The sequence below is a fragment of the Aedes albopictus genome, chromosome 1 (assembly GCF_035046485.1).
Source record: "Aedes albopictus strain Foshan chromosome 1, AalbF5, whole genome shotgun sequence".
NCBI classification, from domain to species: Eukaryota; Metazoa; Arthropoda; class Insecta; order Diptera; family Culicidae; genus Aedes; species Aedes albopictus.
The window spans coordinates 51,575,118-51,647,206 of NC_085136.1; the positions used below are offsets into that span (position 1 = coordinate 51,575,118).

At 40.9% G+C, this 72,089-nt stretch overlaps 1 protein-coding gene across 1 annotated transcript; it reads left to right on the forward strand.

The window, feature by feature from the left end:
* The first annotated feature begins 12,911 nt into the window (after positions 1–12,911).
* On the forward strand, positions 12,912–50,807 carry LOC115268184 (uncharacterized). The gene is made up of 2 exons (XM_062844507.1): positions 12,912–13,037; positions 35,168–50,807. The coding sequence occupies exon 2, from the start codon at positions 35,175–35,177 to the stop codon at positions 47,229–47,231; it is 12,057 nt and encodes a 4,018-aa protein (XP_062700491.1). The 5' UTR covers positions 12,912–13,037; positions 35,168–35,174; the 3' UTR covers positions 47,232–50,807.
* The last annotated feature ends 21,282 nt before the right edge of the window (positions 50,808–72,089 follow it).

The window sequence follows — 72,089 nt, forward strand, 5'->3', positions numbered from 1 at the left end:
ATTTATTTTTGTTTCAAGGTTGTGTGCATACTTTTTGAAGTGTGCAGCAGTTTGACGTTTGCGGAACAGGTCTTCTTTGTCTTCTTCACTCCGCCTGGTTGGAAGATTTCTCTGGATAAGCAATATTTCAGTGTATATTTAGGAGCCATTACTGCACTCACTACGTCATTTTTAAAGCAGCGGGTTAAGCCGAGACACAAACCAACATACTACGAGAAATAAGTATAGATACAGAGCCGATTTCCATACAAAATAATCATGTTTAGTGTTCAAAATATCTTTTTTCTAGCGACTCGATTGTGTTGGAATTTTGGATGCAATCTTAAAATGACTAGAATTTTGGCTAATAATATAAATCATCACCCATGAAAACGTTTACATTGACTTTCTAGATTTAAATAACCAACTTTGAAGAGCCACAGAGCTTTTGGGGGGTGTGAATAGGGTCCTAAAATTAAAGACGAAATCTCGCTTATATTGAATAATACGATCAAGCATGGTATTCTAATCGGAATTGTACTTTACTCGATCTTGAAAAACAAAGGAATAATGAGAAAATTCGAAATAAGTAAAATGGTAAATAGTTCTACTTTGACACTTGAGGTCAACTTTGTGTGACGGAGCTCGACATTTTTCGCACTGGGAATTCAAAAATGTTCCTATCTGACATACACGTTGAAAAAAAATCACTCAAACTATGTGTTATAAGCTAGGGACGAGACAAAAGAATAAAAAAATTAAAATTATATATTTTCAACTACGGTTAATAAAAACGTCAAAAAATGAGTTAATATGTACTCTTGTACTATATATTGTGGTATAAAACAAGAATCCAGATAGGACTTTAGGAGCCTATTGAAGGTTGGTTCAACAATGGCGAATATGGCGAAGTGAAAATTGAACGGTGATGAAGAACAATTCGTCTAGCTGCTGCTTTGGTGTGGTTGCTTTCGGCAAACGCAAAACGAGAGAAAATGTGCAGGCGTACGGGTCTCCAGTTAGCCTAGTGGTTAAGGCTATGGATCGCCAATCCAGAGACGGCGGGTTCGATTATTATTATTATTGGCTCTTTATTATGGGGATTTTCAGCCCGAGGCTGGTTCATCCCCGCGGGTTCGATTGCCGTTCCGGTCGGGAAAATTTTCTCGACTCCCTGGGCATAGTGTGTCATTGTACTTGCCTCACAATATACAAATTCATGCAATGGCATGCAAAGAAAGCCCTTCAATTAATAACTGTGGAAGTGCTCAAAGAACACTAAGTTTAAGCGAGGCAGGCCAAGTCCCAGTGGGGACGTAGAGCCATAAAGAAGAAGAAGAAGAAGAAGTGGAGTCGTACGTGGAGTAAAATTGAAAGGTAAAATTTTGCGCAATTATTCGATTTCCAGTGCTAAAGAGGCTTGCTATCGATAGTCTACATCATTTTGATTCCATCTAATGAGGCATTGGCAAAGGTAAGTCGGAATATCAGTAATGATTGACTATTTTCTATCTGATGTGACGGATATTAGCGCATATGACGAAGTAAATTTTTACCCTACGAGTCGGACTGATAAGCGAAGCCCCCAAACCTGTAAGTCCGTTAAACCAAAACCACATGACAGTAATCACCACTAGTACGGATACAGAACGGACCGTTGCGACTAGGACAGACAGACAGTAACAGTAGAAAGAAACTAATCGTAAGTAATCAGCATTCACTCTTAACCGATAAACGATAAGCTGAAAAAGTTTGTCTGAAACTTTTCAACCGATAATGTAAAATGATATCCCAGGATATTCGGAAAAAAAGTAATAAGGTATTTAATTTATAAAAGTAATAAGGTATTTAATTTGAAAAATATTAAAAACTCATCGGATTTGTTAAAGAACTATCAGCAAGACGCGATATTTTGATAAATATTTTTTTATCTGCCCCCTCAAAATGCAAATTCCAGCCAAACATTTTTGAAGGGGAAGGGGAGACAAAAAGTCAAAACTAAATTTGTATCAACCTAAATATCTCCCAAAGGAATTTTATGACTCCACCTCGGAATATGCGAGTTACGAAACCGGAACCAATTCTTCTTTTCTTTTTGTCATACCATTTCGAAATAATAATCAATTTTTAAAATTTTTAGAGCAGAAGGCTCTTATTTAAAAAAAAATTCGAGCAACCTTGACATTCGAAAGAAATAGGGTATCAGGTATCAAAAGTCCGGCTCCAGAGGCACGTTATCCTCCATTTGGGACATTTGTGCCATCGCCAAAATAATAGCCTATTTCATCATCTACCTGAGGGAAAAGGAAGGAAACAAGGATAAGGATGTGGATAAGGACAGGTAGGGAAATAGGAAAAGTACCCTGGAAGAGGATACTAACGCATAAGCGTATCACAATGGGTTCAAACAACGCCCTGAAAAGGGCACTGTAATAACGCATAAAGCGAAAGAGAGCCTATAGCTCCTTACCACAGCGGGTTAAGAGCAACAGAATATCCTGAATATTTAGGTATCTGAAGTCAGTTTCACTCAATAAGTGTTTACCGAATACTCGGAAACGCAGTTGCGCAAAAACTGGAGAGTTACATATCAAATGATACGAAGTTCCATAATCGGATTCACAGCTATCACAGGCAAATGAATCAGCTTGCTAAATATTCGTTATGTGATAGCTGAGTCGGCAGTGGCCAGTCAATGCTTTGACCAGAATGCTGCAATTCTGCTTTGACAGATTTGTAAGATACTTCGCCACCATTGGAGATGGCTCAGTACAATACAATTTGGTTTGACGACATGACTCCAAACTATTCCAGTATTGTCTGTGTTGAGTAGCAGCCCAGGTGTGAATCTGGAGCTTTACCCAACACTTCGATATCGGAATAGCTGGCTCAGGGCCAATGAAGTCATGTGATGATCCAGTGCGAGCTAACTCATCAGCCAATTCATTTCCAGCGATGGAATAATGGCCAGATACCCATACAAGGTGAACAGCGTTTGCTGAATTCAGCTCCTCGATTTGAGCTCGACAAGCGATAACTATCTTCGACCTCGAGTTGGCCGAAGCAAGTGCTTTAATAGCAGCCTGGCTATCTGAAAAGAAGTATATTACTTTGCCCATTACGTGCTGCTGAAGTGCTGATTGCACTCCACACATAAGAGCAAAGATTTCGGCCTGAAAAACGGTGCAGTGTCTACCAAGTGAATAAGACTGATACAGCCTTAGCTCACGAGAATAAACACCAGCACCTGTTCGACCTTCGAGAAGGGAGCCATCAGTTTAACATACGATGCCGTCTGAAATACTTCTTTCCAGATAACCAGATGTCCACTCTTCCCGGGATGGGAATTTCGTGGAAAATGTCCTATATGGAAAATTACAAGCAATTGTGAGATGACTTGGAGCAAGGACAATTTTGTCCCAATTCACCAAAAGTGGAAACAACGAGGTGTGTGTGTTGATGTGCGGTTCACAGGAGTTTCCTCTAGTAGACCGAGTACCCGTAGACGGTAAGTGCAAGAAAGTGCTTCTTGTTCGAGATGAATGTGTAGTGGTGCAACGTCAAAGAGAACTTCGAGCGCTGCCGTAGGAGTTGAAGAGAACGCTCCAGATATCGCCATTAAGCACATCCTTTGGAGATGGCCTAACTTTGATTGGACCGTTCTCATTTCGCCCTTTTGCCACCACACAAGACATCCATAGGCCAATATTGGCCGAACAACAGTTGTGTAGATCCATTTGATATACTTGGGTTTAAGACCCCAAGTTTTACCAAGGTTCGCCGGCATTGCCCGAAGGCCATACAAGCTTTCTTGATTCTGAACTCAACATGAGGTGTCCAGGAAAGCTTGGAATCAAGAATGACTCCAACGTACTTTACCTGTTCAGTCACATCGATTTCAGAATCAAAGAGACGCAAAGGTCGAACGCCATAACGGTTTCGCCTTTCCGTGAAAAGAACAATAGATGTTTTACCCGGATTAACCGAAAGGCCATATTGGCGACACCAACCCTCAACTACCTGAAGGGCGCTTTGCATCAGTTCGAAAAGGGTGGTGATACACATACCAACTAACAATGCTAGGTAGTCGTCGGCAAAACCATAAGTAGGAAAACCGCTATCATTGAGTTGCCTCGATAGCGTTTCTGCTACGAGATTCCACAAAAGCGGTGACAAGACTCCCCCATTGGGGGCATCCACAAACACTCAATTTCCTAATCCCTGCTAGACGCAATGTCGAGAAGAGATATCGGTTTTTGAGTATTTGATGAATCCAATTGGAAATCATTGGAGATATACCATGACTCCGTGCGGCTTCCAATATGGCATCGAAAGGCACATTGTCAAAGGCACCCTCGATATCTAAGAAAACACCCAAACAAGATTGCTTTTGAGCGAATGCTTTCTCGATATCGTAAACAACCTTGTGTAAAAGAGTCACAGATGAACATCACGGATGTGATGATCCACAATGCGTTCTAAGCATTTCGGAAGAAAAGAGGTCAAACTTATAGGTCTGAAACTCTTGGCTTCTTCATATGACGCACGACCCACTTTCGGAATAAACTTTGCAGTAATATCCCGCCAGGATTTGGGAATATACCCTGTAGCAAAACTGCAAACAAGTAGTTTTTTTCAAAACATGTTTAAAATGATCAAATCCTTTCTGAAGCAAAATATGATAAAACCCATCTACCCCAGGAGATTTGAAAGGAGCAAAGCTATTAAGTGCCCACTCAATCGAGTCTATAGTTACAATACTCCGAGCCGAAGCCAGGGAATCGTAACTACAAGAAAAGACATCTGGTTCATCCGAAGATGTAATATCCACACATCCAGGGAAGTGTGTGCTGAATAAGCATTCCAGAACTTCCTCATCAGAGGAACTCAGATCGCCATTTGGCAAACGAAGTTCGTTCACCCGGAAATCCTTAGATTTCGCAAGGATTTTGTTTAACCGACTGACTTCACTCAAACTGGAAACATTTGTACAAAGGTTTTTCCAGCCGGATCGTTCAGCAGACCGGAGAGCTTTCCTGTAGGCCTTGCGAGCCGACCTGAAAGCCTCCGAACCAGCCGAACGTCGTCTGTTCCAACTCTTTCTACATTGTTTCCTGAGTTTCGCCAGATCAGAGTTCCACCAAGGGGTTCCTCTTGTGACCTTCACAGACCGTAGAGGGCATGCTTCTTCAAAAGCTTCCATGATGAAGGTCGTTGTAGTATCAACGGCATCATCATCACTTGGAGTGTCAATGGAATTTGGCCGCAACCAAATCAGTAAAAAGATCCCAGTTTGTTGATCGGGGATTCCTGAAACGCAATGTGTGCGAAGTAACATTTAAATGTTCAAAAAACTTGTAGCGATGGTCAGATAAAGATTCTTCATCTGGCACATGCCAATTGGTCAGCTCGTGACTAATTCTACTAGAGCAAAGCGTTATGTCTAACACTTCCTCTCTAGCAGATACCATGAAGGTTGGGCGGTTGCCTATGTTAAGTAATGCAAGATTAAGTCAATGTCTGAGCTGCTCAAGATGATATGGTGAGCATTAGAATCACTACCAACAATTAGCGGCAGGTCATTTGAAGTGCAATATGCGATGACTTGTTTGAAAGCATCCGTAGGGGATGGTTCATCATGCGGTAAATAAACCGAACAATAGATGTATTTACTGTTGAAGTTTCCAACAGATACATCAATTATGATAGCACATACATCTCTGGTGGTTAGTTCAGAGATGAGTGTAGCAACGATTGCGTTGTTTACAAGCACACAGGCTCGAGGCACGACACGCGAGTTTGCCGTTTCATGTTTACTGAAAGTAGCAAACACCGGGTTCACAAGGTTTCCTAGATAGAAATTCCCTTTACGGAAGTAAGGTTCTTGGACCAAGGCCACTTGAGCTGTACCATTTTGCATAAGTCTGCAAAGATTGATTGTTGCTGTTCTTTTATGCTGAAGATTGATCTGAGCTATCCTAACCGTAGCCACTACCCAAACTAGGCAAGATTAAACTCTTAGCAACAACAGCACAACAAAGAACAGCAGCAACAAAACCAGATCGGTATCGATTGGAAAACATCAAAGGCGAGGATACACAGAATACACTGTGTAAATCGCATCATACGAAACCATATAGGTGAAAATTTAAACTAATTAACAACATCTTCATAATCCCGCCCTTATTTAGCCTCAAGTGAGACTAAAGAAGGGCAGCCAATTGTCTCGGAGAATCACAAGGTCCACTGCACCATTGTTCCGGTTAGCGCAGTAAGGGCAACATACTGTGGATGGCGCCCTGGTACTCCTCAGGCTCCGTTTGCGAATAGGTTTTTATTAGACCCCCCTAGCCATTCATTCCTAGGCACGGTAAGCATGAAGCCGCATCACACCATGAATTAGGGGTCACTTGTTGGTGGACTCTTACCACCGGAACAGGCGGTCCGTAGTGTTAATCTTAGCCAATTGAGACAATCGCTACCGACACTACACAGCTATCTAGGCAGATCGAGAAAAGAAGTTAATATTGATGAGCAACTTCATACGGGCCCGAACAGCCTTCACAAAGGTGTTACTAGCGCTCTCACGCCGTATATATGAGAGTAAGGATATGGCGTCCTTGGTAATCATTTTATTATTATACTTCTGAACTAAGCTATGGATAAATGAGTCAAATGATTGCCAGGGGGTCGAAAACATCCTTGCAAAACTTAAAAAGAGGGGTTAACACAAAAACAAAAGAGAAGACCCAAATATGGGTTAATATTACCCATGAATGAGGTTGTGCACTTTTCCAAAATATGAGTTTTATTTACCCATATTTGCGTAAAATTTACGCAAATTTGAATAAAATTTACCCATATTTTAGAAAAATAGGTAAACTGGTCTTAGCGTGCAAGCAATCGCGCTTGAACCAAAATTACAGATACGTTGCATCCAATTGCATCATTCCACCTGAAATCAGTGTTGCGAAACTCATGCTCACGAGTAAAAAATACTCACTCACCTTACTCATTTGCGAGTAATGCTCACGCTGTGAGTTACTCGCGTATGAGTATACTCACGCGTGAGTAATGACGTCATACTCTCGCGTGAGTATTACTCACTTGTGAGTTACTCATTTTACTCACGGTGAGTTTAGTGAGTAAGTTATTTTTGTTGGTTTGAAATGATGTTTTCGTTTGTTCTGTACTGCAATGGTGATTATTTATATACAAGGCACAGTTTTCGAGGAAAGGTGGATCTGCTCGAGAGCTTTGGCACCATAGGCTAAAAACTCTTATTGTTTACCTACGCATGCAAAGTAATATCATCAATTAGGAAATCTCTATATTTCACCACACTTTGTCAATGGTATAACTTTTTTCGCATACGTCGGGTTACTTTACGGTATTCAATAAAGATGTTTGGCATATATTTACCTAACTTCAAATTTAAAATGGTAGGGTCAATTACAGCATCTCCTAGGTCCAAACATTTAAAACTTTTCTTTTCTGCATACATTTGATCGTTTTTTTTCCATGTGGCTAGTTTCTATTACTGTGCAATAATATAGGGCATATAATGGACAAATAGTGGTTTCGCTTCAAAATTACTTGAGTAGGCAAGTAAGGAGAAAAAGTTTTACACTGGTAACGCCTCCCTTGTAAATCTAAAAGAGCTGTAGTTTTTTCTGCGCGGAAAAATAGTCCGTTCTATTATTCCGTAAGGAAAAGTAACGTTTTTCCTCATACTAAACACTTGATCAATTTGTAATTTAAAATTTACAAAAAATAGTAAATTTACTTGAGTACTCAACTTTCGAACATGAAACTTACACACTAAACGCATCCAGCAAAGCAAAATCCAGCAAAACGAATAGTTAATTTTTAAGCAATTTTTTGCTAGAATCCGGTACAACTTTGTGCCCTATCAGCACAAATTGCTGGATGTTTAATAAAAAAGTGCTTAGACTTGATAGAATTGAAACAAAACTTTATTGGAACTTATGGGTGACAAAAGGAACAAATTGCCAGGGCCCGTAGCGTAGTGGCTACACGTTCACTTCATAAGTGGATGGTCATGGGTTCGATCCCAGCCCGGCACTTGCAATTTTTCGTCAGTTGCTCTTCCCCCCGAGAGCAGCTGGCACCTGACCCTCTTCAGAGCATATGCTCCAACGGACCCGGACACCTGGATATCAGCTAACGGCAACTCATAATGGACCCCCAATTGGACGGGAAAAGGAACATGAGCTACACATCAACATCCTCGTGCTCATCATTCTACCATGATAGTGTAGAAAGTGAAAACAGTGCAACGGAATCCAGTTCGATCTAGTAGAATTATAATAGAATACATTTAGGAGCTGTACAAAGTGTAAGTACAGCTTCCAATTGGAATCGCTCACGCCCTGGTGGACAAAAGAGCTGTAAATTAGGTAAAGTGATTGAAGAATGAAAAAAAAGGAACAAATTCTGAAGGAATCCCATGAGCTTTTTCCAGTCTTAGTTTTTTTTTTATGTAAAGTTGGACCACCCTAATTATATGAGCCTCGGACCTAAAAAGAAAAATAAACTGCCGAGCAAATTACTACCAGTAACATGGCCAGTAATCACACCCAGGTAACCAATAAGCAGCTAAAATGGCATTGATTCAGCACTATATGCGCCTTTGCAGCAGGTCTGCTGCTATCGAACTGTCAAATCCAAGGTCAAATCGGCTACCAATCGAGACCACACGATTCCTTAAAATTACTTTTTCTTAATTGCTATCTCTGCCAACCCCCTGAAGAAAGCGTTAATTCTTGAAGCCGGCTCGAACGGGCTCGTTTACGAAACTTCAGCCTGCCTTTCAATCTGCTACGTGCGGAAGCGAACTTTGTCGTACGAATTATCGTGCATTTGAGAAACGATCGTTTACACATTTGTTCAATGCGATTAGTGTTTTTTATTAAATTTACAAGACGCACAAGCATGCAAATACATTTCGTCCATTTAAAACAACGCTGAGCTCAATTATATGTGAATGACACGCCAGTTATATGTGGATGACAGCCATTTCAGGGGATTGATCTCTGTCTACAAGAGGTTTGAGTTCAAACAAAAGCCCTCACGTTGAGCTGTTGGGCTCAAAGGGGACCTCATCAGGACCGCCCTTAACGGAGCGCTTAGAACTACCAGTAAGATACAATTCACTAGAATAAAAAAAAACAATAGAATTATTGACAAGCAACCTTGTCTACTGATTCAATACATTCGCCCCAATAAAACATACCATTTTAATGCTTGATAGGATTCCAAGCCTTTAGATAAATTCTAGATTTCCGTATGAATATGAGTAAAGCATACTCGTGAGTGAGTATCTACACGTCAATACTCACGAGTGAGTGTGAGTTGTACAGCGCTTACTCAAATGTGAGTAATACTCAAGGTGAGTTTAAGGTGTACTGCTCATACTCACTCGTGAGTTTGACTAGTTGTGTGAGTACTCGCTCATTTCGCAACACTGCCTGAAATCTTGTGTCTAACTCTACAAATGTCTTTATTTGGCTGATGAAATTCATAATGGAGCAGTTGCAAGGGATTATGAAACTACAATATGAAATCATATTACGACTTCATCTGAAATCAAAGCAAAACATTTTGAATTTCATAATGTGAGCTAATGAGCTGATCCGTTTCCTCGTGGTTCATAATGAGTTATAATGAAAGTCCTAAAATTTTAAAATGTGTTTTTATGTATACCTTACGGCTATTTGCATGAGTTTATGTTAGATCTTTGCGATACACAGCGTCATTCGCATAGGGCGATTACCCTCAAGCACCTGAGCATACGATTTTCAAAAAATGACCATTATGAAACAGCTAGAAAAAATGAAAAAAAAAAATGTTCAATGGGCCGTTACGACTTTCGTAATGATCATGTAAATTTCCATAAGTCGGATCTTATCTGAACAAATAACAACAAATTAACTGATTCCGGAGTCAAAATGGTTCAGTTTAAGCATAAAGCAATCGCTCTCGGGCCAGATTATACATGCATTGTTTCACTCCACCCGGAATCAAATTGCATGCCTATCAGCTCTACAAGTTTCCCAATTTGGTTGATGAACTTCATAATAATGCAGCGAGAATTCATAAAACTTCATTATGAAATCATAATCAAGCTTAAATGGATTTAATGAGTCATTACAGTTTAATAAGGTTTCATTTGAGACCAAACGAGAACCGTTTCAATTTCATAATATAAGCCAATGAATTGCTTGTTTAAGCCAATCTTTGATAGTGCACCGATTTTGTTGCAAGAAATGTATATTGAGCGGTTTCTGATTGAAATTTCAGCCATTTCCTTTGCCATTTTCAAAAGTTACAGAATTGACAGGGTAAATTAGGTGCTGTACAACGTTCATTTGCCCACGTTCTACTGTTTTATTGCTACAACAAAAACTACTACAACGATTTACATGAAATTGTTTAGGTGAAACAAACGCATCATCAGATGTTCTCAGCCCAAAGCCCACATTTGAGCGATTTAGATGTATCCACTGCAGAGTTACAGTCAAATTTGGGTGTCCCGATTTTAAATTAAAAAAAGAAAAACGAGCGAGGAAGAAGCGGAACAGAATCATTTCGCAATCTCGGGCATGTTTTTGGAGTGTGAGTGGACGTGGGGATCAAAAATGCGATTTGGTAGGGAGGTTAGGGGCATAATGGACACTCTAAGCAAATGTGCACGTTAGGTATGTTAAGCAGACTAAAACTTAACATATTATCAGTATTCTTGAAACTTTAGCTTATGTACCACATGTTTCCATTATTTACAGCAGGTAGGGCAGCATCCATTTATTACGTAACGCTGAAATTGACATTTTTCGACCCCCCCCCCTCGTACCCGTCGTAACGCTTTTTTGTATGAAAACCCGGAAAATTTTTGTATGGTCCGTAACGCTCGGTCATACTCCCCCCCCCCCTCTTCCTAGAGCGTTACGTAATTTGTGGACGGCTCCTAGAGCGTTCCTAATTGTAAGGAAATAATGAATTGTAAACCGTGTATCTTTTTTGCTCCCCAAGTAGATTAACTTGAGGCTAAAACAAATGGATTGATTTTTTTTTTCAAAACGTCCTAAAACGCCTAAATGTATGCAACGCGTTTACAGCCCTTGCAATTACAAGTGTTCATTTTTCACCCGAAACGACAACCACATCAAAATGGACTTATGGACTTATCCACCGATGAACCGAATTCATCGCGGTTCGAGAATTTTGACACTAGAGCGGGGCCGTTTCCAATCAGAATTGGACGATTCTGATTGGAACAGACCCCGCTCTCGTGTCAAAATTCTCGGACCGCGATGAATTCGATTCATCGGTGGATAAGTCCATCCACCGATGAACAAAATTCACTCGGTTCGAGAATTTTGACTTTAGAGCGGGGCCATTTCCAATCAGACTCATTTAATTCTGATTGGAAACGACCCCGCTCTAGTGTCAAAATTCTCGGACCGAGTGAACTCGGTTCATCGGTGGATAAGTCCATTGCTATTTTTAGTAAATTCTTATCAAAAAAGTGAAATACTTCATTCATTCATTCCAAATACACTCAAACGCTTGCAATACACTTCATTTGCGCTGCTGATTCGAAATTTTTAAAATCCCATCATATAAAAAATAAATTTTAATTTCATCGATATGTTAGCTAATTTAACCCTAGTCGTGTATTGGGGTCATTATGACCCCATTCCATCCACTACGGCAGCGGGGTGAGCGTCAGCTAATGCATGAAGAAGGTTAAAGAGATATACAGGGGTTACTCAAAATAACTGGGACAGGTAAAATTTTCACTCTTCAAAAAATGTTCAACTCGCTGTAACTTTTCGAAAAGTGCATCAAATATTCTCATCATTTTTTACTGCAAGTTCATCAACTAGTTGTGTATCAGTAGTCCAATTTTGGAGAAGATCGGACCATTGTCCACGGAGTTATAACGATTCTAGAAAAAGGTAAAATTATCCGATAGCCAACTTTGAGCTGTTATATCTCCGGATTCGCTGAACCGAATGCTATGAAATTTTGGCCATTCATGACTTGTATAATGAGCTATGAAAAACCTTTGACTTAACTTAAAATTCTTAACACGGAAGAACGATTAGATGATTTTTCTAATAAAACACCAAATTATCCAAAACTTCAACATCGTTTCAAAATTCAAGATGCAAATTATAGTTCAATTAATTTCCCTCTAAATGACTTATATATAAATGTGTTTTGAAGGAAAGTTACAACATAGCCGCTAATAAATTGAGAAAGTAATGGGATCCATATTAGAAATTGATGAATTTACTAAAAAAACGTGAAATGAATGAAATCGTTATAACTTTTTCTCTTGTTAAAAATTTAAAGTTAAGTTAAACGTTTTAAAGAGTTCATTATATAAGTCATGAATGGTCAAAATTTCATTACAATCAGTTCATTGAATCCGGAGATATAAAAGCTCAAAGTTGGCTATCGAATAATTATACCCTTTTCAAGAATCTTTATATCTTCGTGAAGAATAACCCGATCTTTTCCAAATTTGAACCACTGATACACAACTAGTTGATAAACTTACAGTAAAAATTTGAGAATATTTGATGCCCATTTCAAAAAGTTACAGCGAGTTGAACATTTTTTGAAAAGTGAAAATTTTACCTGTCCCAGTTATTTTGAGTATCCCCTGTAAATGCCACCTTTGAAAAATAGAACGATGCCTTGTTCCTTCACACGTCTGCATGAAATGTTTAACTTGGACAAAACCAGGGGTGTCCATTTCGCCCGCCCCGGGTGTTCATTATGCCCCAAACCCCCCTATCATTAGCAATACAGTTCGAGCCGCGTTCGCTGCGTGGCAAACTCTTTTTCGGCAGTATTGAGGATGCGTGCTGCGATTTCTGAGAAGATGTCTTTAAAGCCTGGTGATGTTTTGCCAGTAGTGTTAGTTCCTTTTAGTCTATTCTGGAGAACGGTCTTCCAATACGTGATTAGTGAGTTCAGTCCGATGGTGGATAGTATTTATATCAGTAGTTTATCCCAATAAAAAGGTAATGTGTAACGAGTGTGATTTCCGGTAGAACGGTATGCAGTGTCAAAGAAATTCTAACAATACTGTCTTGAACGGAGACAATTATCAGTGTAGAACTCATTCCATGGGTAATGAGAGTCCAGTTAAAAAAAACATCAACGTCGGTTTCGCGTGTGTTCACAGTTGATCAGTAGCAGTAAACCCAATTAATTTAGTATGACGAAAAGCTTCTTGACTCAATCTTCTTGAAATATAATGCATTTCTTGCAAACGTGTTTGATAGGCATCACAGCGGTCATTTTTGATCAAATGTATTATTTCCATTTGTATTATATGCGTTTATATGCTGAAATATGAAATATGTAAACAGCGTAAACCGCTGATTAAATATTATCCTGATTAAACGTCGCGATCATCAAGTCAGTCTTTGATAATTTTATTCGCAATTTCATGAAACATTTCAATCATCAGATCAGATGACTCACACAATTGATTCATCTGTTCAGGGAATCCCCGTATTTTAGTCAAAGATTAGAATAGTATTGGTGCTTTTCTTTTCTTTTCGGGTTATTTTGAAACCCGTTTTTATTTTAATATATTTTGCCCGTTTTCACTGTTCGCTGCTGAATCGTTAAGAAAACAGGTATCATGCTACTGCATGAGGAGGCACAAGCTCAACATTCCTACTATGGTATGCCGGTGACAACGAAGAAAATAATTATGGATGGTGGAATGTATTCGTAGAAGAAGCATTTTGAATTTAAACCATAAATTACCTCTTATGCTAGGTGTTCAGCTCAAACGGGATCGCTCAAGTGATTTCCGTTCAGTGCATTTTCAGCCCAAAGAAGTTATTCAGTACCACACCAGCCAATAAATCAGAATTGTACTAAACAGTTTTAGTACAGGAAGTTATCCAGTACCAGTTATCCAGAGAGTATGTATGATATAGAAAATCAACTTTCAAAGTACTCCGAGCGTGGAAATGGATTTTCCGATTGATTTTTCCACGACTCTTCTTCTTCTTCTTCTTCTTCTTGATGGCTCTACGTCCCCACTGGGACTTGGCCTGCCTCGCTTCACTTTAGTGTTCTTTGAGCACTTCCACAGTCATTAATTGAAGGGCATTCTTTGCATGCCATTGCATGAATTTGTATATTGTAAGGCAAGCACAATGATACACTATGCCCAGGGAGTCGAGAAAATTTTCCCGACCGGAACAGGAATCGAACCCGCCGTGTCCGGATTGGCGATCCATAGCCTTAACCACTAGGCTAACAGGAGACCCCACGATTAGTTAATATGAAGTAACAAAGGTGAGCGAAAAAGGCGTTTCTAAAGGAAAATTCTGCCTTTTCAGTATCAAGCGCACTTTATCTTACTGACTGGGAGTTTTATCCAATCCTGTGAGCCAGAATTTTCTTGGATGCTTTTTTCAAACATAATGTAAGGCAGTGGCAACTATATTGCCACCTTATACACATATTTTTTCTGTTCGTTTAGAAAATTTTTACAACTTCTGTTTGAACTGATGGACACATTAGGCCTTTGTGAACACTATGATTTTTTTGAGCCATAACAAATATGAATGGGCTTTTTTAGAACAAAATGGCTCTCCAAAAATTGCCATTTTTGAGCGCATGAAGGTTTATAAGCTCGAAATTATGTTATGGTGAGCGAATTGAAAATTACATGATGGAGAATGAAAGGCCTATGTTCCTTTTACTTGTGGACAAAATTTCAACTTGATTGCTCCATTACTTTTAAAAACTCAGCCTTTTGAAAAAATGTACTATAATAAATGGGCATGTACTAAAATTGCCATGTCGTCCAAAATAATTGACCAATCGAGTTCAAATCCACACAAGTAACTCATAAATATTAGGGCAATAACCTGTCAAAAAATCAGCACGATTGATAAACGCATCCTTTCTTACAAAATCGACCATCGATTTTTTTGAAAATAAAAACGTTTCTGTTCCTTACACCACATGTAGAGGGATTAGGGGCATAATGGACACCCGGGGCGAAATGAACACCCCTGTTTTTGCCGAAACCGTTTAGTTTTATGTAAAACTTTTAATGCATAAGTGTAGAGGAACAAGTCATGGTCCTGTTTTTCAGAAGTACCATTTATATTGCTCCAAAATAACCAAAATATCATTGAAATTGAAATATGTTTTTCATATGGTGAAATTCTTATAATTTCGAAGCATATGAAGAATTAGCAATGGATGAAGTATTTTTTTTTTGTATCTGTATTAACGAGATTTTTAGCCCTAGGCTAGTTCATCTCGGGACCCACGATTTACTTCCCTTCCGAAGGAAGAACTCACATTTTGCGAGTTTGTCGGGAGTGGGATTCGACCCCAGGTCCTCGGCGTGATAGTGAAGTGTTCTAACCATCAGATCCACAGATCCGCTCCACAGATGAAGTATCTTATTTTTCATCAGAATTTACTTAAAATAGCAATTTTAATGCTGTAGTCCATTCGGGGCGAAATGAACACTGGCAATTACGAATGGATGTACGCGCATTGCATACTGATAGGCGTTTTAGAGAGTTTAAAAAAAAAAACAATCCGAAAATTTTAGCCTAAAGTTTATTCAATTAACTTTGATGTTATGCAAACTCGTCTAAGATGGAGTATTATATCTGTGGTATTGATCTCCGTAGGCAAATTACTTAACTGGTTGAGGTAACCAAAGAAATAGCATAAAATATGCAGGGGTGTCCATTATGCCCCGATGGGTGTCCATTTCGCCCCGTACCTTTCCCACCAGTCCTGAAAAACACACGGTTTACAATTCATTATTTCTTCACAATAAAGACATTCTACCTGCTGTAAATGATTGAAATACGTAGGAAACAAGTTTTAAGCCAACTGATATAAGTTTCTCTCGGTTATACGGGTCAAATGTACTCATTTGCTTAGGGTGCCCATTATGCCCCTAATCCCCCTACTTTATATTCCAATGTAGAACAAGTGGATTCCGTGCCTGGTTCTCTCGGCCTTATAAAGGGTTAATTATCATTTTATGGAATATACAGTTTCTTAGAGAAAATTCAGGTTATTGCATATGCCATTTAACATTCACCTAATGCACAACTGGGGGATCCGGTCTTTAGGTTAAAGTACGCTTAGCCAAAGTACGTCAGACCGAAGTACCGTAAACCGAATGGGTTGCTAAGCTTAAGTTTATAGGGTAGAACGGGTCAGTAGGCCGTCTTCCTAATTTTCTTCATTGACGATGTTAAAATTGAATTCCTAGAATATGTTTGATTACCTTGAGATTTTTTTTACATTATTTGAATCTAGGGCATTCTATGGATGAATACTGGTATATACTTCCATGATTTTACCATATTATTTTATCCTTTTCTCTTTTCTGACATTGATGATTTTCTTATGTTTATGTTATACTGCTACTAAAGTACTGATCATTTATTGATCACTCTGCCTACATTCCAATTTCCAACTGAAAATGTTGCTTCTTTTTACCCTTCTTACACCCATAAGAAGGGTATAAATATCGCTCGAAAAACCGCATTTCTATCCGATGCCCGCAGGGCCGAGTCTCATATACCAATGAACTCAGCTCGACGAACTGAGCAAATGTATGTATGTATGTGTGTGTGTGTGTGTGTGTGTGTGTGTGTGTGTGTGTGTGTGTGTGTGTGTGTGTGTGTGTGTGTGTGTGTGTGTGTGTGTGTGTGTGTGTGTGTGTGTGTGTGTGTGTGTATGTGTGTGTGTGTGTGTTTTTTTTTTTTTTTTTTCCTCCCAACCTCCCGAGCAGAGAAAACCGATTGGAAAAACTCTGCTACACCTTGTCGCCTCGATCCCCCTGGTACCACTGATGCGACTGCTTCAGGGGGGGCAATGCGCTCATGCGCTCTTCTTCTTCTGTGCTCATGCACATTTTGTCGCTTCTAAATTTGTTATTCTAATCTTTTTAGTGTTCGTACCTAACCTATCGCCATTCAGCGACACAGTTGGTACAAACATACACAATTTGTTATTCTAATGCCGTCCGTGTGCCATTCAGCACTCCGGCTTTTCGCGCACGACTCGGATAGTCCCCGACGGTGGATCTACCCTATCCGACGAAGAGTTCCCCGACACTGAAACTTCTTCCGTTACCGATACTTCCCAGGCTGGTGCCAAGGTCGGTTCTGAGATTCCGGTTGGAGACTGGCTTCCGGTTCACAGGCGCCCTGACGACCAAGCACCGGTGCTTTTTCGCGGTCTACTCGGTCTAGTCCCCGGCGGTGGACGGACCTAGCCTACTCCGACAGAGAAAGACCCCGACGGTGGAAGTTCTCTTGACACCGATGTTTTCAACCCGACCAGTAAGGTGCCGAAGTCGGCCCGGCGATTCCGGTTGGTGGTAGACTTCCGGTTCACCGGCGCCCCGACGACCTAAAACCGGTACTACGCAACGAACGACTCGGTCAAGTCCCCGGCGGTGGATCAAGCCTACTCCGATCGCGACCCAATACTCTTTGATCTTCGCGCCATCTCCGCTGGAGAGCTGACATGATCCGCGTGACCGCTCTGTTCACCGCATTCCATACGGTTTCGTCCTGACACATTTTCTCTACTACGTTGTTGGGACTCAGATTTCCAGCAGCGCTCGCTAGCATGTCACCACGTACTTCTTCAAATCGCGGACAGTCGAATATCAGTCTGTGTGTGTGTGTGTGTGTGTGTGTGTGTGTGTGTGTGTGTGTGTGTGTGTGTGTGTGTGTGTGTGTGTGTGTGTGTGTATGTGTATGTGTGTATGTGTGTGTGTGTGTGTGTGTGTGTGTGTGTATGTGCGTTACAAAAAAAAGTCACGCACGTTTCTCAGCCGTCTGTCAACCGATTTGAGTTCTCTTGGAAGCAAATGAAAGCTACTACATCCTAGTAGAACGCTATTGAATTTTTTTTCGATTGGACGTTTGGTTACCGAGATATCTCTCGAAGAGTATTCATGAGTCATACATCAAAACTTTTTAAGATTTTTGGACAAATGTATCATAATAAATATTTCGGCCGTTTGTCAATCGATTTGGGTTCTCGTGGCACCAAATGAAAGCTACAGCATCCTAGTAGATCGCCCAGAAATTTTATTTCAATTGGACATTTGGTGACAGAGATATCTTTCGAAGAGTACTTAGGATTTATACAACTAAACCTTTTGAGATTTTTGACCAAGTGTATCATAATAAATATCTTAGCCGTCTATCAACCGATTTCGGTTCTCCTGGCACCAAAAGAAAGCTACATCATTCTAGTAGAAGCCTATACAATTTCATTGGGATTGGACATTTGGTTACCGAGATATCTTTCAAAGAGTAATACAGGTTAATTATTTGAGAGGTTTTTGACCAAGGGTACCACAATAAATATCTCAGCCGTCTGTCAACCGATTTGGGTTCTCTAAGCACCAAATGAAAGCTACAATATCCTTGTAAAAGGCCCTGAAATTTTATTTCGATTCGACATTTGATTACTGAGATATCTTACGAAGAGTATTTCAATAAATTCTTTTATATTATTATATTCACTTGTTATCTTGCATGAGTTTTTGACCAGTCTATGGGAAATTATTTTTCAATAAATAATGCTGACTTCAATAAAGTGTATACTAGCAGGTTATTGTTTTCAACAAAATTACAAATAACAAATTACAAATACACAAGAATTCTATGAAAACTAACAATACGTTAATTGAAAGCTTTGAATTTATATATTGTGAGAAAAATGCAAGAACCGGACAGCCAAAATTACTAGCTAATGCCAAACCTGATTAACTTAGTAGATATATCGTTTTTGTCCTTTCTACACCATAACCATGAATACCAAGTACTTTGGAGCTAAATTAATCGACTGATTAAGAGATATTAGACAAAGTGTATCTCGCTGATTTTCTTACCCATTTGTTTATCGATTCAAGATCTTTTGGCAGTTAACAAAAGATACAATATTCCAGAATGTATAAGCTATATTTAAACATTCCATACAAGATTCTAGGAGGTGTCTGGCATTTCTGGTAGTTTAGTCCATGGTCTATGATGCTATTTTGGAAACCAATCCACTAGATGCCAAATCCACAGTATTTTCCAGAACTTTTGGTCAATTACACAAAATAAATATGTTAAATACAAATAATACAACACTTATTTTAATAAGTGTAAGAAGGGTTCTGTTCACCATAGGTGGATTGTATCGGGTTTTATAATACGCAGTTGTTTTTAGTTGTAATATAGCTTATTGACGGTAGTAATTTAATGAACCACTTACTGTCTCATGACAGATTTACCTTCTTTGACAAGTCGGCTATTCTTTTGAGTATTGGATTTTATATATGATCAAACTGGATTTTTTCATGGCTTTCAACTCAACCGGACTGCGGCCTAACTTACTTCGGCCTGACATAATTCTGCCTAAAGATCATTTAATGAAATTTTCCTTCTTTCAAACATAGGCTGTTCTTTCAAGTTGAGCTGCTCAATCAATCAATTTGACTGCTGATATATTTGTTTTCTTTCACTGACTTTTCGAGCCCTCTAAGCAGAATAACCTCTTCGAATGAGTGTAATCAGTCTTGTACCTGGGCGGAATTAAAAGGTACAAAACTGATCACACTCATTCGAAGATATTTGTTTTATTTTTTGGTTTTGTGACCAACTATTCTAGTATCTATTAGCGTTATAGTAAAAATCTTCATGAAAGATTCTCCCTTCTTTCATCATATACTGTTCTTTCAAAATATTGTCGGCAGTCTAACTACTAATATGTTCTATAGAAATATCAATTCCAAATGTTACTTCGGTCATGATTGATCCACTCATTTACAAAAAAAAATCTGATGAGTGCTTAGCTTCAAATCTATTTGTCAATCAAATTGAGTTCCATTGACTTTGCGTTTTAAATACCCATTAACATTATGCTCATAGACTTTCTTCGCAAGCAAGAATAATTTAAGACTTCAAGTTTAAGTTATCTGGATCATGTGTTTTACAATGCCAAAGAACTTTGGCAGAATACTACCACAATCTTGATGACTCGTTTTAAAGGTATTATGCGTTTAATGGGTGTTTTCATCGATTGAATATTCAATAATAAATAGAAAGAACAGCCTATGAATGAAAGAAGCGAAAATTATGATGAGCGTGTTCTTAGTTGAGTGCCATATCATTTTCAATCAGTACAACAGAAAAGAACGACCCATATTTAAAAGAAGAGCAAACCTCATTGAGGCATTCTGAAGAACATTCCCAAGTAACATTTTTAGTCAAATAGACTATCGGGAACCATCATAAAACCAAAACAAAAGGTATTAGGTTTTCAAAATGTTACTTGGGATATCTCTAAAAACTCATGATAAGAGGGAATGCACAATATCAATGAGATGTGAGAGTTTCCATGATCTTGATATCTTTCTAAAGACTACAACATCGACAGACTTTGTACTCAGGCTAACTTTCCACTATTTCGTTTCAATGACTAGTTCAGGCTATGGAGTGAATCAAGAAAATGATCAGAAACCAGTACTAAAAATAGATTTATAAATATTTCAGGGAAACGGTTCGTTCGGGGAATCGTTTTTCAGGGAAAAAAAACTTTCGGGGAAACTTCATTCGGGGAACTGGTTTTCGGGGAAATGTCGTACAATCAAATTCTATTAAAGTCCCTCCATTTAAGTAACGCAACTTAAATGGAATTTGACAGTATTCACAGCAAAACAAATGGAAATATGCTACGGTTTCGAAAACATCTCTTCTTCGAAAAGGTCATTAGGCTGAATAGGCCGAATAGGGACCTTTTCGGCCCAGTCATGAGGCTGAACACGTCATTAGGCCGAGCAGGTCATTAGGCCGAATAGATCATTAGGCTGCGTCATTGGGCAGCAACAATCGTTAGACCGCAAAAGTCATTAGGCTGCAAAAGGCTTTATGCCGAAACGGTCTTTATGCTGAAAAGGTCTTTATACAGAAAAGGTTTTTAGGCCGAAAAGGTCTTAAGGCCGAGAAGATGTTTAGGCTGAAAAGCTCTTAAGGCCAAAAAGGTGTTTGGGCCGAAAAGCTCTTTAGGCCGAAAAGGTATTTAGGCCAAAAAGTTCTTCAGGCCGAAAAGTTCTTTAGGCCGCAAAGGTCTTTAGGCTGCAAAGGTCTTTAGGCCGCAAAGGTCTTTAGGCCGCAAAGGTCTTTAGGCCGCAAAGGTCTTTAGGCCGCAAAGAGCTTTAGGCCGCAAACGTCTTTAGGCCGCAAACGTCTTTAGGCCGCAAAGGTCTAAATACGACGAGTAAGGTTTCTTGTACTTTCTTTTTGATCACTTATTCGGCCTAATGACCTATTCGGCCCTGAAACGAGACCGGTCAATACCGTAGCTCGATATGGGGCCAAAACGGACCAGCTGCTGATTGGTTGATTTATGCCATTAAAAAAAGCACAGAATTGAAACCACCACCCGACCGCACCCGAGTGCGTGTGGGCAGTGTTGTCAAAAGCAATTGAAAATATTGATCTGCTGTAGGTTTGGCGTCAGCTGTTCAGACACCGTGCGTTTTGTTTTGTTCGCGTTTGTTTGTTTTTTTTTTTTCAATCGAGTCGGTTTGCGTCGAAAACAAATTATTTTGAAGTGTCTTGGTATTGTAGTAATTTTCATCTGTGTGAATACCATGAAGTGCAAGGCATTTGGCTGTTTCCACAGTCGTACAAAGCATCGAGATCTTAAGTTTACAGATTTCCGAAAGATCCTCTCGTCCGTTCTCAGTTTTCGTGTGAGTCACGAGGATGAGCTTCCGTCGTTGGTAATCAAGCGGAATGATGGACTATACAGCGTAAATTTTATTGAACGAAAATCCGTGTGATACTGTGAGCCGTAGTAAATTTGCATTACATAATTTTAAAGGAAGTGAAAAATTTGTTGTATTGAATTGTATTAGTATTGAATATCATTTTATTTTCTCATTCAGAGAGTAAAACATCATTAATTCATGCTTATTTTTAAAATTGAGTAAGAAAACGGCTATCCAAAAAAAGGGTTATTGTATACATATTTAAAAACCCGATTTAATCCACCTATGGTGAACAGAACCCTTCTTACACTTATTAAAAATATTGTTGTATTATTCGTATTTAACAAATTTATTTTGTGTGATTGACCAAAAGTTCTGGAAAATATTGTGCATTTGGCATCTAGTGGATTGGTTTCCTAAATAGCATCAGACCATGCCAGACACCTCCTAGAATCTTGTATGGAAAGTTTAAAAAAAGAGCTTACATATTCTGGAATATTGTATCTTTTGTTAACTGCTTTGGGCCCATATAGCCGAGGCGGTAAACGCACGGGTATTCAGCATGACCATGCTGAGGGTGATGGGTTCGATTCCCGGTCGGTCCAGGATCTTTTCGTAAAGGAAATTTCCTTGACTTCCTTGGGCATAGAGTATATTCGTGCCTGCCACACGATATACACATGCAAAATGGTCATTGGCAGAGGAAGCTCTCAGTTAATAATTGTGGAAGTGCTCATAGAACACTAAGCTGAGAAGCAGGCTTTGTCCCAGTGAGGACGTTACGCCAAGAAGAGGAGAGAGAGAGAGGAGGAGTTAACTGCTAAAAGATCTTGAATCGATTAACAAATGGATAAAAAAATCAGCGAGATACACTTTGTCTAATATCTCTTAATCAGTCGAATAAATTAGCTCCGAAGTACTTGGTATTCATGGTTATGGTGCAAAAAGGACAAAGATGATATATCTACTATGTAAATCAGTTTTGGCATTAGCTAGTTATTTTGGCTGTCACTTACCCACAATATATAAATTCAAAGCTTTCATTTAACATATTGTTAGTTTTCAAAAAAATCCTGTTTATTTGTAATTTGTTATTTATAATTCTATTGAAAATAATAACCTGCTAGTATACACTTTATATTATTATTATTATTATTGTATGTTGCTTTCATAACAAAACGCGCTGCCAACTTCCAGTCGGCATTTCTGAATCATCGCAACGAATCAAGCACCACCTCTGCTGCTGTTTGTGTTAGTGAGATCGGAGAAACGTCAGACTCCCGCTTTCTGATTGGCTGCGACGACTCTGGCGACGGTTTCACTCGCGACGGATTCAAATCGTCGCGTTCGATAAGGGGGAAATCGTCAATATTTATTTATTAAAGAGGTTTTAACAAAAAGTCATTCGCCTCCGATACACTTTATATGAGTTCAGCATTATTTATTGAAAAATAATTTACCTTAGACTGGTCAAAATCTCATGCAAGATAACAAGCGAATATAACAATACAAAAAGGAATTTATTGAAATACTCTTCGAAAAATATCTCAGTAACCAAATGTCCAATCGAAATAAAATTTCAGAACCTTTTACAAGGATATTGTAGCTTTCATTTGGTGCTAAGAAACCCCAAATAGGTTGACAGATGGCTGAGATATTTATTATGATACACTTTGTCAAAAATCTCTCAAAAAGTTAGCCTGTATTACTCTCAAGTACTCTTTGAAAGATATCTCGGTAACCAAATGTCCAATCCTAATAAAATTGTATAGGGTTCTACTAGGATTTTGTAGCTTTCATTTGGTGCCAGCAGAACCGAAATCGGTTGACAGACGGCTGAGATATTTATTATGATGCACTTGGGCAAAAATCTCAAAAAGTTTAGTTGTTTAAATCCTAAGTACTCTTTGAAAGATATCTCGGTAACCAAATGTCCAATTGAAATAAAATTTCTGGGCAACTAACTAGGATGTTGTGGCTTTCATTTGGTGCCAAGGAAACCCAAATCGGTTGACAGACGACTGAGATATTTAATATGATACATTTTGTTAAAAATCTCAAAAAGTTTAATTGTATAACTCCTAAGTACTCTTCGAAAGATATCTTAATAACCAAATGTCCCATCAAAATAAAATTTCAGAGTATTCTACAAGGATGTTGTAGCTTTTATTTGATGCTAAGAAAACCCAAATCGGTTGACAGACGGCTGAGATATTTATCAATATGCTATAAGTCAAAAATCTCTCAAAAAGCTAACCTATATAACTTCAAAATATTCTTCGAAAGATATCTTGGTAACCAAATGTCGGATCATAATAAAATTCAATAGGGTTCTACTATGACAGACAAGCCTTAAGATGCGGCCCGCGGAGTACTTTAAGACGATTATTTGAAATAACTTGTTAAATTTATTAAGAAAACAAAAAAAATGCTGATCAATTTTCACAGTGTTGAACACAAATTAAATGATAAATAAAAACAAAACAATCCGTTCTGATAAGATTCGAAATCACAACTCTGAAATATTTCGGCATTTCAGCTAAGTCACGAAGCCAGCTTATAGTTATTTATAAGTGGTACGAATCAAATGAAAGTTTGTTTAAAATGTAATCTTGAATCATTTAAAAATTAGTTGCAGTTTTTAAGCGCAATCAATGCTGACCAAATATTTCACTTTTTGCCTTTCCGAAGAACATAAAAACACATAGCACGAAGTTTTTGACAAACTTCTCAACAAATCTCAACTTGGTTGCCAATATTGTTTAATTTTCACTGTTTGTTTAAATTTCTATTATAAGGCTCACACATTTTTCGAAACAAAACTTACGAATCCAATTTGAATTGTCCAAGCGAAACTCCTGAACGAACTTAAAGAAAAAAAATCTCAGGCGCCCTTTTGGAGAAACTTTTGGATACATTTTTGGAGAAACTCCAGGAAACATTATTGGAGAAAAATTTTAAGCAACTCTAATGTCGTTTTCGTTTTTGTTGCGGTGCTACACTTTTCACTACAAAAACGAACAATTTCGGTGCAGTTGCATTGGTGTGCGTGAAAAAAAAAAACAAAATATTTACAACTTTGCAAACGTTGATTGGTGGACGCGGTGTACACCCGCTACACTCTCGAATTTTTGAGTGCTGCACTATCTTGAGCGGTGCAGAAAAAGTGCTACATCGGTGCAGCACGAACATCACGAACATCGGTGCAAAAGTGCTACACCGGTGTAGCACCACCACAAAAACGAAAACGACATAAGCGAAATATATGGAGAAACTCCTGGAGAAAATAAACCTGAAGAAACTCAATGAGAAAGTTATGGCGATACTGCATGGAAATTATAGGAGCATCTCCTAGAAAAATGTTCTGGTGCCACTCTAACAGAAATTTCTCAAACAACTTTAGAGTAAATTCCTCGAGCAACAAAAAAAGAATTTTCAGGAGCAACAAACAAGATTGCAGGACCAACTGCATCAAGACACAAAAGATGCCTAGAAAGCCAGAGGAAAATTTGAACAATACATTTGAAGCAACTTATTCAGCAACTTTAGAAGATAATGTTGAAGAAACTTCCGGAAACAATTGTAAAAATCGAATTTTTGAAGAAATTTAATGATAATGTATTTCATCAACTTTAGAAGAGACTTATGGAAAGAATTTACTAAAATCTTCAAGAAACTCCTGGAAAATTTTCGGAAAAATCCGGAAGAATAGGAGAAATTCTTGGAAACGATTAACAGGGCAGTTCTAAAGGCAAATCTAAGAGGAGTTCTTGGAGGTGTTCTAAGAGAATTCTAGAAAAACTAAAAGAAACTTCAAGAAATTTCTCGAAAATCTTCTGGAGCAACTCCACAAGAAATTTCAGTAGAAAATCCAGCAAACCGTTTTGGAGGGATTCAAAAGAAATTCTTGTAAAAGCTGCTTGACAAGTTCTTGAAGTGGCTTCAAGGCAATTCTAGGGGCAACTTCTAAATTGTTTGTTTGAATTTCAATTTGAAGCTCAAACGTTTTTCTCAACCAAACTTATGAATCTAAATTGAACAGTTCAGATTTTTAATAAAAATGCTTTAAAATTGTTCTTTTGTTGTTTTTGTGCATCGAAGTTTTATGCGGCCCCCAGCCTGAGCACCACTGTACTATGATGATGTAGCTTTCATTTGCAAATTCAGAATTCAAATCGGATGTCAGACGGCTGAGAAACGTGCGTGACTTTTTTTTGTAACATACGCACACACACATACACACACACACAAACACACACACACACACACACACACACACACACACACACACACACACACACACACACACACACACACACACACACACACACACACACGCACACACACACACACACACACACACACACACACACACACACACACACACACACACACACACACACACACACACACACACACACACACACACACACACACACACACACACACACACACACACACACACACACACACACGCATACACACACATACATACACACAGACATTTGCAGATCATGAAAGCGACTAGATACAGCGGATGGTGATAGCGGTGCGGAGGGGGGACCCTGAAGAATGGAAGATTATACAACGAACAACGAAGCAGGAGCGGCAAATCCGTTTGCCAGGACTGGGTTGGTGAGGACACCACCATCGCAAACCCAGCCAGTGCAAGGGCAAGAGAAGGAGCACCAACAGATGCAGCAGCAGCAACAACAGCAGCAGCAGTACAGCGCTTGGTCGAGAGGACCAAAACTACCAAGGGTAGTTGCAGCAAAAAAGCTGATTGATGAGCTGCACGAGTACGTCGATAAAAGAAGTAACGTGCACAAGGACATCAAAGCGTTGGTGATTAAGATCCAGGGGACTCTTGGATCGGCAGTTAAGGAGTGGACCAGTATGGCTCAGAGAGCTGAATCGGCTGAAAAGGAGTTAGCAAACGTGGCGAACCGAACGTCAGAAGCGCGAAGGGTAGAAACCATCACAACTGCGGAGGAAGTCAGTGTCGTGGGAAGTATCCCTCAGAGGATGCAAACTACGCCCTTCTTCACGCCGAAGAGGCCAAGGGCTTCGCCAGGAGATGTTAGACCGGGCGGCTCCAAGAAACATAAGGACGCCCCCGTTACCGGTGCTCACCCACCAGCGGAGAATGTTGTAGCAGCAGGCAGCCATACCTCATGGCAAGTCGTCGGCAAAAGGAAAGGGAAATCGGGTAGTAAAAGCAGGTCCGAAAAACGAAAGTTCATCAGGAGGAGAAACAAAGGCGAAGCTCTTATCGTTAAAGCGAGTGACGACTCGTATGCGGAAGCTCTACGCACCATGCGGACGAATCCGGATCTTAAGGAACTAGGGGAAAACGTGCAGAAAATCAGACGCACCCGTAATGGGGAAATGATCCTCGAATTAAAAAGGGATTTAAAAGCCAACAGCTCGTCCTACAAAGAGCTTACCGAGAAAGCAATGGGCGGCAAGGTCGAAGTCAGAGCCCTGTGCCCGGAAGCAACCCTCCAATGCAAAGACTTGGACGAGGTCACATCGGAGGATGAAGTAGGTTTTGCCATGAAGGAGCAGTGTGAACTAGGAGAAGTCCAGATGTCCATCCGCATAAGAAACGGGCCCTCTGGCACGAAGGTGGCATCGATTAAACTACCGATCGAAGCAGCCAACAAGGCACTAAGAGTTGGCAAGATCAAAGTGGGCTGGTGTGTGTGCCCGCTGAGTATTTCTCAGCAACCGGAAGTGTGCTACAAATGTCAAGAGTACGGCCACCTGGCACGAAATTGCAAAGGGCCGGACAGAAGCAAACTATGTAGAAGGTGCGGAGAGGAAGGCCACAAGGCTCAAGATTGTAGTAAGCCCCCGAAATGCCTAATCTGTGCTAATGCGGAGAACAACAATCACCCGACAGGTGGCCGAAGATGCCCGGCCTTCAAGCAAGCGAGTGGAACTAAGTCCCAGTGGAGGTAATTCAAGTCAACCTCAACCACTGCGATACAGCACAGCTTTTGCTGCGACAAGCCGTTGTAGAACAAAAGTGTGATGTTGCTATTATTTCGGAGCCATACCGAATTCCCCCCGAAGATGCAAACTGGGCAGCAGATAGGGCGAAAACAGTAGCAGTCTGGACATCGGGAAAATATCCCGTTCAAGAAGTGGTGTACTGCGCAGATGAGGGTTTTGTGATTGTGAAAATCAATGGAATCTTCATGTGTAGCTGCTATGCACCCCCAAGATGGACGATAGAGCGGTTTAACCAAATGTTGGACAAAATAACGGAGGAGCTAATCGATCGAAGACCAATCGTGATTGCCGGCGACTTCAACGCTTGGGCGGTCGACTGGGGCAGCCGTCTCACAACCCCAAGGGGAAGCAGTCTACTAGAGGCTCTGGCTAAACTAGACATAGACATAGCCAACGTAGGTAGCACCAGTACGTATCGTAGGGAAGGTAGGCAGTCTATCATCGACGTCACCTTTTGTAGCCCTGTGCTGATGAGAGCGATAAACTGGAGAGTGAGTGAGGAATACACCCACAGCGACCATCAAGCCATCCGGTACCATATTGGAGGCAGGACTCGGCTGGAGACAAGTGGAACACAACTGAATGACCGGAGGTGGAAGACATCTAACTTCAACAAGGACGTGTTTGTGGAGGCGTTGAATCTCAGTGCAGACGAGCTGGTAGCGGTACTATCCCGTGCGTGCGACGCGACAATGCCAAGGGTGGGTAACCCAAGAAACAGTCGACGCCCCGTCTACTGGTGGAACACAACGATTGCTGATCTGCGTGCACAGTGCTTACGAGCTAGAAGGAGGATGCAGAGGGCTAGAAATGACGGTGACAGGGAGCAACGAAGGCTACCTTACAGAGCAGCAAGAGCCGCTTTAAACAAGGCGATTAAGCTCAGCAAGAAAGCTTGTCTTGACGAACTCTGCCACAAGGCCAACGTGAATCCTTGGGGCAGCGCATACAAAGTAGCCATGTCGAAGATAAAAGGTCCTGCGGTACCACCCGACAGGTGCCCGGAAAAGATGAAAGTCATCATCGAGGCACTGTTTCCGACGCACGAGCCGATAATCTGGCCGCCCACACCGTACGTCAATCAGGAAAGCTACGTCGAAGAGATCAGGGTAACTAATGAAGAGTTGACCGCGGTAGCGAATGCTTTGCCAACCGAGAGAGCCCCAGGCCCGGACGGAATACCAAACGTGGCCCTAAAAGCAGCAATCCACGAGAACACGGATATGTTCAGCAGCACATTACAAAAGTGTATACAGGAGGGCAATTTCCCTGACATCTGGAAACGGCAGAAGTTAGTGCTGCTACCCAAGCCAGGTAAACCTCCCGGAGACCCATGAGCATACCGGCCGATATGCCTGTTGGATACTGTTGGCAAATTGCTGGAAAGAGTGATCCAGAACAGGCTAACGAAGTTCACGGAGTGCGAGACCGGTCTGTCAGAGATGCAGTTTGGATTCCGTAAAGGCAGGTCGACAGTAGAGGCCATCAGAACTGTTGTGGATGCTATGGAGACGGCGCAGAAGCAGCAGCGAAGAGGAAACCGTTACTGCGCGGTGGTCACCCTGGATGTCAAAAATGTCTTCAACAGCGCCAGCTGGCTAGCAATCGCCGATTCGTTACACAGGTTGAGGGTGCCTGAGTATCTGTGCCAGATCCTGCAAAGCTATTTCCAGAATCGCACACTTACCTACGAGACAGACGCCGGGAAGAGGAGTGTGGTTATTACTGCGGGCGTTCCACAGGGATCCATTTTGGGCCCGACCCTCTGGAATGCTATGTATGACGAGGTCCTAAAACTGGAGCTACCCAGAGGAGTGAAGATTGTTGGCTTCGCGGACGATGTGGTGCTGCTAGTGATCGGTGAGTCACGAGAAGAGGTTGAAGTATTGGCCACGGAGGCGGTAGACGTAGTGGAAGAGTGGATGCGCAGGAAGAAGCTATCGCTAGCGCACCACAAGACCGAGCTGGTGATTATCAGTAACCGGAGGACAGTGCAGCATGCACGAATGATGGTTGGCGAATGCATTATCGACTCAAAGCGTGAAGTCAAACACTTGGGAGTTATGTTGGACGATCGACTGAACTTCAACAGTCATGTCGACTATGTCTGCAAGAAAGGCACGGCTGTGATCTCAGCACTATCCCGGATCATGCCCAACAACTCTGCGATTAGCAGCAGCAAGAGGAGGTTACTAGTCTGGACTTCTTTTCCGTATGAACAAGTCTACTCTTCTTGGTGGTTAAACATAAAGTCATTTATTTCAGTTTCATTACAAACGTTGAAGGTTCTTAAATCTAGTACTTCATTAAGCTAATGGTTTTGGTGGGAGAAGTTTAGATACAACCATTTACCGATCGTCCAATCACAGGAAAGTAGAAATGACAAAACAACTACCAATATGTGCGCGCGAACACGGCACTGGTATGTTCTAGCTGTGCGCCGATGGCTTAAGCCAAAGATAGGGAGAAAGAACAGAATTGCAAAGCGCACTGGGAGTTCTATGAAATTTGACGCCATGAGACTGTTTCTAGAATGGTGCAACATGGTATCGATTATTGAGTCGACACTTCAATGCATGGGAATCACAAGTGTTCTATGTGGGTTGCAACACTTGTGTGGTATAGAAATGTTTTAGCAATTAGCTGTGAAATGACATTATCCGTAGAGGATATTGCCTTGAGTGGAAATATGCATATGCGCATCCAACTTATGCATGGGAACGTTTACAGAATGGTCAACTCATGTTTCAAGTGGAAAACAGTTTCTTTGGAAATGTTGAAACTGATAATTTATGGTTTTTGGGAAAATATGTTTGAAATGTTCATTTTGTTAATTTATGATATTTTATAAAACTGGTTACATTACACTAGCGAGCGTATCATCGTCCACCGTAAGGTACGCAGCCCCAGTGTGGTCGACCGCATTGAAGACTGGAAGAAATCGCGTCCAACTTAATCGTACGTTCAGACTGATGGCGATGCGCGTGTCAAGTGCGTACAGAACCATTTCGTCAGACGCCGTGTGTGTGATAGCCGGGATAATCCCTATCTGCCTTCTACTGGAAGAAGATAGCGAATGCTACAGGGACCGAGGCACAGGAGGAGCTCGGAAGAGCGCGAGCCAGTACACTATCCAAGTGGCAGCAGCAGTGGGATAACGCTGTGAATGGCAGGTGGACCCATCGTCTAATTCCCAACTTGTCGATGTGGATCACCAGAGCACACGGAGAGGTCAACTTTCACATGACTCAGTTTTTGTCCGGTCATGGGTGCTTTAAGCAGTATCTGAACAGATTCGGCCATGCCCGGTCGCCGATATGTCCTGAGTGTCGGGACACGGAAGAAACACCGGAACATGTTATCTTCAGTTGCCCAAGGTTCACGCGCCTGCGAGGAGAAATGGCAGCAATTGTCGGCGCCGACGTAAATGTGGACAATATCGTCGAGCGTATGTGCAGCGAGGAAAAAAAATGGAACGCGGTGAACAGGACTGTAGTTCAGATCATGTCGGCACTACAGCGAAGTTGGCGGGAGGAACAACGAACGGTTTCGGGAGATATTCCTTCGCCGGAGAACTCTCCGACGGAGTCGGCCGGGGGCTAGCCGAGTATCACGTGTCGTCGTGTCGTACATGTAAGAAATCTGTATAGCGGAGTAGAGAATAGCATGAGGAGTGTTAGTAACCGAAATTAGTCGCTAAATGGCGGCTTAATTAGTACTATCCTAGGTACTAACACATTACTAACTAGAGCCAAATGGCTCGGCATGTGGCATGGTAAATGTGGCTAACACACAAGAAGGTCGCTAAATGGCGAATGTTTAATCGAAATAGAATAACAAATTGCACGGGAGCCAAAAGGCTCAGTACGAAGACTAGAATAATAAATTGGTGATGGTGCACAAGGCACATAACGCCTCCCCTCCGAAGAAATACTGCATGGTGGTACCGGAGGGGAATTTAAGGTGAAGGTGAACTAGGAGAGTGTTTTTAGTGGGTAGGCGCACATTCGAATCCCACACAGCGTCTTTAGAAGATTTTTGGACTCCTAGAATAATAAAAAAAAAAAAAAAAAAAACAGACATTTGCTCAGTTCGTCGAGCTGAGTTGATTGGTATATGCAACTCGGCCCTGTGGGCTTCGGATCGAAAGTCGGTTTTTCGAGCGGTATTTATACCCTTCTTATGGGTGTAAGAAGGGTAAAAGGTCATGATATCAGATTATCCAGCAATTCACGAGCGGTAATGGCCGCCACAATCATGCTCACTTTCTGGTAGGGATAAAACGATCTGACATTTTGCTTGTGTCGTTTGACAGCTGATCGATAAGCTTTATGATCGATCTTATCGACCAGCTGCCAGACGACACAAGCCAAACGTCAGATTGGCTTTTCCCTACCAGAAAGCAAGCAAAACTCTGGCGGCCATTAGCGCTCGTAAATTGCTGGATAACAGAAAAAGATTAGTTTTACTCGAAACGGTCCACTTTGACGTCTTTGACATACTGTCACTTTATTTTCAGTTAAGTAATCGAGCTGAAATTTGATGGTGAACTATAAATGTCAGCACCAGTTAAACATTAAACACCTGGTTAATTTTTTTTTCGAATATATGCAGTTATGACCAAGTTATGACTGCGGCACCATTTTTCAACACGTTCTTGATTATTTTGAAAAAATGTGTTTCATTTTTCAATACTGTTCCGGTAAACTTTGTATTGTCCTTGATGTGGTGGTTTGACAATGTTAGAATTCATTGCAGCATCGCGCTAGGTTGGTTTTATTGCAATCGTAATGAATAATGAAAAAAATCAGAGGAAGAGTTGCGCTTATACTTACATGAGTTGTTTATTTCATTATTTGAATATGCCGTTTTATTTCAGATTTTCAATTTAAGCAATTTTCACAAAAAATAATTAACACTTATGTGGCCGGCAGGGTACCCGGGTACCTTTTTCAATTTCAAATCTCGATATTTTAATGGTTGTTGAAACTAGGGTGTTGGAACTCTGTTAGATCTTAGAACTCGTGAATATACATCTATTAATGGGGTTGACCGAATTTTAAAGTGAGGAGGGGCAGGGGGAGGGGCTCCTGCATTTTTTATTACGTGGAAGGCCGGCAGGGTACCCGGGTACCCACGAAATTGAAATGAACATATCTCCGTCAATTTTTCATAGATTTTGGAAATTTTTAGCTCATTCAATTCAGAAACTCATCATCTATCGGGAAAATATTTGGCTAGACCGATCTAATCACCGTGGTTTTCGGAAAATCCATATTTTTGGGAGCATGTCCTTATACCATATTGAAACCCACATTGTTAAGGCTAGGATATCTTAAAGTGTTTATGGTCAACCATGGCCCCACGAGAAGCGTGTTCCGAAATCACAGTTTCAAAGTCAACACGTTTTATGATTCCAGGCCAGTCAGATACAATATGCCAAAGCAATTTTACGATGCTTGGTACCGAAATTGCTACTAACCTACCGAAAATCCCGTATATTGTATTGTATAAAAACATGGATCCGTAAATCCGGATTTTCCGGTACCCATGGTGATCGGACCGGTCCAACCAAATACAATCTCGATAGATAATGAGTTTCTGAGTTGAATGAAGCAAAAACTTTTAAAATCGGTGGAAAAATCGCTGAGATATGATCATTTCCATTTCGTGGGTACCCGGGTACCCTGCCGGCCTTCTACGGGTGTTTTTTTTGCTGGCCACACTACGGTTAATCGTGATCGAGTTTAAAGCACTATCAAACCTGTATCTTGTTACTTCAATTTGAAGAGGAGAGAATCGATCATATTACTTTCGCCCTTGGGCAGCATTTATTTATTACGTAACGCTAAAACGACAATTGTTGACCCCTCCACCTCGAGCGTTACGTAATTTGTGAACGGCACATTATTTGAACTCAATCTAAAAAAAACAAATGGTGCATGTTTATAGCGACGTCGTACATTGAAACATAGCTCTATTTATCAGTTTACGGAATCTGTTTTCAATTGCATTACCGTACTCTCCAAAGCACCTCTGTCATCCCGAAAACGTGACGACATTCAGGGATCTCCGTATTTATGTATCTGTACTATCTCTCACTTTGCCTAAAAAAATATAAAATGATATTTAACGTAAAATATGTGAAACAAAAAGCGAATCAAAAATTTTGGCAACACTGGCCCAAGCGACTAACGAAGCGAAATGAAAATAAACAGCAAACATATTGAAAGAGAAGAAGAATAATAAGAACCCAGTTGTCCGGTCTCGTCTCAGGATCATATCTCCGTCAATTATGCACCGATTTCAAAAACTTTTGGCTAATTCAACTCAGAAAATCATTATCCATCGATATAATAGTTGGTTAGAGCGGTCGGATCACCGTTTGCTCTGAAATGCTCTGAAATTTCCTGAAATGCCTCTAAAATCCTCCTTGAACCCCTTGTAATACAACTGAGAGCTCCGAAACCCCCAAATATTCCTCCGTAACGCATCCGTAACGCCTCTGAATCCCACCGAAAATGCTCAGAAACATCCTGAAATGCCTTTGAAATCCCCCTAAAACCCCCTTGGACTCCATGTAACGCACTAGAGAGGCTCCGAAAACTCCTCCGTAACGCTTCCGTAACGCCTCTGAATCTCGTCGAAAATGCTCTGCAATAACCTGAAATGTCCCTAAAATTCCCCTAAAACCCCTTCGGACCCTATGTAACGCACCTGAGGAGCTCCGAAGCTCCCGAAAAATCCTCCGTGTCGCTTCCATAACGCCTCTGAATCCCGCCGAAAATGCTCTGAAATATCCCCTTCAAACCCCCAAGGACCAATGTAACGAAAGAACATTTCTGTCATGTGGAGACGTCGGGTAGCAAACGGAATGTTACTAACCGTGCTAACCCAAAAAAAAAAAATATTCATCCTCTGCCATCCGTCATTACCCACGGCTAACTAAGTACCCAAGTAACCACGGTGCTGAAGCCTTATTGCATGCAGATATACGGTGTACTTAGGGCAATCATTACTTTACAAGCAAACTTAAAGTTGATTTAAAGTGGAAATGGGCAATTATGCGACTGCTTCAAGATTATACCAGTATAATCCTAATTTGATTCTATAATTGCCCACTTCCACTTTAAATCAACCTTAAGTTTGCATGTAAAGTAATGATTGCACTAAATACACCGTATATCTGCATGCAATAAGGCTTCAGCACTGTGGTTACTTGGGTAGCGGCTACACGTGATTAACGACAGATTATGATAGTGACATTCCCCTTGGTTCGCAATAAATACGTTGAAAATACTCAAATCGCTACTCATTTCAGCAACTATTTTTTTTTAATTTCAGATTCAAAATGGTACATTCAAAGCAAGATCTTATAGATCCGGAAACCGGACTTGTGATGTACGAGAGCTGCATCAATTCTGGAACTCACGGCGAAGTTTATCAGAAACAGCTGGCTCAAATTCTTTTGCTAAGGCTGACACGAGCAGCGAAGGAGTTCGACTTGGCTTACGAGCTGACAACCGCGGATAAGTTTGACGATGTTGTGCTGTACGATAGGACAGCCAAGCAATGGACTTTTCTGCAGGTCAAACATGCCGACGGCAAAGATTCAAAGATAGATCTCAACGGCTTGCTCCCAATAACGAATCGGGAGAAAGGAGATTTCAGTTTGTACAAATATTTCACTTCCTACATGATAATTCGAAACAGGTTCAAAGGCAGAACAAACTTCGTGCTGTTCACTAATAAGAAACTAGATGAGAAGTTAAAGACTGTTGAAGATTGTTTGGCGATTAATGATCGAGATGTAGATGAACATCTTCGCTTTACATCTAAAGGAGCAACCCACAAAGTACTTACACCGACTGAATCTATAATTGAATCAATCATGGAATACGCAAACAAAGATTTATATTCTCTGAAGGACGCTATCAAGCAACTTTTCACTGATGGAATCATAACAAACGTACTTCAAAAATACAATGCCTTTTTGAATGATATTTTGAATCAGTCGAGAAACTATCAAATAAGATTCAAAGAAAGCTTCAACGACTCATTGATTTTCATGGCTAAAGTGTACAAAGTGCTTCAACCAGAGCTACACAGTTTGAAACCTATTGATAAACCACTAGAACTCAACATAAGAGAAAAAGAATATGAATCTCTTAAATGCCTGACAGTGGAAGATCATGATTTCGACCACCTAATTAAAGACATTATAAATCTTTTTCATAGCGGAATTGTGACGAATCATTTAAAAAAGTATGAAAATTTGCTGGCTTTGATTCTAACAACAACGGCCAATGGCCAGCTAAAAATAAAAGACACATTCAATAGTGGTATAGTATGTAAAGCTGAACTGTATAAGATGTTGAAGGCTGAATTGAGTGATCTAAATAAGAAGATTAAAACAAAACAGAAACTTTTCGATCTAAAGGATTCACGGCGAAAATACCATTCAGTATTATTTTATGCGGAGGCATCTGATGTGAGAGAATTCTTTGCGCTACTCACTTTATCTGTGCACCAACCGGAAGAATTGGAGTCATTCATCGTCGAGGAGTTGCGCTCATGGATGAGAATGTGGATTCGGCCTGACGTTTTTGGTAAGCTATCCGAAGACGATGATAAAAATGCTGTGAAATATTTGGATGATCATTTTGAATCCACGCTGAAACGCGAACATGGTAATTCCAAACCATATTTGAACCAACATTATGTATTACAGTATTGCAACAAGTTACGGTCGAAAATTGTAGAATTGTATCCCGAACTGAATGATACTAATCATTTGTATATTAACAGGATTCTTATATTTGAACAGGAGAACCATGACGCAGTCGAACATGTAAAAGATGCTAAATTTAATGGAAACAGAAAATCTTTGCTATATTCTAGTTCTGATTCTTTGGGAAATGATCTTGAAAAGGATGATTTAACACAACTTCCTGATAAAACATTCGAGGAAATGACCGATACTCAGTTTGTAATAAATCTGAATTCGAAGTTAGAAAATTATCAGTGTTTAGTGTTAACGGCGGACCCAGGGATAGGTAAAACTGAACTTCTCCAATATGTTGCCCTTGAGCATCAAAAATGTAAATCAGGAGCAGTTTTTTTGTTTTACTTGAACAGACTACAAGATTATGTTTCAAAATATAAACCATCATTGGATGTTCTCAAATCTGGATTATCTCAAAAGAATGTTGAACTCATTCAGAACGTTTTGAAGAATGAGTCCAATGATCATATTACGATACTATTTGATGGGTATGATGAAATCCACGAGAAAAATAGAAGCAGAATAAACAATTTGTTTATATTATTATTGAAATCAACACAAATTCAACTTATTATAAGTGTGAGAAACCATGAGAAAAAAACATTACAGAGCTTTTTCAAGAAGCACAAGATACATGCCTATTACTTTTCTTTGGAGCCATTCAACAATGAAAATATTTTTGAATACCTTGCAGAGTCTTGGAAAGAAAATGCAAAATGTTATGTCAATACCAAATTTAATTCGTATTCCAAATTCTTGGTTGAGACATTTTATGACTTTTGCAAAGTTCCTTTGATGGTTAAAATGATGGCCGAAATCTACAAACAACGTTTCCAACAATTCAAAGAAACTAGTATGATCGATAAAGGCGGTGAAATAAGTTATTTAGAGAGGGAGTTTTTAGAAGTCGAGCATATTTACGAAACTTTTATAGAAAAATGTCTACTAGTAAAGATAGCGAACGCATGCAATGGCATTGGACAGGTAGATCCAAACAAACAAATTTTTGATGGCTTTTATCTTGATCATCAACTGCTAGCAATAGAATTTCTTGATATTGGTGAGCTCAAATTTATCTTCAAAAACCCGAAATACAATCAAAAGCGGGACTGTTTCCAGAAACGTCATCTGAACCGGTTTGAAAAATCCATTCTTGTTAAATTTGTTGGCGATAAAGTATTTTTTTCACATAATTCTTACGCCGAGTATTTTGTTGCAAAATTTCTATGGGATCATTTCATTTTCTTGAAAAGCATAATTAAAAATGTGTTGACTGTTTTCACGGGTATAAGACATTTCTTTATAAAAATAATTGAAAAAAATAACCATTTTTTTGTATCAGAAATCACCCCAGTAACGTCATTTGTTTCCAGAACAGTTGCTTTTTGGGCTTGTGAAACTAATGCAGTAGAGTTATTGAAATATGTGCGCTCAAAAAAAATAATTTTTAAACCAAAGAAGGCCAAAATGCTTCACATAGCCATCAAAAACGGCAGTGACAAAATATGTTCCTACTTGATCGATGATTGTAAAGTACATCCAGATTTTAAGTACGATGGTGGTCTAGTTCCTTTGCATTCGGCCATTATATACGGATATAGAAGTTTAGTACATTTACTGCTACAAAAAGGAGCTGACATTCACATTCAAAACACCGAGGGATGGTCAGCTCTGCATTATGCAGTTCATCACAAACAAATAGCCATTACCACATTTTTGATTGATAAAGGAATTGACGTGAACTGCCTAAACAAAAACAAATGGAATGCACTTCATATTTCCTGTAATAATGGTGATGCTGATTTGACGAAAATGTTAATCCAAAGAGGTGTATTACTTGATACACAGACAAACGAAGGCAAAACTCCTCTACATTTGGCTGCAGCTGGAGGGCACACAAAAGTTGTTAATATTTTAACTGAAAATTTGATTAAAAAGTGTCCATTGAACGATATGATCAGCAATGCATATGAAATTGCTGCTCTTCATGGTCACAAGTCTGTAAAGGAAATGCTGATCGAAAAATTTCCCAAACTTGCTACAAGTACACAAGATAAAGATCATCTGCTAATCCACTGCGCCGCCCAAGAAGGAATGATTAAAAAAGTAAGAAAATTGATCGACGATGGTGCCAATGTTAATGCATTGAATGTAAACGAACTTACAGCTCTTCATCTAAGTTCATCAGCAGGCCATAGCCTTGTTGTTGAACTGTTGCTTAACAATGGAGCAAACATAAACAATGCTGGAATAAATGGATGGACACCACTCCACTTTGCGTGCCAAAATGACCGCAAAGAGGTCGTGCTCACTTTGATAAAAAATGGTGCTAACATAGAATCACTGGATAACGGTTACTCTACAGCTCTTCATATCAGTGCATTACAAGGTCACTGCAACATTGTGAATGCACTGCTCAAGAAAGGTGCAAACGTGAACGTTGTTGGAAAGAATGGTATGACACCACTGTTTTCGGCATGCCAGAATGGTCACAAAGATGTAGTGCAGACTTTGCTTAAAAAAGGCGCCAACATTAACGCATTGAGCCACAGCAAATGGACAGCTCTTCACAAAAGCGCTTCAGAAGGCCACTGCGATATTGTTAATCTACTACTTGATAAAGGTGCAAAAGTTAACGCAACTGACATGGGTGAATGGACGCCACTCCATTGGGCATGCCAGAATGGTCATAAAGAAGTCGTAGAGGCATTAATCAAGAGAGGTGCTAACATTGACGCACTGTCTAACAATGAATGGACAGCTCTTTATGCTCTTCATAGATTTTCTTCCACAGGTCACTGTGATATTGTAGATTTATCACTTAATGGATATGTAAACGTTAACGCGGTTAAAGCACATGAATGGACACCGCTTCATTATGCATGTCGAAATGGTCATAAAGAAGTTGTGGAGACGTTAATCAAAAAAGGTGCCAACATTCACGCATTGACTCGCACTAAATGGACAGCACTTCATGAAAGTGCATCCAAAGGTTACTGCGACATTGTGGGTCTGCTGCTTGATAGAGGTTCAAACGTTAACGCTGTTGAAATAGATAAATTTACACCGCTTCATTGGGCATGTCAGAATGGCCATAAAGAGGTTGTGAAAACATTGCTTAGAAGGGGTGCCTACATTGATGCATTGACTCAAAATAAATGGACAGCTCTTCATAAGAGTGCTTCCAATGGTCACTACGATATTGTAGACTTACTACTTGATAAAGGTGCAATAATTAACGCTGTTGAAATAGAAAAATGCACACCGCTACATTGGGCCTGTAAGAATGGCCATGAAGAGGTGGTGAAGACACTGTTCAGAAGGGGTGCCAGCATTGGCGCATTGACTCACAATAATTGGACAGCTCTCCATATGGGTGCCTCCCAAGGGCACTGCGGTGTTGTGGATTTTTTGCTTGATAAAGGTGCAAACATCAACGCTTGCGATATGGACAAATGGACACCGCTACACTGGGCGTGCAAGAATGGTCATGAAGAGGCTGTGAAGGTATTGCTCAGAAGGGGTGCCAGCATTGACGCATTGACTCACAATAATTGGACAGCTCTCCATTTAAGTGCCTCCGAAGGCCACTGCGGTATTGTAGACTTATTGCTTGATAAAGGTGCAAACACTAACGCTGTCGAAATAGATAAATGGACACCGCTTCATTGGGCATGTCAGTTTGGTCATGGAGCGGTTGCCGAGATATTGCTCAGAAGGGGTGCCAACATTAACGCATTGACTCATAATAATTGGACAGCTCTTCATAAAAGTGCTTCCAATGGTCATTGCACAATTGTAGATTTACTGCTTGATAAAGGTGCAAACGTCAACGCTGTTGAGATGGACAAATGGACACCGTTACATTTGGCAAGTCAGAATGGTCATGACGATGTTGTCAAAACATTAATCAGCAAAGGTGCCAACATTAACGCGTTAACAAATGATAACTGGACAGCACTTCATGCGAGTGCTTTTATTGGTAACAGTGATATTGTCGATTACCTGCTTGATAAAGCTGCAAACGTCAACACTGTTGAAAGAGATAAATGGACACCGCTGCATTGGTCATGCATGGAAGGCCACAACAAAGTAGTGAATACCTTAATCAGCAGAGGTGCCAACATTAATCAATTGGCTAAAAATAACTACTCAGCACTTCATGTAAGTGCTTCGAAAGGTCACTGCGCGATTGTCGATTTGCTGCTTGACAAAGGTGCAGATGTGAACGCTGTTGAAATAGACAAATTGACACCGCTTCATTGGGCATGTCGGAATGGTTACCCAGATGTTGTTGAGACTTTGATCAGGCGAGGTGCCAACATAGGTGCATACACTTTCAACGAATGGTCAGCTCTTCATGTCAGTGCTGCAAGAGGTCACTGCGATATAGTAGGTATTCTACTCGATAAAGATGCAAATGTCAATGCCTTAGACATGCATGGATGGACACCGCTTCATTTGGCGTGTCAAAATGGTCACAAAGATGTAGTGGAAATTTTAGTGCGAAGAGGTGCCAACATTGATGCATTGACTCATAATACATGCACAATTCTTAATGCTAATGCTTCCAAAGGGTATCGCAATATTGAAGCTCCAGTGCCTAATAAAAGTGTAAATGTTAAAGTTCTAGAAATAGATCAATGGGCACCGCTCCATGTGGCATGTAAGAATGGCCACAAAGATGTAGTGGAGATTTTGACTAGAAGCGGAGCCAACATCAAAGCATTGACTCAAAAGAAATGCACGCCTCTTCATATAAGTGCTTTCGAAGGCCATCGCCATATTGTAGATTTTCTACTTGATAAAGGTGCCAACGTGAACGCTTTGGAAATAGATAAATGGACACCTCTTCATTTAGCGAGCCAAAATGGTCACAAAGATGTAGTGGAGACCTTAATAAAAAAAGATGCCAACATTAACGAAGTGACACAAAATGCATGGACGGCTCTTCATGTTAGTGCTTTCAATGGTCACCGAGTTGTTGTGAGTTTACTCCTTGATAAAGGTGCAAACGTAAACGCTGCTGAATTAGACAAATGGACACCGCTCCACAGGGCATGTCAAAACGGCCACAAATATGTTGTGCAGACTTTAATCAAAAGAGGTGCCAATATTGATGCATTGACACAAGATAAATGGACAGCTCTTCACGTAAGCTCATATGAAGGCTACTGCGATATTGTAAATCTACTGCTCGATAAAGGTGCAAATGTTAACGCTGTTGAAACACTTGGATCAACACCGCTTCATTTGGCTAGCGAAAAAGGACAAAAAGAAGTTATGGAGGAATTATTCAGAAGAGGCGCCAACATTGGCGCATTGAATCTCAATAAATGGACAGCTCTTCACATGAGTGCTTCCAGAGGTTACTGTGATATTGTAGAATTTCTGCTAGATAATGGCGCAAACATCAACGCCGTCGAAATAAACCGTTGGACACCCCTACATTGGGCATGCCAGAATGGTCATAAAGAGGTTGCCGAGCTATTACTAAGAAGAGGTGCCAACATTGACGCATTGACTCACAATAATTGGACAGCTCTCCATATGAGTGCGTCCAAAGGACACTACGTTCTTGTTGATTTACTCATTGAGAAAGGTGCAAACATCAACGCAGCCGAGAATGATCAATGGACACCTCTGCATTGGGCATGCCAGTATGGTTATGAAGAGGTTGCCGAGATATTGCTCAGAAGAGGTGCCAACATTAACGCATTGACTCACAATAATTGGACAGCTCTTCATATGAGTGCTTCCAAAGGTTACTGCGTTATTGTAGAATTACTTCTTGATAAAGGTGCAAACGTTAACGCTGTTGAAATAGATAAATACACACCGCTACACTGGGCGTGCAAGAATGGCCATGAAGAGATTGCCGAGATATTGCTCAGCAGGGGTGCCGACATTGATGCATTGACTCACAATAATTGGACAGCTCTCCATATGAGTGCTTCCAATGGTCACTTCGTCATTGTTGATTTACTCATTGACAAAGGTGCAAATATCAACGCTGTCGAAATGGATAAATGGACGCCGTTGCATTGGGCATGTCAGTATGGTCATGAAGAGGTTGCCGAGATATTGCTCAGAAGAGGTGCCAACTTTAACGCATTGACTCACAATAATTGGACAGCTCTTCATAAAAGTGCTTCGAAAGGTCATTGCGTTATTGTAGAATTACTTCTTGATAAAGGTGCAAATGCCAACGCTGTTGAGATGGATAAATGGACACCGCTACATGTGGCAAGTCAGAATGGACATGAAGACGTTGTCAAAGCATTGATAGGGAGAGGTGCCAACATTAACGCGTTAACGAATGATAGCTGGACAGCACTTCATGCGAGTGCTTTTATTGGTAACCGTGTTGTTGTCAATTTACTGCTTGATAAAGCTGCAAACGTCAACGCTGTTGAAATAGATAAATGGACACCGCTCCATTGGTCATGCATGAATGGCCACAAAAAAATAGTAGAGACCTTAATCAGCAGAGGTGCCGACATTAATCAATTGGCTAAAAATAACTACACAACTCTTCATGTAAGTGCATCGGGAGGTCACTACGCGATTGTAGATTTACTACTTGATGGAGGCGCAAACGTTAACGCTGAGGATACAGGCAAATGGACACCGCTTCATTGGGCATGTCGGAACGGTCACCCAGGTGTTGTAGAGACTTTGATCAGGCAAGGTGCCGACATAAATGCCTGGACCCATAATAAATGGACAGCTCTTCATGTAAGTGCTTCGAGAGGTCACTGTGATATAGTAGATATTCTGCTCGATAAAAATGCAAATGTCAATGCTTTAGAAAAGCATGAATGGACACCGCTTCATTTGGCGTGTCAAAATGGTAACAAAGATGTAGTGGACATTTTAGTGCGAAGAGGTGCCAACATTGATGCATTGACTCACAATACATGTACAACTCCTAATGCTAACGCTTCCAAAGAATATCGCAGTATAGAAGCACCAGTACCTAATAACGGTGTACATAAAAACGCTCTAGCAATAGATCAATGGACTCCGCTCCACGTGGCATGTAAGAATGGCCACAAAGATGTAGTGGAGATTTTGACTAGAAGCGGTGCCAACATCAAAGCATTGACTCAAAAGAAATGTACAACTCTTCATATAAGTGCTTTCGAAGGCCATCACCATATTGTAGATTTTCTACTTGATAAAGGTGCCAATGTGAACGCTTTGGAAACAGATAAATGGACACCGCTTCATTTGGCGAGCCAAAATGGTCAAAAAGATATAGTGGAGACCTTAATAAGAAGAGGTGCCAACATTAACGCAGTGACACAAAATGCATGGACAGCTCTTCATGTAAGTGCTTTCAACGGTCACCGAGTTGTTGTGAGTTTTCTTCTTGATAAAGGTGCAAACGTAAACGCTGTTGAATTGGACAAATGGACTCCGCTCCACTGGGCATGTCAAAACGGCCATAAATATGTTGTGGAAACTTTGCTAAGAAGAGGTGCCAATATTGACGCATTGACACAACATAAATGGACAGCCCTTCATGTAAGCACATATAAAGGTTACTGCGATATTGTCAATCTACTACTTGATAATGGTGCAAATGTTGACGCTGTTGAAAAAGATAAATCAACACCGCTTCATTTGGCAAGTGAAAATGGGCAAATAGAAGCTGTTGATGTACTGATTAAAAGAGGTGCCACCATTGACGCATTGACTGATAATAAATGGACAGCTATTCATAAAAGTGCCTCCAAAGGATACTCTGATATTGTAAAATTACTGCTTGATAAAGGTGCAAATGTCAACGCTCTTGATATTGATAATTGGACATCGCTTCATTGGGCATGTCAGAATGGCCATGAAGAGGTGGCCGAGATACTGATCGGAAAAGGTGTCAACATCGACGCATTAACCCACAAAAATTGGACAGCCCTTCACATGAGCGCCTACAATGGTCACAGCGGTACTGTTAATCTACTACTTGATGAAGGTGCAAATGTTAACGCTGTTGAGGCAAATAAATCAACGCCGCTTTATTTCGCTTGCGAAAATAGACATAGAGATGTTGCTGAGGCACTGATCAGAAGAGGTGCCAACATTGAAGCATTGGCACAAAATGCATGGACAGCTCTTCATAAAAGTGCCTCCAAAGGTTACTGCGATATTGTAGATTTACTGCTTGATAATGGTGCAAACGTTGACGCAGTCGAAAGCGATGAAAAAACTCCGCTTCATTTGGCAAGCCAAAATGGTCACAAAGATGTTGTGAATACTCTGATTCGTAAAGGTGCCAACATTGACGCATTGACTCAAAACAAATGTACAGCTCTTCATATTAGCGCCTCCAAAGGTCACTGCGGTATTGTAGAGCTATTGCTTGATAAAGGTGTAAACGTTGACGCTGCCGAAATCGATGGAAGGACTCCGCTTCATTTGGCTAGTCAGAATGGTTACCAAAATGTAGTGGAGACTTTGATTGGAAGAGGTGCAAACATTGACGCATTAACAAAAAATAAATGGACAGCTCTTCATGTAAGTGTTTCAGAACGTCACAAAGCTATTGTTGATTTACTGCTTGATAAAGCCGCAAACATAAACGCTGTCAATGAAGACGAAATAACGCCACTTTATTTAGCATGTCAAAAGAATCTCAAAGAAATTGTTAAAACCTTGATTAGCAGAGGTGCCAACATTGAAGCATTGGCACAAAATAAATGGACAGCTCTTCATGAAAGTGCTTCCAAAGGTTACTGCGATATTGTAGATATTCTGCTCGATCAAGGTGCGAACGTTAACGGAGTTGACATAAATCAACAAACGCCGCTTCATTTGGCAAGCCAGAATGGTCACAAAGACGTCGTGGACACTTTAATTCGAAAAAGTGCCATGATTGACGCATTGACTCTAAAAAAATGTACAGCTCTTCATGTTAGCGCTTCCAAAGGCCACTGCGATATTGTAGAATTACTGCTTGATAATGGTGCAAACGTAAACGCTGTTGATAATTATAAAAATACCCCACTCTATCTAGCAAGCCAGAATGGTCACAAGAATGTTGTGCACACTTTAATTAAAAGATGTGCTAACATTGGAGTATTGTCTCAAAAAAACTGTACTGCTCTTCATGTTAGTGCGTCCGAAGGTCACTGCGACATTGTAAACTTACTGCTTGATAATGGTGCACACGTCAACGTTTTTGATTCAAATCAATGGACGCCGCTTCATTTGGCATCTCAGAATGGTCACAAAGATGTTGTGGAAACTTTGATTCGTAGAGGTGCCACCATCACATCTTTGAATCAAGATAAATGGACAGCTCTTCATGTAAGTGCTTCCAATGGACACTGCAATATAGTAGATTTACTACTTGAAAAAGGTGCAAACGTTAACGACATAGCGACAGATGAATGGACACCGCTACATTGTGCTTGTAAGAATAACTACAAAGATGTAGTGGAAATATTGATTGAAAGGGGTGCCAACATTACAGCATTGACTCAGAAAAAATGTTCAGCTCTACATGTAAGTGCTTCCGAAGGTCACTGTGATATCGTAGAGTTCCTGCTTGATGAAGGTGCACAAGTGAATGCAGTTGATAATGACAAAACAACCCCACTATATTTAGCATGCCAGAATGGCCACAAAGACGTGGCGGAGGTTTTGATTAGAAAAGGTGCCAACATTAAAGCAGTGGGACGTAAAAATTGGACAGCTCTTCATGCAAGTGCATTCGAAGGTCATTGCTCTATTGTAGAATTATTACTTGGTGAAGGTGCGAAAGTGAACGCTTTTGTAAAAGACAAATCAACACCGCTACATTTGGCATGCCTAAATGGTCACAAAAAGGTAGTGGAGACCTTGATCGGAAGAGGTGCCAATATTGGCGCATTGACTAAGGACAACCGTACAGCGCTCCATGTCAGTGCTTCCGAAGGGCACAGCGATATTGTAGACTTACTGCTTGAGAAAGGTGCAAACGTAAACGCCTTTGAAATTAATAAAATGACCCCGCTACACTTGGCAAGCCAGAATGGTCATATCGATGTAGTGGAGACTTTGATTAGAAGACGTGCCAACATTGACGCATCGTCTCACAATAAGTGGACAGTTCTTCATAAAAGTGCATCAAAGGGTTACCGCCTCATTGCAGACCTGTTGCATACTAGAAGTGTAAACGTAAACGCTGTTCGAATAGACAAATGGACACCGCTTCATTTTGCGAGTCTGAATGGTCACAAAAGGGTTGTAGAAAGTTTGACTACAGCGGGTGCCAACATACAAGCATTGACTATGGAAAAATGTACTGCTCTTCACTTAAGTGCTTCCGAAGGTCACTGTGATGTTGTTAAGCTGCTGCTTGATAAAGATTTAGACGTAAACGCTGTTGGATCAGGTAAATGGACGCCGCTCCATTGGGCGTGTCAGAATGGTCACAGGGAGGTTGTAGAGATATTGATTGGAAAAGGTGCGAACATTAACGCCTTGACTAAGAAAAAATACTCTGCTCTCCATTTAAGTGATTTTACCGGTCACCGGGATATTGTAGATGTACTGCTGAATGCAGGTGCCGTGTATAGCACTGTTGAGAATAATGAGCACACGCCTCTTAGTTCAGCAATGCAGCAGGAGAACTAAGAAGTGGATTCAAGTTTAGTCTAGTCCTGTCTAGTGACAGTCTAGTCACGGTGTCAAAATTTTGATTATTATCGAACTTTCATGAACCTCGGATTTTTTTTTTCATAGACTGTTAGAATTTCGGCTATAATGTATAAATGCAAAAGAGTTAGCTGAGTTTATGGCTATTTTCCATACTAAAAATGAATAATTACTATTGGGTTTCTTATTAATGTTTAGACTACTGTGATAATTTGAGAACCCACTGAATCATCATTTCCAAGCGAAATTTCACACTAATCAAACTTATTTTGTTTACCTGTTGTGCATCCGACGCCCCTGTCATGAACTCAACCGAACTTGTGTATGCCAGCCGCTGCGAAGTCGTGTGCGAAATTCGACTGTGATGATAATGAATTTCGGCCGAGTCTAAATGGGTGCAAATGTCGCAATATTTTAGCCCAAAAAACGTCCCATACAAAATGTATGGAAAAAAAATTTGAGCTCATTATGCGCGGGCAATGATTCCTTATCACAGCTGAGCTAGAAGATCAGGTTACAACCTCTTGTCTGATTGCGTTTGAGAAAGTAGGTTTATCACCACCATTATTGCAAATGTCTATATTGTTCGAAGACAGATACTCTAATAGTGACTCACCTCGACTGTTAATATCCGTACTACCCGTGCGCATTGGCGTCACAGCCAATGATAAACGATTTGTTGTTTTCTTTACAGAATTGGACAAATGATGCGATCTCAGGAGGAGGTACCTCAGGAACATCACCAGGAAAGTAAGCTGAAGCCACAGCGATCTCAGTTTTACCCCTAGTGGTTGATACCTCTACTATGACCGCAACAATGTCCTTTCTGATAAACTCTGTAATAGGATAGCATTCTAACGTTTTGCGTACTAAGACAGCGGTTCTGGGAGAATCTTGTTGTTCATCATAAAATAGTTTACTATTTTGTGTCAGAACTCCAAGAATCTTTCGTTTATTGGACCATGGCTCTTGAATAAGCGCCACTTCCAGTCCTTCTTTTTTAAACCTTCGACTCAACACAGCAGGAGCACCTTTTGCGTGATGAAGGTTAACCTGTACGAACTTAATTCCTGTCATGAAAAATTGCATTAACCCACTTTTATTAGGCCTCGGAATTGAGACGGAAGGAAAGTGGCCGATTATCCCGGAGACAAATAGGGTCCACTGCGTCATTGCTCCGTTTAACACAGTAAGGGCAAAATACTGTGGAGAGTGCCCTGGTACTCCACAGGATCCGTTCACGGTTAAGTTTTTATTAGACCCCCCTTACCATTCATTCCTAGGTACGGTACGCTTGACACCATGAATTAGGGGTCGCTTGTTTGGTGGACTTTTACCACCGGATCAGGCAATCCGTAGTGATATTCTTAGCAAGTTGAGGGAACTGCTACCGCCATTACACGTCTATCTAGGCTGGTCGGGAATAGAAATTAATATCGATGATCAACTTCTTGGAGTCCGAACAGCCGACATGAATGGGGAATATTAGTTCTCATAGTTTTGCTGGATATCCTTTTCGGGACGGAGAGCAAAAAAAATTTCCATACAAATTGCTCAATTTTGGCTCTCCAGAATTCTCAGACTATTTGACAAATCAACACTTTTTCTTTGGCATTTGTAAGAACTACTCTTTAACTATCGATTCCTAGTTTTGTCCACTTGGATAAATCAAAAAGTAAAAATTTCCGACAGATAAAACATTTTCATGTTTTACAATTTTTGCTTACTTTTTGTTCAACTTGTTGTGGCAAATCTCACACACAACATGAATAAAAGTTTGTTTGCACACATGCAAGTATATGTAATGGCTCAATATATAAAACAATTCAAACATCAGGTAAATCAAAGACTTAACAGTTGAAAAAAACACGCAAAACTGTTGTTGCTCAACTGCACAATTGTGCTGGTTCGTCACGAAAGGGATACAAGACCCTAATACTTTTGTCGTGGTTTTCTTTCGATGCCAGTTTTTACATTAAGTTTAAGTGGTGTCGTGAAATTCCTGCGTCGTTCAAACTGTGCTTGGAATCCTCCAGATAAAGATGTTTTCTTGTCTTTAGTGATAATAAATTCACAATCTCATTTCGTAGTGTTATATTTAATTTTTTTTTTTCAAGTAGTTTCTATTAGTAATATCATTATAACTGGCATTAGCAGAAATCATGTTTTGTAGATCATTTTTTATCAGACATTTGCCAGGCAATCTCTTTTCAGAATACTTGAAAAATCTTCGTTTACTACATGTAATGGTTGTGTAAGTGTATTGTAAGTTATTATTATAGTAGCTACACGCTCAATGTATTTGCATTTATTAGTCCTTTACGTAACTGATCCGTCCTGTCATAGCAACTGCAATTGTGTTATGAATCTTTTTCCGTACTGTATTAGTGTTACGTTTAATATTTATATGTCTATTTCAAGCAACTTTATGTACTGTATTTATTTGTTGTGTATACTCAATGTTGCACTTTAGGTTTTTGGTCATATGTGGTAAAAAGTGTTAGTTTATATGTGTAATTGACATGCCTGTTTTCTGTGATGCTTTAGCTATTTATTTGCCCGTGATAATGTCAACTGATAAATCTTATAATAAATGAAAATGGCAAACCGGGTAAATGTGTTATTTGATTCTGTTTAGTGAAATATCACAAACTGGCGCGGGTTGAGCTAGAATTAGTGTACATTGTGCATATGAGGGGATCCTTCACTTAGTGATGTTCTGTCACTTAAAATAACAAGTTCAACAGTGTTACGTCTGTTCACAACCGTAAAGAAGACGACGGTATTTCTGGGTGTTTATTATATTTGTATTTGTCTGCATAAAAATTCCCAGCAATTAAATATTCTCGGATAAATATGTTGCACTAGCTTTACGACAGCATCACACTCTAAATTGATTTCATTGCGATCGTGATGAATTTCTTACCAGGTCATCAACATTTCAGTACTGTCACAGTTAGTACCCTTTTTACAAAAATATATAAATATCGCTCGAAAAACGGGCTTTCAATCCGAGGTCCGAAGGACAGAGTCTCATATACCAATCAATTCAGCTCGACGAACTGAGCAAATGTCTGTGTGTGTAGACTGGTTCAACAAGGTCGATTTTTTGGAACAAAGCTTTTTCGATTGCTTTTGGCGACCAAAACAACTGTGCAAAATTTGAGAGCGATTGGTTGCATCCCCCTATTCCGCATTGTAATTGAATTTTGTATGGGAATGGGTAAACGTACTTTTTTGCATTTTTGAAATTGAAATTCTTTGGCTAAAACGATCTAAGCAATGACGTTGAACTATAGCCTAGGACAGTGATTCCCAAAGTAAGCAAAATCGCTCCCTTGTGGACGAAAATGAGTGAAGTTGAAATTGGGGGACAAAAATACTTAAAAGGGTGCGATTTTTAAATTACTGAAATCCATCGATTGTATGAAGGAAAAAGTCCAGGTTGTCTTTGATCTCAGAAACCTTAGAAAAAAGTCCTGCGTTGAAACAATCTTAGACAAGTTTTTCATTAAGACTAATGAAGAAATTGCCGGAGGAATCCCTTCAGAATCTAGACAGTATTTTTAAACTCACTTTTGAATTCTTTTTTGTCTTCTCTCTCATCCACTCTCTTTGTTGTTGTCAGAGAGCGAAGAGCAAAACATTAAAATTCCAATTTTGGTGATTATTGATTATGATTAATGATTAATTTGATTTTTAGGATGATTAAAGATTATGATTCATGATTAAAATTGGTTTTACCTGTGATTAATGATTATGATTAATGATTAAAAATGGCTCATAGATTAAAAATCATGATTAATCATGATTAATCAATCACAAAAAACTGGAAATGATTAAAATATATTTATTGTTTAACATGTTTTTGAAGGTTCATGAATAAAAGGTAACTCTGTCCGGGAGATTTTTGAAAAAAGAATCATAAATTATATTATTTAGAACAGCAATTGAACCAATTTATATTGGATCATATATTTTATATAATGAATCAGTTTTGGTGATGAATGATTAATGATTGATTAATATTTTTTTCTTATGATTATGATTACTGATTAATGATTAGATTGCAAAAACAGTGTAATTAAGATTAATGATTAATGATTAAATGAGATTTTTTTGTGATTATGATTAATGATTTTAATTAATCTTAATCATTAATCATTAATCATGATTAAATTTATGATTAATCATTAACGCTCTGCTTTGCCACACGGGATCAAATATAAAAAAAAACCCACTTCAACATCGCTTCCACGAACTCAAATATGGGTTCCCGCACGCAACACCGAAGTTGGGTGAAATAAACCTATATTTGGGTACTTTGTTTTCTTCGTGTACAGTATACTGCGTCGACTCCCAGTTAGTAAAATGTTACCAGCGTGAGCCAGATGTTTGGTGCGCCGCACTGGACCTCATTGGAAATAGAGGCGCGTTCGCATATTGCGGAACAAGGCGCTTTCATGTTCTTCGACACTGAGGCAAAAATACTTAGGATTTTAATAAGTCGCAACTTATGAAAGGACGATTTTTCTGTTTCATTACTCGCTTATTGGTTTCATAGTTGTCGCAAACGCGTTCCATATCTACAACTTATGATTGACATAAGCGACATGGTTGTGAAAAAGTCATAATTGAAATTTATGAAAATCTTTACAATGAGGGTATGGATTCCAGCTAGCTCGGTCTTAGACAAACAAGCTTTACTCAGAGATCAGTTTACGGAGCTGTCGGACACACAAAATCAAATTGATTTTCTTAAAGTGCCCATGAATTCTCTCAAATTGACAACAACAATGGAGTTATACGTAAGTAAAATGATCGATTCCTCTTAATTGATCCCAAGATTAATCCCAGCGTTTTTCGTGAAAGTGATAAGTAGCAAGTTTGACTGCATTGTGTGATAAAAACAAACAGCATGCAAACTTGCATTCTTAAATGAAAGGATGTCGAATACGCTCCCCCTTTCACTTTATTCCATGTGAAGAGAAATCGATCATTTTACTTACGCGGTAATTCAAAATACATGACATGAGTTGCAGCAAAATTATTTCATCAAAAAATCCACAACATATGAATACAAATATCATTTTGCTTACGACATGACATTCATAATTACCAATATTGATTTCTATAAGTTTCAGTAGTTGACTTCAATAAGTGCAAACATACGATAGTTATAGTTTTTATTCAATGATATTCCTAAGCAAAACTTATGATTTTGATAAGTGACTGGACATAAAAATTTTCCTCTCATAATCATAAGTGAAATGTATGGCTTTCAACAATAATCGTAGTGTCACCAAATCTTAAGGGGATCTTATGTTCTTCCTAAGTGTTTTTGCCTCAGTGGAGAATTTGATCGCAATCAATGGTGAGTTCATCCAATGTGATATGATCTGTTGCTCAGCGGAAAAATCGTTCGGGGAGCCGGTAAGCTGGAAAATGCTTTTTAACACCGGAGCTTCCATCGGACTGGCAATATCACATCCCAGACAGTGAGAGCCCATGAAATATTTGGAGTTAGAGTTAGCTTTTCCTACGGCGGTCAGAAGAACTTCTCAACCATTTCGCAATGGTGGAATTGGTTTCGGCTTGTTTTTCAGGACTTTCGCTAGCCGCCAGAAGGGCTTTGAGTAGCTAGACATATTGCGAATGTATTTTTGAAATTGTCTGTTAGTGTGCTTTTCAACTCGGAGTGCAACAATCTTGTTCAATTTGTTATATAATATTTTCCTACCTTGTTGTTGGGTTCTCTGGAACTGGTGTCGAACGGCATTACGGAGAGAAATGATTCTTTTGGTTTTTAAGTCGATCGTTACGAACTTACGTGTTACTGGAGATGATCGGATGAATTGCTGTTCAGCTGCTGTGACGTCATCGGTGAGACATCGAAGAACGACGTCGATTTCGTGAACCGTTTCCAGCGGAGGGTCTCCGGGGCTGTGGTACTCGATGAAACGCTGCAGCATGGACCAATTCGCACGGTGAAAGTTGCGCCGTTGGTGCTACTGATGAAGGTTAATTTCACCATCCAGCTCAAACACCACTACTGGGAGGTGGTCGGAGGACAGTTCAGTCAGAGCTCGAGGGACAGAGTAATTGTCCGCGATGTTGGTCAACACAATGTCGAGGGTGGATCCCACAGCAGCTGACGAGAAGAGGGTTGATGTTTCAGGATGAAAAACGTCTTGGAGGTCCTCAGCCAGCCATTTTTTTTGTTGTTTCGGGAACTGCCCAAGATGGAATGCCGAGCGTTCAGGTCATCGACGATGATGAACTTAGACCTCCAGCAGGTAAGCCTCTGTGAAAAGAAGCAACGGAAAAAGCAAGCCATGACATTGTGTAGATTATAAAACTAGTTTAATAAAGTCATGCCTAATTATTTGTTCAGGAGAGAGCAGACGTGTTTCCTTTATATGTTGTTTATACTCTCATCAGGTTACGGGCCTGAGTGCATCAAGTCTACAATGGACTTTGGAAATTTTTTTACGTAAGAGGTAATCAAAGAAAATGGAAAAAGTTGGAGTTAAGAAACTCAACGACGTCAATTAGGTATTCGGACTGGTAGTTTGAAATTGAGCTTTTGCTGATTCGAGAGAAGCTTTGGAGATACGTGGGACCTGGAGTCCGACCCGATAGCGAGTACTCAAGGCAACGAAGCGGATCTTGCGGAGTGGGACGACGGAGACAAACGGGTAAGGGTCACGATTGGACTTCTTGTCGAGTCTACACTTTTGCAGAAAAGTAGCACTTTATGCCAACATATATTTTTCATTCATTTTCGTGTGTGTAATCAATAGCAGGATGAACTGCTTGTTAAATAAGGTCTATTGACCATGATACTCAGTTGTACCTTATTCTGCAAAAGTATATACACGTGTAACCTAGAAAAAAAAATCTATCCAAACTTAGGGGCAAGACACTGTGCAAACGAGAGCATTCTGAGAAATTCTGAGTAACTCTTTTTGTCGATGATTGACACGCAACACTTTGCAGTTTGACATTGGTGCCAGATCACACTCTGGTATAAATGGGAGAAAATCTGAGGAACTGTGAGGAATTCTGAACAACACCACAGAGAACAGACGAACATGCTCGAACAAAATTGCTTTAAAATCTTGTGTAAAGAAAAAACAAGCTCAGTAGCGACATCGACGATGACTTTCCCACTCAAAAACTTGTTTCGACACCATGATGGCGCTTTCTGAAGAAATATTTCACTAGCGCACCTTTAAATTTTCCTACTCAGATTCTGAGCTATATTTGCTTAAATAACAAGATGTTTATGATTATTTCACTAATCCAGCAACAAAATTTGAGCAACCCATTGATAATTAGTTTCATTATTTTCAATAATAAACAAGTTGAACAAGAATTGATGTTTTCCAATTAAAACCAACACATTCTCTTGGTGGAACTATACAAGGGTGCACGTTTGATGACACTAGCGCCAAAAGGTAAAACAACGGCAAATTTGTACCCCGATTCGAAAATTGACAGCGCCGCGTAATGGCCACATTCCCAGTTATTTCAAAACAACCGTTGCAATGCTTTACACAACTGCACTACATGAGCTTGGACGTCTGTTCTCTGTGACAACACTTCGAACACAGGATTTCACTCGTTAGATCTGTCCTGCCCCTAGCTCAGTGTTGGGTTGACGCACCGAACTGCCAAAGTTGGGCTGTTTCTCTCTTCACTTTCTGACAACAATAGACAGAGCGCATGAAAAGGGAAAAGAGATGAAAAGGACTCAAAATTGAGTTTCAAAGTGCCTAATTTTGAGTTTTTCAGTCTCTCCGTGAAGGTTGCTGAGCGACTGAAGGTTGATCAGTATTATCTACAAATTTGTGATTGCAAATTATTGCGACATTTGCACCCATTTAGACTCGGCCCGAATTCGTTATTATCACAGTTGAATTTCGCACACGACTTCACAGCGGCTAGCGTACACAAGTTCGCTTGATTTCATGACAGGGGCGTCGGATAAAAGATATTATTGTCGGGCCGCCACTAAACCGGACTTCGCACAATCAAGTCGCGACGCGACCCAACTCGCGACGTTTTTTAATCATGTCAAAAGTAGTGCGCATCCTTCCCGTTGTTATCAGCAACACAGAGCACTAGATGCGAAACAGTTGCGACACTTGTGGACCAAGAAAATGGCAACTGTTGATTGAATGTCGGTCTTGATTCCAACCGCATAGACAATATAATACAAGATACAGATTGTCGCTAGTGGTCCCATTGTACTGGCGTCGGAGCCAGAGAATTTGTTATAGAGAAGCGCGAGGAGGATTTTGGTTATGTTTATTTACAACACGCCCAATAACCTAATCAATTTTTTCGGTAAACAAAATTATGTTTTCGCGTGCGTGTTAGTCTGATCTGTCCATAAGATGTCAAGCAAACAAGTGACGTCATGCTTTGCACTAACACCACAGAGAACAGACGTCTATCTTCACTTTCTGGCTTGTGTAAAACTTTGTAACGGTCATTTCAAAGTGTGTGGTTATGCTCCCGTTGCGCGGCGCTAGCGTCCCATCACTTGCATTGTTGTGTTGTCATATTTGTTTCCAGTGCTCGTCGTTTTTGGCCGTTTGGCGCTCGTGTCGCTTTGTGGGATAGTGTATTTTAACGATGAACACTGCCATCGTGGAGTCAAATCAACTTTATATGTGGGGCAGTCTCCGTTGGTGGCGTTGAGGTACACTTAAATCCTTTACACACGATTTCGACGTATTTTTGTTCGAGCTTAAACGTCTGTTCTCTGTGCTAACGCACTTTCATGTTGCGCTTTGTTTCCAATGTTGTTCTACTTCCTTGAATTTGCTCGATTGGGACCGCGTTTGACGGTTCAATTAGAACCTTTGGTTTCAGTCTTCGCGCATCTCTATAACAAATTCTCTGGTCGGAGCATCTCAGGTCTGTCACAACGGAACTTGGATGTAATCACTACACCGATTATGCTGATCATCCACGATAATCAGCACGATTTGCATTGGGATCCCTAGTTGCTCTCATTTGCCTTTCAATGTTTCTATCTCAACATTTGATTATACCCTGAATCACTTTTTCTCACGTGTGGAGTACTCGTTTCTTAAAACAAAATTAGATTTTTTTTTGTTAGACGGCGTTAAAGAACCTGACAAAAATTTCTATGGTTAATGTTCGGCTCAGATTACTTAAATCATTGATTTCAGTAACAAAATTTTTCAAGATTTCGTCACTCAGTATGGAGGCTGACATATTCTATTTCAGCCACTTTCATATGTTAGCCTTTTATCGCCACCAGCTGATGCTGTAAACAAACCGTTTGACAGACATGGCCCGGAGATGTTGCGGACAGCGACGAGAGCGACAATAGAGGCTTGCAGCAAAAACCTAACCTCATCGAATTTTCATACGATTTGTAAACAAATTTTTTTTTAGGGCAAGGACGGCTTTATGGAATCGAATACACTCTAAAATTATTTTCCTTAAAATTACACGGAAAATAAAATTTCCTGTGAAAAAAATCTAAAATAATAATATTTCAACAATAATCATAAAATCTCAAAATATTTTCATCTAAAAATCCGTTCCCCAAATTGGCTTCCAGGAAAAATATAAAAGTGCGGGGATGTTCAAAAATAAAAATTAGAAAAATCAAAAACTGAAATCCACGAAATCGAGAATTGAAAAGAATCATCTTCCAAAACATGTTTAAATCGATTTTAGATGACGAAAAATGATATTTAGATCAAAATCAAAAATTTGGGTATTAGAGGGTTAAGCTCGAACAAAAATACATCGAAATCGTGTGTAAAGGATTTAAGTGTACCTCAACGCCACCAAAGGAGACAGCCCCACATATAAAGTTGATTTGACCCCACGATGGCAGTGTTCATCGTTAAAACGGCCAAAAACGGCGAGCACTGGAAACAAAAATGACAACACAACAATGTAAGTGATGGGACGCTAGCGCCACGCAACGGGAGCATAACCACATACTCTGATATGACCGTTACAAAGCTTTACACAAGGCAGAAAGCGAGGATAGACGTCTGTTCTCTGTGGTTTAAGCTCGAACAGATGTACCTCAACGCCACCAACGGAGACTGCCCCACATATACAGTTGATTTGATCACACGATAGCAGTGTTCAACGTTAAAATACACTAGCCCACAAAGCGATACGAGCGCCAAACGGTCAAAAACGGCGAGCATTGGAAACAAAAATGACAACACGACAATGAAAGTGTTGCGACGCTAGCGCCACGTAACGGGAGCATAACCACATACTCCAATATGACCGTTACAAAGTTTTACACAAGGTGGAAAGCAAAGATAGACGTCTGTTCTCTGTGCTATAATATCTTTTCGTCGGATGCACAACAGGTAAACAAAATAAGGTTGATTAGTGTAAAATGTCGCTGGAAAATGATGATCTAATGGATTCTCGAATTATCACAGTAGTCTAAACATCAATGAGAAATCAAATATGAAATTACCGCGTCCGTGACACAAAGACCGACCGAGGTAGAAGACACCATGGAAAATCGCGCTTAGGGAGTTGGGATTTAAAAAATCCAAAAATGGCAAAATTAGGGTATGTCTTGATACTGGAAGAATTAAATCCTTCACGAAAAAAGACGCGTATCTAATGCGAAATATGACTGAAAAATTTCACAGACCATAAAAAGCGAAATATTTCAGCATTGTAGATCTCAAAGATGCATATTTTCAAATCTCGTTAAAGGTATCATCCAGGAATTATACTGCCTTTAGAATCTCAAAGGATCCTTTCAGATTCAAAATGATCCCTTTTGGTACACCCTAAACATTTTTGACAGCTAGCCAGCAAATTTGACCAGTTTTGCCATGCTGATGCATTCCGCATTACAAATAGCTGAATTTCTGCAAAATTTTCTGAAACATCCAGCAATTCGCGCTGATAGGACACCAAGTTGTGCTGAATCCCAGCAAAATATTGTTGAAAATTCAGCAAATCGTTTTGCTGTAAGCGTTTGATGTGTATGAAAAATGCACCATACCACAGAGAACAGACGAACATGCTCGAACAAAATTGCTTGAAAATCTTGTGTAAAGAAAAAACAAGCTCAGTAGCGACATCGACGGTGACTTTCCCACTCAAAAACTTGTTTCGACACTATGATGGCGCTTTCTGAAGAAATATTTCACTAGCGCACCTTTAAATTTTCCTACTCAGATTCTGAGCTATATTTGCTTAAATAACAAGATGTTTATGATTATTTCATTCATCCAGCAACAAAATTTGAGCAACCCATTGATAATTAGTTTCATTATTTTCAATAAGAAACAAGTAGAACAATAATTCAATTATTGTTTTCCAAGTAAAAACAACACATTCTTTTGGTGGAATTATACTAACGTGCACACTTGGTGACACTAGCGCCAAAAGGTAAAACAACGGCAAATTTGTACCCCGATTCGAAATTTGACAGCGCCGCGTAATGGCCACATTCCCAGTTATTTCAAAACAACCGTTGCAATGCTTTACACAACTGCATTACATGAGCTTGGACGTCTGTTCTCTGTGTTCACCGTGCGGCAAGTGTCATTCACTTATTGCCTGCATATTGATTTTCAGCTGCTCGATACTCGTTTGCCAACTGAATGAAAGTCAATGAATATTTGACGGGCTTGGTGGTCTCGTGGCTACCGCTTCTGATTTATATGCAAAAGGTCCTGGGTACAATCCCTGGCCCGTCCCTTTTCTCCTACTTTGTATCTTTCAATATACTTTCTCTCTGCTCTCTACATATACAACTCATGTATATTCACATGTTCATAGCCATCGCTAGAACAGAAACGGGTTGAAAAAGCCGTTTCCCCACCGACGAACCGACGTGACAGTGGCGATCCAAAACTGTCCCCCCCTAATTTAACGGTCGACCAGCGAAGCGAGCGATCGCTTCTGTCAAATCAGCACAGACGCGAACCGTTTCCTATATGAATACATGGGGGTTTAGTGTCGAGCTATCAAATCATCGCGAGCCGTTGTAGAGGTGGCGATAGTGTTCGGCTATTTTTCATCATGGCGTCGCGGACAACAAATTTGAATTTATTTGTTCGAGCTGTCACGTCGGTTCGTCGGTGGTTTCCCTTCCTTCCAAACTTTCACAGCACAGTGTCTCAATCCTATTAAAAAACGCCTACAAGTTATGCGATCAAGCGAACTGTGCCGCACAGCCACAGAGAACAGACATTTAAGCTCGAACAAAAATACGTCGAAATCGTGTGTAAAGGATTTAAGCGACACGAGCGCCAAACGGCCAAAAACGGCGAGCACTGGAAACAAATTTGACAACACAACAATGTAAGTGATGGGACGCTAGCGCCGCGCAACGGGAGCATAACCACATACTCTAAAATGACCGTTACAAAGTTTTACATAAGGCAGAAAGCGAAGATAGACGTCTGTTCTCTGTGGCACAGCTTCAAAATAATAAAAAAACACACAATTCTATCACTTTACACTAAATTCTTTTTTTACACGATCTTTTTTTACGCGGTTTTATTTTACACGATTTTTTTACACGATTTTCTCGAAATTACGCGATGTGTTTTTGGAAAGATGCTTCTCTCCTGGTCGCAATTTACTTCCGATGGGGCTGAAATTTCTACCAGAGATCTCTCTTATCATCCTTGATACCCTGTCAAAATTTTAGGATGATCCGATAAAAAAAGCTTTGAAAACTTTTTTTTACACGATTTTTTTTACGCGGAACAAAAAATCGCGTAAAAACAGAATTTAGTGTACCCTGGTATCCACACACCAATGTGTGAAGCTTCTGCCAACCAATTCCCACCAACACTCCAACATCCGCATGAATTTGTGCTGGCGCAGAGGTATATTCGGTCACATGTGGATGCAAACGATTGCAATCATCACTTCCTTACCCTTCTCCACATTGACCAGCAACCTGACGTGGCAGGCGCCATTGTCGCCTAAAAATAGAAGGTCACAAACGCTTACACACTAAAGATGCCTGCTAGTCCCCAGCAGATATCTCATTGGTTCCTTGTGTGAGTGTAGCTGGTCTGGCGATACTGGGGTAGCATCCACGGGCGGTCAATCAAGCTCAAGCTCAAGCTCAGCTCAATGAAAGTCAATGAATATTTGTAAACATCTTACAAAGTGTGAAATTGCTGAGAACGTTTCGATTACATTTAACGGTGCTTTACACAGATCTTTTCTCATATGATTGTTGTGAAGTGTTTTTGGAAGGAATCGTAGCCATAAACGTAGGTAATTAAGAAGATGTTTCTCGATCGGCATCATATTTTCGATGACTACGAATTGACTGACTATGTGAAGAGGGAGAGCGAAAATAAATTTGTTTGTTTTGAATATTCAGTGCAGAATCATTCAAATTCGTACTGTTTTCAATCAATGACTATGCAAATTGTGCACACTGTTTGTAGGTATATCTGGACGATATGATCATAGCCACAGAAACACTAGATGAACATTTTCGACTTTGTTAAAGGAGGTTTCTACTCGAGCGTCTGTTCACTAAGGAGGTGCGGCTCAAACAGCGTCTGTTCTGGCATCCAGCGGCTGAGTAAGATACACTGCACCACGCCCAGCTAGATCCAAGGTGGTAGCCCCATCAGCGTGGTCGTCCCAGTGTTGGTTGGCACGATGGCCCTCCGGCGAGACAGGAGTGTTGGCGTAGGCCCAATAAGCCACCCGTAAAAATCCCCATTGCGAATAACATAGGAGAAAATACGACTCGATACAATCGGAAAAGACCCACGCGACGAAATAAGGACTACGATTGGAAACTTGGAACATGGAATTGCAAGTCACTAGGTTTCGCAGGATGTGACAGGATAATCTACGACTGTTACGTATGTGGGTGGTTTCGGAATATAGGAACGACGCGAACCGAGTACCGTCAATTACAATGTTTTATTAACTTTTTAATTAACAAGAAAATAGGGAAAATAGCGACTTTCAGTCGGACGATTTGAGAAAGCGACGTGCGGTTTGGGTTCATTCACAAATATCATAACGCCAAAATTGGATTGTTTTGACACCCACCCACCCCTCCGTAATACTGTTCGTATGGGAAGAAAAATTATTTGTTCGGGCTGTAACACCATGAAGGACGCCCACCCACCCCCTCCAGCGTTATGACATTTGTGAACAAGCCCTTTATTCATTTTATTTCCCACTGACGTTTTCTTATGCACTGGTAAAAGTTTGCATCTGAGAATGGGAACAGTGCATACATAACATTTCCTCCCTCGTTTAGAAAAAAAGAAAAACTTACTCTACCACTATGGCGTATAACGCAAAGGGGGGCGGCGTTGTCTCGTAGAACGGCGTACCGGCGGTGAGCCCACGCTCGACCGGTCTGGACTGCTACTCGGCGTTAGGTATTGAGCATTTGGTGATTCGGATCCATCAGTCGAATTATCAGTAGACGCTCCAGACGTAGAACTGGTTTCCGAACTGGTTTCTTCGTCCGGTGGTGGCTGTTGTGACGTCACAGCTCCGTAGAAATGCATTCGGCGAGACACCTTACCTGATTCGATGACCTTGGTTCATTTGACGGCTCGATGCACTTTTCGTTGCAGCCGTCGTCCTGGAAACGTCGCAGCTGATCAACATGACGTTTCAGATGTTTACCTTCGTGCTCTATCTCGTAGTGCAAATCTCCCAGACGAGCAGCAACAATTCCGGGGATCCACTTGTCCATCCGGGCATTTCCAGAAAGGCAGTAGACTCGCTGTCCCGGCGTGAAGGAACGGAACGTGGAATCGAACGATGCTCGCTGTTTTTCATCCACTCGCTTGCTGGCATCCTGCGGCCTCAGAAGATCCAGTCGTGTTCGGATGTTTCGACCCAGGAAGAGCTTTGCTGGTGATTCTCCGGTTTCGGCGTGAGGAGATTTGCGGTACTGCTGCAGGAACTCGTTAGTGTTGGCTTGCAGAGTGTGGTTCGTCGTTCCCATCGCTTTCAGTGCCTTCTTGACTGTTTGCACATAGCGGTCGGCCTGACCGTTCGTAGCCGGATGATAGGGTGCGGAAAGTTTGTGGTACTTCACCCCGCTGCGCTGGAGGAACGACTTGAACTCTTCGGCAGTGAATTGCGGACCGTTGTCCGACACCACCGTCACTGGAGCTCCGTAGGCGGCGAATAAACCATCGAGAAGATTGATTGTGGCAGCAGCAGTAGTCGAGTTGGTGATTTTCACTTCGACCCACTTGCTATACGCGTCGACGACGATAAGCAACATTGCGCCCGCCACTGGGCCAGCGTAATCGACGTGTATACGCTCCCAGGGACCGTTTGGGTACTCCCAGTGATGGCTGCTGAACTTCGGGGGTGCTGGGGCATGTCGTGCGCATTCGGTGCAGGATTTTGCTGTCTTCTCGATGTCCGAATCTATACCAGGCCAGTAGACATACGAACGAGCTAGCCTTTTCATTTTCACGACGCCGATGTGTGCCACGTGAAGGTCGTTTAGGATCGCTTCCCGGAGAGTGGCTGGTATGACGACACGGTGCTCGAAGAGTAGACAGTTGGCAGCCAGGGAGTATTTCGCTTCGGGGGCCTTGTACCCAGACTGCGCCAGATTTCGACCTAACTCTAGCTCTTTGACGATCTTTCCGAGGTGGGGATCCTTTCGCGTCTCACGTGCGATGTGTTCGGCTCGCACTGGCAGCTGCTGAACTTGGCGAAGGACAAACTGGTCGAATTCGTCCTCGATATTTCTTCCCTCGTGAAGAGAAAGACAACTGACGTCCGATTGGGTCGATTTGCTTGGGATCCGGGAACAGTAGTCGGCGTTCGTGTTCTGACTCGTCGGCTTATACACTACGTCGAAGTTGAAGTGAGCCAGGTAGTCAGCGTAGTTTGCCATCCGACTGATACACAGCGTCGGGAGGGATTTCTCGGGGTGCAGGATTTGCGTCAGCGGCTTGTGATCCGTGATCAGCGTGAAGTTTCGTGCATACAAGTAGTGGAAGAACTTCTTCACCGCCCACACAATCGCGAGCGCCTCTTTGTCGATTTGGGGGTACCGTTGCTCGGTGTTAGACATGGTGCAGCTGGCGTATGCGATCGGCCGCTCGGTTCCGTTGCTCAGACGGTGAGACAACACGGCACCGAGACCAGTCTTGCTGGCGTCCGTTGCTAGGATCAGTGGCAGCGCTGGGTCGTATTGCATCAGGACTTGCGGGGAGACCAGAACCTGTTTCAAATCTCGGTAGGCCCTGTCTGCTTCGGGTGTCCATTCGAACGGGTCGGCAAGCAACATGTCGCGCAAACTTCGTGCTCTTGAAGATAGATTGGGAATGAAGGATGAATAGTATGTAGCCTTACCTAAGAACAGCTGTAGGTCCTCCGGGGTAGCCGGTCGTGGGGCATCCCGAATGGCTTCGACGTGTTTGTCCGATTTGTGTAGACCTTGACAATCGATGCGGTGACCCAAACATTCGAGCGATGACGTAGCAAAGATGCATTTCGATCGGTTGAGCCGCAGACCGTTTTGCTTCATCCTGTCCATCGTAGCGGTTAGGGCCAGCAGCAGCTCGTCGAAGTTCTTGGCGAAAACGATGACGTCGTCGTAGAAGCTAACGACGTTGTCCAACCCTTGAAGGACGGATTCCATTCGTCGCTGCCAAATAGCCGGTATATTTGCAGCTCCGTATACGGCTCTCGTAGGACGAATGAGCCCATGCGTCGTCGTGTTGAGGGTGAGCACATGGCGAAACTCATCGTCGATTGGGAGGTGCGTGTAGGCATCGATGACGTCCAGATGACAAAACAGCGTTGCTCCCTTCATCCTGTTGAACAGCGTTTCGACCTTCGGTATCGGATGTTCGTCGATGATCATCCTTGGGTTGACGGTTGGCTTGTAGTTCCCGGTGATCCGAATGCTTCCGTTCTTCTTCATGACGATATGGGTCGGCGATGCCCACTCGGAATAATCCACCTTCTCGTAGAAACCAGATGCCAGTTTCTTGTCGATCTCCGCTGCGAAACGATCGCGTAGGGCAAGAGGTACGTCCCGTGCCCTCGCGAAAACAGGAGATACTCCGGGCTTCAGATGAACTTTCGCTGGTGGTCCTACCAGTTTTCCAGGAACTTCACTGAAGATGCTGTCGAAGTTGTCGAGTAACTTGGACAGGTGCGCTTCTTGATCCGGAGTCAGTTCGGTGCCTTGGAGAGAATTGACGGACGAATCCGGCGAGAACAGTCGGTTCATGTTGATCTGCTCCACAAAGTGTGCGATCCATTCGCGCCCGAAGAGAGAGTCGGATTCTCCGGAAACGACGTAGAGGTTCAGCTTGCGCGTTGTGGATCCGACGGACACTTGCACCGGGAGACGACCCAGACAGTTGATCCGATGTCCGGTGTAGCTTGAGAATTGCCTGTCGGTAGGCAACAGCGAAAACTTCGGTTTGATTTTCCTCAGCGTAGACTCTCCGACGATGCCGCATGGCGCTCCGGTATCCAGCTCCATCTGTAGGTGGCGACCATCGATTCCCACGTCGATCATTTTCTTTCCGACAGATGACACTTGATTGAGAGATTGAACCAGGTCGACTTCCGAAGCTGGTGTCTCTCGCGACTGGACCTGATCGGCAGAAGAGTGGAACTTCGACTTCTCCGATTGGCAGACCCTGGCGATGTGGCCCTTCTTGTTGCAGACGTTGCACCTGGCGTCGCGGAACCGACACTGACTCCGCAGGTGTTGTCCCCCACATTAGGTTGTCCCAAAAATTGCACATGGTCGAAAAGCTTGGGGGCTCACCCTGCAAATGATAGCTAAGGGTGTCAGAAACAAACTTTTGTATGACGGCAACTTTCAGAAATGACGTTTAGAGGTCGCCCCGGCGAGATTTTTGAAAAATGGCAATTTTTCGTAATAAATTTCATACAAATATTTTTAACCGTACAAAAATTGGCAATGCCCACTATTTTTATATTTTTTACACCTTGATATAGATCCAAACTACCTGGGAAAAATAATTAACGACATGTTTTGAAGTTAACTTTTTGATACTGAATTTTTGAATTTACTAAAATTTGTCATTTTTTGATATACTGTGCATTTTACCCATCATAAAAAGTATCTGAATCTAATTTTAATTTAAAACAATTTCCATAAAAAGATAGGAAATTTTATGAGAAAAAACTTTGCCGAACGCAGCATGGCGTTTTTTCTATCCGTTTCAGAGTTATTCACAATTTACTATTTGGTGAAATTTGAATTTTTGGGTATTTTTCTAAAAATGTCATATAAGAACTTCTAAAAACACATACAAAGTAAAAAATCACGTATGCTCAACAAGTTTTTGTTTTAATTATGTTTAGGAATTATGGTGGCATCATTTATTGAATTTTTGTTTCCGTTGACAAATCCATTTTCTTTGATATAGAAAGGCACCCACTAGCGAGAAACTTTATCATTGGGTTCCATTTTGAGATGCCTTAGTAGGCCATGGCATTTTTAACGGTTATGTACTGTCAATGGTTTGTACGAGCATAATGCACAATCAAACGCACGGCACATTTTCTATATCATTTAGAAGGTGATACATTTTGCAAAACATGCCGTTTTGGTTTTCAATGATGTTGTTCAAATCGTTCAAAGACATGAATAAAACGTTCTAGTAGTCCCTATCATTTTAATCGACATATAGGACGATAAAAATGACGTCAATTGTTTACGTCCTAAACTGTTGTTTACCAATAATAGCCTACCTTGTCTTATTGTATGCCGTGTATGTGTTATGGTAATCAAATTGTTCTAACCTTGGATAACATTACGTTAACTCGCTGGTTCATCTTATCCCACGCGTTTCAATTTGCCTCGATGTATCTTATTTTCGGTTTTGATAAGACATTTCAAGTCAGTAAATGTTAAAGTAAAAAAGACATGCTCTGCTTTTTAGAATGTCTTGAATTGGAATTGAATTGAATTGGAATTGAATTGAATTGGTACCTATTCTTACGTTAAATGTTCGTAAACGCGATTTGAATTTCGTATGGATCAACGTATTCGCCTTTATTCACTTTGCCACTGTTTCTTGGACTGTTTCACTAATCCAGGACTCATACGTCTTCGTGTAGAAAAATAATTGAGAATAACGACAGGAAAGTAAGATAAACGCGAAAATATGGCTCAACATTTTGTGGAGAATATCTTTAAAAAATCAATAGGCAGTACGAAACTTGCCAAGAGAACTAGCTTTTTAATAAATTCTGCTAGTTAATTTCTATATGAAGGGATTGAATAACAAAAAAAAATTAAATAATGATGTCACCATAATTCCATAACACAATCGAGACAAAAACTTGTTGAGCATACGTGATTTTTTACTTTGTATGTGTTTTTGGGAAGTTCTTATGTGACATTTTTAGAAAAATATCTAAAAATTCAAATTTCACAAAATAGTAAATTGTGAATAACTCTTAAACGGATAGAAAAAACGCCATGCTGTCTTCGGCAAAGTTTTTCCTCATAAAATTTCCTATCTTTTTATGGAAATTGTTTTAAATTAGCTTTAGATTCAGATACTTTTTATGATGGGTAAAATGCACAGTATTGTCTATCCGGTTGGAATCAAGACCGACATTGAATCAAAAATTGCGATTTTCTTGGTCCACAAGTGTCGCAACTGTTTCGCATCTAGTGCGCTGTGTTGATGACAACACCGGGAAGGATGCGCACTACTTTTGGCATGATTAAAAAACGTCGCGAGTTGGGTCGTGTCGCAACTTGATTGTGCGAAGTCCGGTTTGGTGGCGGCGCGACAATATATCAAAAAATGACAAATTTTAGTAAATTCGAAAATTCAGTATCAAAAATTTACCTGCAAAACATGTCGTTAATTATTTTTCCCAGGTAGTTTGGATCTATATCAAGGTGTAAAAAATATAAAAATAGTGGGTATTGCCAATTTTTGTACGGTAAAAAATATTTGTATGAAATTTATTACGAAAAATAGCCATTTTTCAAAAATCTCGTCGGGGCGACCTCTAAACGTCATTTCTGAAAGTTGCCGTCATACAAAAGTTTGTTTCTAACACCCTTAGCTATCATTTGCAGGGTGAGCCCCCAAACTTTTTGACCATGTGCAATTTTGGGACAACCTACTCCACATCCGTTGCACGAGCTCGACCCACCGGCACTGTTCGGGTAAGTTTTAGCCCGCGGCTTTTCTTCTGACGCACTCCTCGGTTTGTTGTCGTCCTGCTTCTGCTGGAATGGTGGCGATCGATGGCGAGGTTGTGATTTCTTCGTTCTCGGCTTCTCGTAGCCAAGCTTGTTTGCTGCTTCCGGATATGGCGGCGATGTTCCCATGTTGATCTCTCTAGCAGTGTTTCGAGTGGCTTCCAGGGCATGCGCGATGTCGTACGCATCCTTGAAGGTTGTCGGGCTCTTCGCGATTATCTCGTCACAGATGTCTCGCGCTTCCAGCCCGTGCAGAAGCTGCTCGATGAGCATCCGGTCCAGAAACTCGCCATATTCGCAGTAGGCGGCACCCTGCTTCAGCCGAAGGGCGAACTGCGAGACGGACTCACCTTTCTGCTGCACGATGTGCCGGAACTTGACACTTTCGACGAACTTGTTTCGTCTGCGGTCGAAATGGTTCTCCAGGGTGGTGCGCAGTTCCGTGTAGGGAATCTCGGAAGGTTCACGGGGGGTGACGAGGAACTTCAAGGCGTTATTGAGCTCTGCTCCCATATGAACTCGGGCAAAGTTCGCGTACTGGGCCTCTGGGATGAGACTCAGCTGCAGCGCCCACTCGAACCGGTTGAAATAATCGGCGACGGACGTTTCCTCTGATGAGCGGTACTGGGGCATCGTGAACGGTGGAACTTTCGACGATGGAGCGGCGGCGTCTCCTGCTTGCTGTCCTTCGTTCACTTGTTCGACGACGTTTCCGATGGAAGCTCGGAGGGCTTGCGCGATCATTGCAGACAGCGCCTCCATGAGCTCGGCGTTCGCCATCTTGTCGACGGAGAAGAATGTGCTTGCGGGGCGAAACTAACCTCACTTCCGTACCGCGAGAAGTTTTCCGACCAATCCCACTTCTGACACCAAAATTGTTACGTATGTGGGTGGTTTCGGAATATAGGAACGACGCGAACCGAGTACCGTCAATTACAATGTTTTATTAACTTTTTAATTAACAAGAAAATAGGGAAAATAGCGACTTTCAGTCGGACGATTTGAGAAAGCGACGTGCGGTTTATTTATTTTATTTCCAACTGACGTTTTCTTATGCACTGGTAAAAGTTTGCATCTGAGAATGGGAACAGTGCATACATAACAACGACGAACTACATCCCCGCAACTTCGACATCGTGGCGTTGCAGGAACTTTGTTGGACTCTACAGAAAGTGTGGAAAAGCGGGCATCGGGCGGCTACCTTCTACCAAAGCTGTGGCACCACCAATGAACTGGGAACAGGATTTATAGTGTTGGGCAAGATGCGACAACGTGTGATCGGGTGGCAGCCGATCAACGCAAGGATGTGCATGTTGAGAGTTAAGGGCCGTTTCTTCAACTACAGCATCATCAACGTCCACTGCCCACACGAAGGGAGACCCGATGACGAGAAAGAAGCGTTCTACGCGCAGTTAGAGCAAACATACGATGGTTGCTCGCCGCGTGACGTGAAAATCGTTGTCGGCGACATGAACGCGCAGGTAGGAAGGGAGGAAATGTACAGACCGGTAATCGGGCGAAACAGCCTGCACGCCGTATCGAATGATAACGGCCAGCGATCCGTAAACTTTGCAGCCTCCCGTGGTATGGTAGTCTGAAGCACCTTCTTTCCCCGCAAAGATATCCACAAAGCCACCTGGAGATCACCCGACCCAGAGGTTCCCAAACTTTTTGCTACCGCGGCGCCTTTTGAAATTTTCAAAAATGTCGCGGCGCACCAACAACTTTTTACATAGAACTTTATTAATTTTAACACCTTCAGTTCAAAATTTTAAATATACAAATAGAACAAATAGATTTTTAAAATGCTTCTTAAATAAAAATTGCTTGAAGATTCACAGAACTTACAACACAAAGTTTAGGTTTCTGGAGGACTGCATTGCAAAGCTTTCAAATTTGTTAAATAAGGCACGTAGATTACCAAATTTTAGGGGAAATATATATATAAAAATGTATTATTCAGGAGCTGTCAAGCTGACAGTGACGGTGAGGGGTCATTTTTTTGTATGCGGAGGGACACGACTCAGAAGAGACGGTTTTCAGAATCATGGACAAAATCGACATATAAATTGTCTCAGATTTTTTTACGATAATTGATATATGATAGTGATGTAAGTAAAAATATCGTCCCAGAACGTTTGAGACAGCACGAAGACCTGAAGATTGATAGTAATTTAGATGACAATATTATCACAGAGAACAAACATTTAAGCTCGAACAAAAACACGTCGAAATCGTGTGTAAAGGATTTAAGTGTACCTCAACGCCACCAACGGAGACTGCCCCACATATAAAGTCGATTTGACCCCACGATGGCAGTGTTCATCGTTAAAATACACTAGCCCACAAAGCGACACGAGCGCCAAACGGCCAAAAACGGCGAGCACTGGAAACAAAAATGACAACACAATAATATAAGTGATGGGACGCTGGCGCCACGCAACGGGGGCATAACCATATACCACAGAGAACAGACGTCTATCTTCGCTTTCTGCCTTGTGTAAAACTTTGTAACGGTCATTTCAGAGTATGTGGTTATGCTCCCGTTGCGCGGCGCTAGCGTCCCATCACTTACATTGTTGTGTTGTCATTTTTGTTTCCAGTGCTCGCCGTTTTTGGCCGTTTGGCGCTCGTGTCGCTTTGTGGGCTAGTGTATTTTAACGATAAACACTGCCATCGTGGAGTCAAATCAACTTTTTATGTGGGGCAGTCTCCGTTGGTGGCGTTGAGGTGCACTTAAATCCTTTACACACGATTTCGACGTATTTTTGTTCGAGCTTAAATGTCTGTTCTCTGTGCATATACTTTGATATGACCGTTACAAAGTTTTACACAAGGCAGTAAGCAAAGATAGACGTCTGTTCTCTGTGATATTATTGAAGAAACTTCAAAAAAGTTTTTTGAATTATTTACTTTGAATTACAAGCTATTGATAAAATCGAAAAATAAGCAGAATCATCTTCTTCTTTATGGCTCGACGTTCACATTGGCACTTGGCCTGCCTCTCTTCAACTTAGTGTTCTTAGATCACTTCCACAGTTATTAATTAATGGGCTTTCTTTGCCTGCCATTGCATGAATTTGTACATTGTGTGGCAAGTACAATGATACACTATGCCCAGCAGGCACCAAAATTATCTCTATCAACTATCATTATCAGTCCTATCTTTGGATAGTATCAACTGATACTATCAGTAGGGGCACTGATAGAGATACTATCAATTTTTTTAAACTGATGGATAGAAGATAAAATAATTATCTCTATCAGCTGATAGAAGGTTACTGATACTATCAGCATTTTTACTATCAAGGATAGGGGCTGTCCATTAATTACGTAAGGGAAATTTTACGATTTTTCGACACCCCCACCCCCCCTCGTAAGATTTTTTGTATGAGAACCCAAATATTTTTGTATGACGCGTAAGATTTCTCAAACCCCCCCTCCCCCTATAAACCCTTACGTAATTAATGGACAGCCCCATACACGTGGTCTATCTCTATCATCTATCTTTAGAAAAAAGATACTATCAGAAAAATTCTATCATTATCTCTATCTATCCTATCATTGATAGCAAATCCGGAACATAAATCTTCCGCATAGTGGGAAAAAATTGAATAAAAAATATTAACTTTAAATAAAATATTGGTTTTAATCAACAATTTTTATCTTCAGGATACCAAAAAACGAGTTCCGCCGCCATTTTGAAATCCAAGATGGCGGCCATCGGATTTCAAAAATGGTTGTAAACCCATGCAATATGGGTATTTTTGGAACGGGCTCGAAGAGTAGATGTCGAAAATCGGTGTCCGCCGCCATTTTGAAATCCAAGATGGCGGCCATCGAATTTCAAAAATAATTGTAAACCCATGCAATATGGGTATTTTTGGAACGGGCTCGAAGAGTAGATGTCGAAAATCGGTGTCCGCCGCCATTTTGAAATCCAAGATGGCGGCCATCGGATTTCAAAAATGGTTGTAAACCCATGCAATATGGGTATTTTTGGAACGGGCTCGAAGAGTAGATGTCGAAAATCGGTGTCCGCCGCCATTTTGAAATCCAAGATGGCGGCCATCGAATTTCAAAAATAATTGTAAACCCATGCAATATGGGTATTTTTGGAACGGGCTCGAAGAGTAGATGTCGAAAATCGGTGTCCGCCGCCATTTTGAAATCCAAGATGGCGGCCATCGGATTTCAAAAATGATTGTAAACCCATGCAATATGGGTATTTTTGGAACGGGCTCGAAGAGTAGATGTCGAAAATCGGTGTCCGCCGCCATTTTGAAATCCAAGATGGCGGCCATCGGATTTCAAAAATGGTTGTAAACCCATGCAATATGGGTATTTTTGGAACGGGCTCGAAGAGTAGATGTCGAAAATCGATGTCCGCCGCCATTTTGAAATCCAAGATGGCGGCCATCGGATTTCAAAAATGGTTGTAAACCCATGCAATATGGGTATTTTTGGAATGGGCTCGAAGAGTAGATGTCGAAAATCGGTGTCCGCCGCCATTTTGAAATCCAAGATGGCGGCCATCGGATTTCAAAAATGGTTGTAAACCCATGCAATATGGGTATTTTTGGAACGGGCTCAAAGAGTAGATGTCGAAA

Coding starts and splice junctions, on each gene's coding strand:
- LOC115268184 (XM_062844507.1), top strand. CDS start 35,175: ATGGTACATTCAAAGCAAGATCTTATAGATCCGGAAACCGGACTTGTG.